At 44.9% G+C, this 52,727-nt stretch overlaps 1 protein-coding gene across 1 annotated transcript; it reads left to right on the forward strand.

Moving 5' to 3' along the window:
• The first annotated feature begins 9,190 nt into the window (after nucleotides 1–9,190).
• LOC115391533 (zinc finger protein 277-like) lies at nucleotides 9,191–51,713 on the forward strand. Its single transcript, XM_030095805.1, has 12 exons — nucleotides 9,191–9,537; nucleotides 48,753–49,034; nucleotides 49,417–49,505; nucleotides 49,684–49,766; nucleotides 49,842–49,933; nucleotides 50,022–50,132; nucleotides 50,486–50,618; nucleotides 50,704–50,765; nucleotides 50,890–50,986; nucleotides 51,096–51,138; nucleotides 51,226–51,400; nucleotides 51,496–51,713. Exons 1-12 carry the CDS (start codon nucleotides 9,191–9,193, stop codon nucleotides 51,683–51,685), a joined length of 1,704 nt encoding a protein of 567 aa, XP_029951665.1. The 3' UTR covers nucleotides 51,686–51,713.
• Nucleotides 51,714–52,727: the final 1,014 nt, after the last annotated feature.

Raw genomic sequence — 52,727 nt, forward strand, 5'->3', positions numbered from 1 at the left:
GCCATGCTGTGTTATTAGTTATTAATATGCATGGACTAAAGTCAAAAATTCTTCCGCTTGTTCACTTGGGGGCGACAGTAGCTCAGTTGGTAGAGCGGGTCGTCTTATAACCGGAAGGTTGGCGGTTCGATCCCCGCTCCCGCAGGCGTAAAACTGGCGTTGTGTCCTTGGGCAAGACACTTCACCCACCTTGCCTAGTATGAAAGTTGTCGTTGTGTCCTTGGGCAAGACACTTCACCCACCTTGCCTAGTATGAAAGTTGTGAGAGTGAATGGTTGGTGGTGGTCGGAGGGGCCGATGGCGCAGATTGGCAGCCTCGCTTCCGTCAGTCTGCCCCAGGGCAGCTGTGGCTACAATAGTAGCTTACCACCACCGAGTATGGTGTGAAAGAAAGGGTGAAGCGCTTTGGGCTCTGTCATGCAGGGTAAAAAGCGCTATACAAGTGTAGTCCATTTACCATTTACAAGCCTCGTGCATACATCTGTACCTGTACTTTGTCGCAAGTCCGGTTTTAACCCATCTGAGCACCTGAATGTCAAACATGTAGACCAAAGCCAGTCAATATGGTTTATGGCCCTAACACAGTATAATTAACCCAGGGGTAGGGCTGCACTATTATGGCCAAAATGATAATCACAATTATTTTTGTCAATATTGTAATCACGATTATTCCCCACGATTATGCATTATGTTAGGTAAAAGGTTTTTTTTTTTTAATTAAACAAGTCTTCCATTTGAAGACGTGTGTCTTCAGCACTTCAAAGTCGGGCGTGCATGCGCACATAAACGAAGTATTTTAATTCGAATCTAAACAACTACATAGGACCACTTCAATGTTGTGAACGATCCGATTTTCCTTAGAAACGAACATACACAAGCACCGACTAAGTATTTACAAATGTTTGACCAGACCTCTGTTCTGAAAAGAGCTGGACTATGACTTTGGAACCTGAACGCCTCACAGCTGAGCGACTGTCACCTGCTGCATCCTGAGAGCAACACGATGATGACTGAACAACAAGATGAAGATAAAACAACAAGAGAACAGTGAACAGCCAAGCTAAACCCAGAAATTTAGTACGCATAATCAAGAAGTTTTGCTCGCGTTTTTCTGGAGGATCTAAAAAATAAGACACATGAGCGATTTGCCTGCTCTCTTGAGACAAACACCCCAGAAACAAAGCAACAAAACAAGGTTTTCCACACTGCAAACAAGATGCAAGGCTGCTATAAAATGGGACCACACTCCACTGGCTGACTGCCTAATGCCTACTATCTGACTCACTCAGCCCTAGTCTTCATGCAGGCCAGTGGCGGGATGGATTAAGCACCGAGCCCAGTAACCCGGTTGACTATTAGCAAGCTAACAGCCACCTGGACAGTTCTGGAGTGCCCCCGAGCAACAGCTCTAACCACTTGCTGCACAAAAAAAACAAACTAAAACAAAAAAGGGTCGATGTGGACATCTAGTGGCCCTCATTGCTTGTGCCTGGCAGGAATATGGTTCCCAATCAGACTACACAGCCTTCACCAAGTCAGCAGAGCAGAAAACAAATCTCAACAGGCTGTGTGCCAATCGAAGCTGTTAAAGGGGCTGTATCATGCTTTTTTAGCTAGTCCAAACCCTAGCTTTGGCATTAAAATGGTAATAGTTTATTTTTGGAACTAAGGAAAAGTCATTTTGTGTGAAATAAAATACTTTCTGGGGCTAATTCTGAAACCCGGAAGAGAAAACTCTGTTCCACTGAAAATCCCGCCTCTCCCCCTGTGAACTTTGACTGACAGTGTACTTCAACCAATCGGAGCTTCAAAACAAATATGTTATGCGTTGGCGTCTGTAAGGGTTAGCCCCTTAACTGTGCCGAACACCTCCTTTTAACGCTTAATCTGGCTGCACATAAACTCTCCCTGGGAAACAAAACATGCATAAACTAAGATTCCTGGACGAGCCCCATTTGTTACTGCCAGGCCCAGGGCAGACAAGAGGGGAGACAAGGAAATAATAACCATGAACAAAAACGCTTTATTCAACTGAAATAGACCCCAGTCTCCTTAACTACATCAGATTATGAAGGATAGAGTCAGTCGTAGGCGCATCGGTGCAGCGTCTGCAGTGATGCGGTCGTTGTATCGGTCCATTGTGGTGAAGAGGGAGCTGAGCCGAAAGGCGAAGCTCTCGATGTACCGGTCAATCTACTAGTCCCACCCTCATCTATGGTCATAAACTTTGGGTCATGACCGAAAGGACAAGATCCTGGATACAAGCGGCTGAAATGAGCTTCCTCCGTAGGGTGGCTGGGCGCTCCCTTACAGGTAGGGAGAGGAGCTCAGTCACCAGTGAGGAGCTGGGAGTAGAACCGCTACTACTCCACATTGAGAGGAGCCAGCTGAGGTGGCTCGGACATCTGTTAATGATGCTTCCTGGACGCCTCCCTGGGGAGGTGTTTCGGGCATGTGCCACCGGGAGGAGACCCCAGGGAAGACCTAGGACACGCTAGAGAGACTATGTCTCTCTGCTGGCCTGGGAATGCCTTGGGATCCTCCCGGAAGAGCTGGAGGAAGAGTCTGGGGACAGGGAAGTCTGGGCATCTCTGCTGAGACTGCTGACCCGGTCCTGTATAAGCAGTGGAAAATGGATGGATGGATGGAGTCAGTCGTTTCAGCAATGTGTGGATGTTGAAAGTGGAGCAAACCCACAAGGGGCAGGGGGGTACTGCTGCTTCCTTTTAAGCCTTCCAGTGGCCCCGCCGTGTTCGCCAAGTAACTCAGCTCCTCCCAGCACCACCCTCCACCACTCCCAGAAGCTGCTCAAAGAGCAGAGTGAGACACCTCCAAGGGGAGCCGGAGGAGGAGGAGCTGACATGCTACCAATGCTTCACGATCATCCTCCATTTTATTTAACTTCCACACTTTTCTGCCAACATAGAAAAATTTGTAGGTAATCTCAGTGGAAATTTTTCTCATGAGAAGGGCTGTGCAAGGCGGCGTGGCTAGTAAAAGAACGTCACTCTTCCACACAGAGTTGTGCAGATGCATCAAGCATGAAACATGCATTAGTGTCCTGATCTAACATGGACAAATGAAAAAGAAATTATTAAAAAGGCATCACTTCTCCTTTCCACAGCCTCTCTTCTGAGCTGCTCTCTCCGGGGATCAATCACAAATCACTAAAACTGTCTGCAGACCCTCGTTTTGTAGGATTTACACTTGCTGTTCTATCACTTTTAAATTACGGCCACAGTCAGATTGGTATTTCAGAAGATAAAAACCTCTCTAAAATAAGGGACTTCAGGATCTAACCTGGTCCAGAATCGGGTGAATCTCTTTAAGTCCAAGTGAATTTTCCTTCATGCACTCATGGAGGCTGTCAAGTTTCTTAAACTCAACACAGCAACAAGTCTTAGAAGATGCAAGTGTCAAACGTGAGCAGAGCCTGCTTCTCTCAAGGTTTGTAGGATCTTCACCTGGATCTTCAAAGATGGCACCAAAAGAACGCTTTAATTGTAGAATTTTTGAGGAGATCAGAATTCATATTGACCTCAAGCACCACAAAAAACAGCAAAACCTCATTGTATGGGCCATCTCAGAGAAGAATCTCATCAACTCTGACGTGACCATCCTGAAATTCATCAAGAATTATGGAGCAGCCTCAAGCAAAGAGAAAGGTTTCTGCCGTGTGGGACAATTTTCATCTTGTGTTGGAAAATAAGGTAATTATTTTAATATCCCTGTTTCATCCTGTTCCTCTCAGTTTCCACTTCATCTGTCTGAACTCAAATTAATTTCAAAGTGACTCTTAGTTAGAGCCATATGAAATCCGTGTTAACGGAAACGCGGAAATGACCAATAAAAACAGAATTGGAATAAAACGCGGAATATTGCGGAATTGGTCCTAATCTGGCCTGAAATTCAGTTTTCGGGAGAAAATGGAACCTTATAGTGCAAAGCAAACATGCCGGGGGGACCACCCAAGCTGTTGCAACGTGAGCGTGACTTCCACAATGCTGCTAACATGCTAAAGCTGCGTTCCCAACGCCAAATGCTTCCGTGATTTTGCGTCAAAATACAATTGAAAACAAATGGGAACGCGCATTCCAGCCGCGACGAGTGTCATTGTGTAATTGTGTCAACATTTAAAATGGCGGCCAAGAATGAAAACATGCCCAGCACCTCAGGGATTTCTACTCAAACCTTCTACGGTAAGAGACTCCTGCAGGTAAAAAAAATATTTTGGCATCAAGTAACACCTAATAATCACTGTAGTTGTGAAAATTTCCAAGTATTGATTTTGGATTGGGAGGATATTTCCAGATGTCCACTGAAGTGGACTGTATGCGTCACTGGATTTATTTTCACCTCCATACATGCAATTGCTGACAGTATATCACTCGACAATGCTTCATCTGAAGTAGTTTTCTTTGGTCTGAACCAAAATGTTATGCTATTAGAATGGAAGCTGCATTGTATATATCAATATCTATGTTTTGTGCATTATTCATTGCGAGTAACAGTCACAATTTATATTTTACAGGCTAGTGCCGGGCGTGCCAGGCCCAGCCAGGCCTACAAAATTGTGGAGGAACTGCTTTCTGACTCAGAAGATTCACACTACAGTGACAGCAGTGATGAAGAGTGGTTGCCAAGTAAAAAAAAAAAAACTCTAGATCAATGTGAAAGTGCATCTGAGGAGGAAGGACCAGACGCAGAGGATAAGGAGGAAGAAAGCCCAGATGACATGGTAGCAGAACCTGATTTGGAAGCAGAGAGACCTGTTGACACACCAGCACCACCTGCAAAAGCAAAGAAAAAACAACAAAAAAGACCCATCTGGAAAGATGTTGCACAGAGATGGTCCAAGAAAGATAAGAAGATCATCACCATTGACAGACCATTCGCAGTGAAGGTGTACAACGATTATATGGGAGGGGTCGACCTGATGGACCAGATGATGGCAATCAGTGACGTGCAGTCAGGGTAGGCAGGGTAGGCACTGCCTACCCTGGGCTGATAGGAAAAAATTAAATCATTCCATTTTAATAATTCTTTTTTCCAATTTTCTTCAATTGCTTTATTATTATTTTATATATAATTTCTCAAATTTTAATTTCCAATATAGTAATATAGTACCTGTCGGCTTGAAAGTTACAGCATTTAGTGCTTTTCACAGCCCAGTAAAAATGACTCAACACAGACTCCTCCTTGCCAAGCAGAGAAGCTGCACAAGTAACTTCCCCTTGCGCTGTATTACAGTGAAGGACACACCCTCTCCTGAAGGCACAGCGCTGCTCTGCCTTTATCTGTCGTATCGTCGTAATGATGTGGGTTCGCGCAGGCGCAGTCGGTTTCACCATCTAAAAATCATGTACGCAAAAAGGCAGATCGCTACGCTGCCTTTTTTACGTTACTCTGCTGTGCCAATGCTCTACGTACGTTCACGGAGAATTAGTGAATCGGTCCTTTTCAGGTGACGTCACTCTGTTGCATTGTGGGATTGAATCGCCATTTCGCAGGCCATGGTCTCACTCTGTGATTCACGTCTTTGAGTGCGGCATCATTTCTCAGAAATGGGAAGATCGTGTTGCGTGATAGGCTGCCATAATAAGTCGCATCGACGGAATGGGAGCAGGACAGAAGGCAAGCTCCGTTTTTTTTCCAGTTTCCCACGTGGAAAAGAAATGACGGGGAGCAGACTGAGGAAATAAGGAAGAGGCATCAGACGGCGGGGGTCGCAGCAGTGACATGAAAGAGCATCACTTTCCACTCCATATCTGCCAACATGGTTGTTTGCTCTCGACATTGTCATAAAGGCAAGTAAGCGAGTTTATTTGTTCTAAAGCAGTGTTGCTGAAAATGTGGTTTCTTTCTGAATGAAGTCACGTTAGCCGCTAACGGTTAGCACACCTGCGAACCAGCTTCACCAGCTGCGAACCAACTTCACTTGTGAAATCCAGTCAGCGGAGGAGGGCAGTGGAGAATCACTTAATGCTACATCTGTTAAAGGTGCTGTAGGCAGGATTCGGCATCTCCACCATCTTGCTTAGGTTTACCTAAGCAAGATGGCGATTTGACCCATCTAAGATGGCGATTTGAAACCCAGCACAGCCAATCCGGTCCTGTTTTCTCTGACATCATGAACTTACGCAAGTTAACCCCCTCCCACAACAACGTGCGACGAACGCCCCTCGACCAATCACGGTTAGAGCCTCAGGGGCTCTTCTGATTGGTCAAAGATACCTGGAGCTGTCGAGATTCCTTTTCAGCTCAGAACAGAGACAGATGGAAACGCTGCGCCCTCGTGGTAGTGCAATTATGCTACACTCCTAAAGGATTATCAATGGATACTCTAACATTTAATCCAAAGAAAACAGAAAAATTAGCACTGACTAGCAAAATCCTGCCTACAGAACCTTTAACTGTGATAACTGTGTGAATGGCATGAATTAGGGGCAAGAGGAGCGGCACATATGTGCAGTAGAGCTTTGAGCATGTTGTTTTTGGTTGTTGCTTTCAGGTGGTCTTTCATTAAATGTGTTGGGGTGTGGGCCCTGTAGAGAGAGAGACGTTTCAGCACCGCAGACAGCTCCGCGTCCGAATTGTCGTTTTCTCACTCATTTTGCGTTTCGATCACAAACAAGGAACGCGCTGTGTGGGCATGAGATATAAAGTTAATTGGGAGAGTCTTGGGACTGCTATTAAGTCATTGTTTAAGCTTTTTTAATGGTGTTATACGATCTTGATTTTGTTAGAGTAAGCTGGCACTTGCCTGCCTACACATATAAATTGTCATTGGTGTGTCCGTCGCAACAGTCCGTTGCGACTGTCTGCCTACCTAACCCTGGAGCTCACGGCACGTGCCTGATGGCAATGTATCCCCACAGACGCAAGAACAAACACTGGTACATCAGAATGTTCTTCCACTTCCTGGATGTGACCATTGTGAACGCCTGGCATCTCCTCAGATTCTCTGAATGGGAGCAGCATGGTCTTCTGCATTTCAAGGCATCTGTGGCTCGTTCATTGATAAATTCAGGCACCGTCTGCAAAAGGGGGAGACCAAGTGACACTTCCCCACCTCCTCTTCCTGTGAAGCGCAAACCTGTGACCAAGGTACCTCGCGAGGTTGGTTTATGGCCATTTTGTCTACTCCCATTTCGTCTACTCTGAAATTCCCATTTTGTCTACACCAAAACTCCCATTTTGTCTACTCCCAGTTCGTCTACTACCTTTGTGGCAAACATTCCCATTTCATCTACTTTTCTCTACTTCAACATTAGACCACCAAAATAACATTAATTATGAAAGTTGTTTAAGGAACAGGATATTTATTATGAAAACTGCTACAACAGCTACTTATCCCCCTAACCCTAACCCTGTTCTTGCTGTTTCTTCCCCTTACAATGTCGTGGCAGCTTGTTGCCTTTGAAAATGCTGAGGAACTCAGCCGACTCTGGTCCAGATCTGCAAATGTTGACGACTTCCTGGGCAAGGAGGAACGGCTGGCCCTCTTGTGCACGAGTGTGGAGGACCCTGCAGCTGACCTTAATATGACTTATGATATAGATGGTGTTGTGGTGCAGCTCCATAAAATGTCTGCAATAAAGGCACCAATCCACCGCCTGAAGCTGCCCACTTTTTCCACCAGGGACCTGTCACCCCACTTCCAAATCCTCAAGAAACACCTGCCATTGGTGGGGCTGACAGGCCGCCAAATGGCAGTCCTGAAAGACGCAATGTTTGGGGTGTGCATTGCCACAACTGATGGTGGCTATAATGTAAACTTCACATGCATGCCTAAGCGCCTGTCAGGAATACCTGATCAGAGGTACTCCCACCCAACATGGCCCAAGACAGAGGCCTTGGAAATATTAAATGGTGTGGTGGAGAGATTCAAGGGCCTCCTGAAGGGACTCCCACTGAATGAAAAGCGACGGCCGTCGCTTCAGAAAAACATTCTTTCAGACTTGGGGCATGCCAAACTCTTGATTCAAGACCAGCAATTTGTTCTGGGTGTCTTCGATGAAGCTCTCAGCACGTCAGACAACTACCACTTTGACATTTTACTGACACTGCTGCGCTTTGGGCAAAGGAGTCCACTTGTCTATGTGGACAAACTTGTTCACATGGACGGTGTCAAGTGCATGTCCATACATGCGGCATGCAACGTGACGCCACAAGACGATACTTTTATGCTTCTGTGGTCCAGGGCGGGGTTGCAGGACCTTGCAGGGACACGAGGGAAACTATTCAGCGTGTTGGGCAAGCATGAGGCTGCCAATTTCCAATCGAAACCTGGATGGCCAGGCTCCTGACTTTGCTCGGGACCTCCGGCAGTTGTGTGTCCCTCCAAGGATCCAATTCATGCAACTGTATGCTGACTTCCCCCCATGTACACATCCACTCGCCATTCAAGCATCCGGTGTCTGGCACCATCATTACTGCAGGGCTGTCACACCCACAAAATGAAAACGCAATGATGATGTGCGCTCAAAAGTACATCGACCACATGGGGGACCTTGTTGACAAGGTCACCTGTTCTGTGGCCCTCGGATGGAGATGGTGGCCTGGTTTTGGGGGGAGTGAGGAGGTCCATGGAGTCCTGGACCCAAGGCACTTTTTCCACACTTACAGACTTTTGGAACTCCTCCAAAGTCAGCCCATGGTCATGCCTTTCAAGCTGAAAGAAGACATTGAAGAGGAAGACGTTGTTGGGATTCTACACATCGTCCTCCAACACTTTGTCCAGACTCTTCAAACTCTCTTCCAGTGCCATGCTGGCAAGGGGGGCTTTGACGCCTCCTGGAAGGCATATCAAACAGAGCTGGCACTGGAGGAGATGTTCTATGGCCACCCACTGTCTCCCTGCGAAACTCAGCTGAGTGCCGCACTGGGAACAAGCACGACGCGGCAGATGTCCCTCACCTACTGGAGGGGGTTCATCGGGCTGTCGCCCCATACAGCAGCTGCTGCATCCGCCAATCCTCCTCCGCTGTCCAACTGGACAAGGGACACCCTCCAAATGGAGAGGATCAATCGCCTTTGGCCAGTGTGTGAACTTTTGGACGCGGAGCCACTGCTGGTAGGCGAGGCATTGATCCTACTCTTCTTTCAAGACCGACACAAGAGAAACAGTGACATCAACTTGGACTGCCTGACAGTGGGCCACCCCCCTCCTGGGCCCATGAAGGGTGCAATGACAGTGGCCCACCTGGCGGAGGAGCTGGCAACCAGGGACTCCTTCCCAGCACCCTTTGTCTTCCAGCGGGCCAGGCAGCTGGTACAGGGTGCTAGGAAGGATGTCGCCAACTGCCTCAAGCTGGGCTTTGCTGCAATGCGAATCAAGTACTTCCCCGATATCAAGTACAGAGATGTGAAAAAGAGGAAGGTCCTCAACTGGAACTTCCTTGATTACAAAGAGCTGTACGACGCGAGCAGCACACCCTCCATGGCGGGCCTCGCTGGTGCACTGACAGGTGACGTCATCAATGAGATCGAGCGGCAGAACCTGTCATACCGCCACAACCTCGACAGATACGTGCAGTACGGGATGCCATGGATGGAGACGAGCCTCACCCGGCTCCCAAAAGACCTGGGGCGTGCAAAAACATTGAAAATACTCACGTTCCTGTTAGGCGTGGGCATGATAATGAACTCCGACTATGTGTGTTACAAGGAGCTGGGCAGGCTCCTGACAGAAATGGATTTCTCCCAAGCCCAGCTCCAGGCACTGAACATTCAATCACGATTCCTGTTGCCGAAAGTGTACAACCTCTCCGTCTGGCGCCTGCATGACCATGTACCTTACCATATGGGCCCTCCTCCCCAACCTCCCACACGAAGAATTTTTCATGAGAGGGAAGACAAGCAGCAGCCACTGGACGAGGATGTACAGGCTGCCGACCCTGACGAGGTCCAGCCAGACACATCACGGGGGGTGTTTCTAGCTGCAAACACAAAAAAACACTGGTCAGCAGCTGAAAGGAAATGATTGACACCGCGCTGAAAAGGAAAAATGCCCAGCTGCCCCAAAGATGCCGGATCGACCTCCAGCTGCTGTACAGTCCAGCGCAGAGCCTGCAGTGGCGCATGGAAGCGCTCACGCGTCACCTCCAGGTATAGAGAATTACTGAAGGCTACTGGAGCACTGCAGCATCTCTAGAGGTGCCAATTACAGATTCAGGTAAAATATATCCTCCATCAAAGTACAGAAAACCATGTATTTTTCGTTTCCAAAAATTAATTTTAGAACGAACATATTTTCTGAATAAATACCTTTGTCCTGTGGAATGAGCAGGGTAAGGACAGGACCGTGTGGGAAGGTGTCAGTCCTGATGCGCAGCCGGGGAGACTTATTTTACCAATTTTAATATGTTCTTGATTATTACTGACGGTTAATAATACAACTATTTTGTGTGTGTTGGTGTGTGTGTGTGCGTGTTTATCAGGGAAACGAGTGTGAGTGGTGATGCTGCGCAAATGCGCACTGTAAAAAGTTAAATAAATTTTAAAACCTGATTTGAGGCATTAACAAAGCAGACATGAGGCATTAAAAGGTTCGCTTTAGCATTACTGCCACGTCATCACCAATTATTTTCGACCGTGTTGTTTCGGTGACTTTTTTCTTTCGGCCGAAAGCCGAAAATACACTTTTGAGTCATTTTCGGCCGAAAAATTTTGGTGGCCGAATTTTCGGTGCATCACTCCTCATTACACTACAGAGCCGAAAGGAGACGTTTCCAGTGTCTTTGGAAAATGTAAATTTATCGTGCCTGGAAAACTTACCAACCTCATTTTTTTTAATCGTGCGATTAATTGATTTATTGACTATCGTGACAGGCCTACTTCCTATTGTAACTTTAAATTCACATGCTCTACACATACTAGCCCTCAACCTTATGTTAGGCTAGAAATATCATTGTATTAAAACTAAAGTGGGCTATCAGTAAATTGACTTAGCGAAGGGGGGCTTGGAGATGCAGGGGGCACACTTTGTTTTGCAAATGCTCTGGAACGGGAGGTGTGGTGGGGGAGCCACACGAATTTCTCTGAAAGAGGTCATTGGAGAGTACAAGAGGCTGCCAGACAGAATCATTGTCCCTGTGACTGTTTACAAGACGGGGGGAGTAGACACAGTGGAGTGCTGCAGCGAGTGCCGTACGGGGGGAACACACTGAACGCGGAAGGGTCGAGCACGGAGTTTCTCGCCTCCCATATTAACTCATCTGACTGCCTGCACACAACGCGCAGGGGGGCGCCACGGCACCGCTAACCGAACCTGTCCTGCGCCCCGAGTAGGAGAGCCTCACTGCGCTCCAGCTGAGCATAAAAAAAAAAAGACATGTGCTTTTAGCGGTGAAACACGGTCTATTACTCGTTATTTGCCATATTGAACTTGGCCGAATTATCAGAAAAATCACGAGGAAAATGCTGGTATGAGGCACAAACTGAAATAAGGAGCGCAAATGTGAAGAAAATGAAAGTGAAACTTAAATCACGAATTTTGTCGGTGCAGCGTTTCGGCCAGCTGGGCGTTTTTCAGGCGCTAAAAACACGCAAAATAAAGTACATTTCCCTTCAAAACACAATCAGGCTTAATAAAGGTGAGTATGAGGCAAAATTCGGCGTGACTGAATTTAGGCAGATAGATAGAACGAAGTTTGAGGGAGTGAGCGCTCATAAGAAACTTCCATTTTTCATCTGCTCTGCTATTGGTGTGTGTGTGTGTATGTGTGTGTTGGGGGGCAATCTTGGGAAAGACTTGGTATTTTAAGCCATTATAAACCATGTTCGATCAATTGTAAAATTATTTATGTAACACACACATTTTGAATGGAATCGGCAGACTTCAAATGAGCCATTTTAATCGCGATTAACTCCAGGATTGGGGTGCGATTAAGAAATTTAATCGTTGCCCAGCTCTAATTAGAAATGAAAAAGAACATATGACTCAAATCCCTTATTTGGAGTTTTTGTGCGACGGCAACAACGACCGACGCAACCCACTTCCGCGTCGGAAGCGGCGCGTCCTGTGTGAACCAGGCGTTTGTCGCCCCTTGTCGGCGGGCCTGCCCAACCATGTGAAAGACTCCCTGTCTGTCAATGATAAAGAATCCTTTAAAAAATTCCTGGATCCAGACAGTGATCTGGATCATCACCAAAATTTAATCAATTCTAAGTTAGCCCAAGACCCACCTTTCCACAAAGTTTCATTGCAATCCGTCCATTACTTTTTCCGGGATCTTGCTAACAAACCAACCAACCGACATGATTACATAACCTCCTGGCGGAGGTAATGAATTAATGTGGCCTGTCCTACAGGTCAGGTTTTATGTTTGTTTTTTTTGTTTTGTTTTTTTTCCAGCGATAGAGAAGATTTGATTCAGTGACGCTTGATGCAACAAGCTCGGCAACACCAGAAGTCGACGTGAGAGGATACCAGTGCTGAATACCAGGCGGCTTTTCAGAAAACGCTGAATTGATGGATCCAAGGAACCCGAAGGCGAGCCAGAACCAAGAAAAGGAATTCAACTGAACACACCTCCCAAACTGCGGTGTGGTTCCACACTGGCACCATTTCTGTAAGTGGCCTTTGAGAGATACACGGTGATTCTTTAATTATTTAAGCAACTTTACTGCATGTTCAGTATTTAACATTTTCTCATTCCTCTTTCTCAGGAAACTGTGAGGAGGCTCCACAAGGCCCAGAATGATTCCAGTAAATGTTATGATGCATATTAAGGTGTGATTACAATTTTGTGTTTGGGTTATATTAAATTCTGAAAGTGTTGTTTCAGCTTGACCCAGTCAGCAGGCCATTCCCTCCTCCTAATCACAGACTCATTTGTTTGCCATTGTGTCTTCACCCCACAATTCAAAGGTGACCACCTTCTTGCACAGGAGGTTTCACTGGCCCATCCAAATGTGGAGCCTGAAACTATAGTTGGTGAGTTGAATTGTCTTGTGCCACTAAAACTAACTTGGAAGTTACATAAGTTTTCTTCCTTATATGCTGAGCTGTTCTACTATATGTGACCAATTTCATTAGTCATTGAACCCTTTCCTCTTCAGCCTGCTGCAAAACCTATTTTGAGACACTCCGGCTAACTTTCAGGGGCCAAGAGAATACTCCTGAGGAGAAGGGGAGGCGCGGGGTTGCTGCAGCAACTAAGCAGGAAGAGAAGAGTAAGTAAAGACTGCATCTCTACATGCTTTACTTTGACTCTGCCCAATCTAATTTGCTCAGTGCTAAAATGTCCATTTTCTGTGATTTGGCAGCTTTTCAAAGCCAGAGGTGGTGTTGTCCGTGGCAACGAAGAGGGCACATGGGAAATGGCATCCATTGACCGCATGTCAGAGGAGGAGGACGCCATCTTGGATGGAAAGCCTGTATGGGTCCGGCTTCCACCTCGAAGCTAGGAGTTGTCAGCGCTGTGTGCTGCGCTGCAAGGCAGACTGGAGGCTGATCCAAAATATCCAGCCTACCATCACAAGAGAGTCGCTGGGGATGTGTTTCGTGCTGCACAGGAGTGACCTGTTTGTGGCTCTGCGCTACTGTTGTACATACTTTATATTTTATTGTTTTTTACATTGTGTGTTTGTAGATTAGATTGTACATATTGGTGTGATTTTTTTCTACAGTTGTACATACTTTATATTTTTTTTTTTCATTGTGTTTGTAGATTAAACTAAACACTGGTGAGATTTTTTTTGCAACAAAATAAATATGTATGCTCTGATAGTGTTTCATTCTTATTTATGATATAGTGTATAATAAGATTACATTAATAACTACATTAAATTATCATCATAAATTAAACTATAATAAAGTTGATATGCATATCGAATAATTCCCCCTACATACTTGACCAATGGTGGAAGGACCAGTGACTTCAAAACAACCAATCAAGTGTAAGAATAAGGCCCAAGGTGTGAGATGCTAATGCCCCCCTGCAAGAAACCGGGGGGATTATTCTGCATGGCAACTGACCATTGTGGAGCTCAAGAGGTGTCAACATTTCACACCTTTTTAAGGCCGTATGCGAGCCCTTAAGATGGTACGTATTCAGGCGTACTCAGGCTCCTACATTACAGCTGAGATACGCCTGATTACAACTTCATATGCCTGACTGCAGGAGGGGTGTGTTGCTGTAATCAGGCCTGAATACAGGTCTTTTCAAGCAGTACATGGTTGGTCAAGTGATGCAGGAAGTACTGAGACTGTTTGGTCACTCAGAATATTTCAGCTACTTATTTTGTGAATGATAAAACTGCATGGCAGTCGTTTATTTTGTTTTATTATTGTTTGTGATCTGCAGCAGCATAGCAAGTACAGAGTGTTGGGGATGCCACACAGAATTTTCTCAGTAATTGCTTTTGAATTCTAAAATTCCATGGCAGTTTTTTTGTTTTTTATTACTGCTTGTGAACTGATGCAGTACAGAGAGTACTGAGAATGTTTGAATAGGTTGTCAATTGAAGCACTGCAGTCTGTTTAGTTTTGCAATTGAAACACTGTCATTTTTCAGTGAAAAGAAGAGCCCAGAATGGTTGATGGAAGAGAGAAAAATACTTTGAAAAGTATATTTAATTGTTTTTACATAATTCAATAAACATTGAATGTTATATCACTTGATCTGTTTTGATTTTTTTTTTAGTATTTTAGTTAAAATCCACAAAGGCATGCAGTCAATCTGAGTGGACATGTTCATAACTCCTTTAATATTTGGTGTATAAAAACAACCAAATCAGTTCTTATTTTTATGTCTAAAAACACATAAAAACAGTAACATTTTTTTAACTCAGTATATCATGGGTCATGCATCAAAGGGTTACTATTCATATTATTTTCTGAAGGTTAAATGTCGCATTTGTTCGACAGAACTGTCTTATTTCAACAAAAGCACCTCTTCAGTGCCGAGACATTATTGGGCCAAGCATGAAAATGAAGTCCCAGATACACCCAGGATGAATTCACGTATTATTTCACTTTATTGTATGTATTTATTCATAATTCTATTTTTTTTTTGTCGTTTTACCAGTCCTCTGCCTCTTTTCTATCTTCCTGATGTAATGTTGTCAACCTTCAACAGTCTTTCAGTAATCTATGTATCTGGAAATCTATTATATGCCTATTGTATGATTATCTTCTTGTCATTGTGCATTTTACCAGCTGTTTCAGTCCATCCACTGTCCGTAATCAAACGCACAAATGAGCACCAGCCAGGACCGTCTCCACAACAGCCGTCTGCACCCACTTCAGGCATGTTCAGCATTATTTCTGTGTTGTTTTTTGGAAATCATATACTAAAATGCCAATTTGTTGTTTTTTAGATAACCTTTGGCAACAGTTTGACATCAAAGTGGGCAGGCAGACCACAAGTGTCACAGCTGATGCCATTCAGGAGGTGCAGAGGTAGCTGGCAGAGGGCAATATTGCCAGGTCCCAAGATCCTTTGACATACTGGAACAACCATAAATGCAATATACCCAAACCTCTTCAAGCTGTCCTTGCAATTTCTCTGTACTCCAGCCTCACCTGTGCCATGTGAGCAGGTCTTGTCCACTGCTGGAAAAGTTGCACCCACAAAGCAGGCTTAATTTTAAAACTTTGGAAAAACTTGAAATAATACAATATAAAATACAATGACCTAAAATATATTATTGTATACACGAGGTCATTGAATCAATGTCAGTTGAATCTATCAATTAGGTTTGCCTGTAGGGATTCTTTAAAGAATACTCCGAAGATTTTGGACCCACGCCCTATCCCGATCATTTACAGAGTGAGATAAGCTCATAAATACCTTTTTTGTGTCCGTTCGTCCAGTGCCTGGCTAACAGCCAGAGATGGGATACTTGGACTCGAGACTCGGACTCGACTCGGACTCGAGTCACGATTTTATGACTTTTTGACTCGACTTGATAAAATCAAAAAAAGACTTGGACTTGCTTGGACTCTAAGCTCAGTGACTCTAGACTTGGACTTGACTCGAATCCTTTGACTCGACGAGTCACGTCAAGTCATAATAGTCATTTTAAAAGTGCGATGTATAAATCATTTTTATTTTTTATCGCTTCATTTCATGGGATCGCAGTGGTGAGGTGCGCCTGCGGCGGGAGCGCTTGTTTCGTGTCGCCTAGAGCACGTGCAACGGGCGGAGTTCGTTCACTTCCGCATTGACGGGAGCGCTCGTTTTCAACACCCGCGCATTCCAAGCGCATTCCAAACAACACAACAGGTCGGCCACGATTGTTTTTAATAAACTGGTTTCAACACTGCCCGCCTGGAATGCGCGCATAGGCGTCAGTTTAGGGGGAGACTTTTGCCAGGGACGTTTTTTTCTCCACTACACACAAATCCTTCACGTGTAGCCATTTTAACCCCGGTTATTTTCAGTAGTATATAACATTCCGATGCTCCCGAACGCACCGTCCGCAAGCATCAGAGACGCAAACAGACGTTCACGAGGATTAAAAAAACAAAACAAAAAGTGCGGCTGTTCTAAATGTGCGTCTGTTCCAGTGGAAGCTCCGCACAGAGCAGATCTGTCTTCTGTAACACCTGTGGTGAGTTTGAAAACTTGGTTGCTCGTTTAACCCTGTGAGTATCCCATGTTATAAACTTTATGCAAGAGGCGGTAGTCTGTTTTGAAATGTGGATATGCCCTGAAGAACTTTACTGTCAACATGCTAACAGCAACATTTTGAGGCTGTTTGGCCTCATGCTAGTCTCAGCTAATGTTCATCATCAACATACTTTTCGTCCCCGGGGGACCTGTTGCTTTTGATTAAAAAGAAATGCGAGTTTTATTGAAAGATGTGAATAGGGATGAATTTCATATTTTTATTTTTGAACTGTAATGAAGAAGAATGCATCACAGATGCTTTATTTCATTAAGGAAACACAATTTATTTTAAGATAGGTTTAAATGTGCACACTTTAGTGAAGACTTTTTCTTTTAAATCTGCCCCTTGGTTCAAATCTCACTGGACATTTAACACTGAACATAGAAAACACAGCTAAACATACTCAGACACTGTCTTTTGTCCCCGACAGAACTGCAGCTGTGAGGACTGGAAGTCCTACAGGTCCAGATTTGTAGGCTAAAAGGTAACATCATCATTTTTAAAAGTGCCCAAAAACATTGTCCTGCCGTTCTGAAGTGCTAATGAAGACATGATATCTGTCCTCCTTGTCCGTCCTCCCAGCTTGTCTCTGTGGACATGGCAGACAGCCACACTGCTGAGCCTCTCCTGGGACATCGTGGAGCAGAGCCTCGTTTTCAGACGCCGCAGAGAACTGAGGCTGCTCTCTGCTTCACAAGAGAACACTGAACCACCTGCAGGAGCCGGACCAGGGTCTGACCAGGGTCTCCACTGGGACCTCCAGCAAGAACCAGGGTCTCCTGATCAAATAAGTACACTTTGCACTTCCATACTAACTAGTAATCTGTAACCTGGGAGATAACCGGACTATTATTTTATTGTTTCTTTCTTCTTTCTTTCTTTCTTTGTGCAGACGTCACCTCTTCAGTCACCAGTTCTGTCAGCTTTGTTTATTTCTGTTGAACTCTGCTCCTGGACAAATAAAATAATGGAAAACACTCCTGAGACTGATGGTTCTCTGTGTCTAACACACCTTGGATGTTCAGTGATGTTTGTTCTTGTGTCGATGGTACAGTTAGTATTTTAATATATTTCTTTAATGGTGGCAGAGCATCTTTACCAGGGCAGAGACATGTCAGTATGTGTAGATCTGGTTCATTAGCTTGATCAGTCTAAAGCTATCTGAGGACGTCTGATGGTGATTCTTTGGATTAACAGACTGCCTCCTCTGATGTCGGTTGCTTTTCTTTTTGAAATGTTGAAATGTTGATTTGTGATTAGGTCTTTCCTCATATTTTATAAATGAAAGAAGGAAACAGAGTGACTGGCCGTACGCAGGTTGTACAGGAGGCAGTAAACGCAGCACAGCAGAATTAAAACTTCCATGAAACACCAGAGAGCAGGAGAGGAAGAGGTCATACCATAACCTGGAATATCCACTCACGGCAGAGTTTTGCTCCAATAATTAAAGCTAATAATAATAATAATGAGGATAATAAATTTTTCCAGCCTCCCAGCAACAAAGGTAAGATAATAAGGCTTCATGTTGTTCTTCCTCTGCTGATTCACCAGGTTTTTGTGACAAAGTTGACAAAGAGTCATCAGACAGACTGATCATTGGTGTTTCTGTTGTGGGCTGCCTGACTGTGTTTTTGTAATTTTTCCATTTACTCCTGGAGTTGCTTTGTGTAAAATGTTCGATTTGAGTGGGAATGGGATAGTTAGGCTTGAAGCCAAGATTGGTCCAGTCACAGATATAATGTTCTGGTAACAGCCTGTGTTCTAATGTAACTCCAACTGTCCTCCCGAGGTTTATTCTTTTATTCTGGAAATGCTTTGACCTTATTCCTATTTGTGATGAATAGAGTTAAGTGGTTTGTTTCTGTGCTGTCCCTGAACTGTAAATCCTGTTGACAAGTAGCTTATGTATCTGACATGTAGCTGATTTCAACATGAAGTTCAGCATTGTTGGGTTTGTAACTCACATAAAAGTTTGAGGCCAGAGGATTTTATTAAAAACATGACAATCACCTACAATGTGAAATAATTCTCTAAGCATCTGAAGGCAGTCACACCAAAAGTAAAATCAGTTATAGTCATCATCTCAAGCACTTCTCAAAGCAGTGGTGACAGGTCATTGGGGGCAGGTGGAGCACAGCACCTTTATGCTGTGTTTGACAGATATGGTGAAAATACCCAATCTACAAGCTCGCTTCTCAAAAAGAGTATTGATATCTCAGTCCAAAATTTCCTTAACCCGTTTGGCCCGACGGACCCGGTACCGGGTCCAACATTTTTACGCTCCACTTCAACATGTGTAAAAAGTGACTAAAATGCTGTGAGGATGTTTTCTTTCAATTGTGTCTCAAACAATAAGCCTTAATCTCACTAACTGAACGCTCAAACTGCACTTTGATGACCGAGTGTTTGATTTATAACAACTTTAAAATTCGTATGCAACATTTCGACACGCCCCCCTCACCCGCACCTGCTGACACAAAACGCTACAGAACGCACGGTCCGTCTGCTCCATCCCAAAATATTTGGTATCTTGTAAAACTACAAAAGCTGCTCTTTAAGATGACACCAGGCAGAATATTCTCTGAGCCGACCAGCTCCCGTCAGCGGCAAAACAAACCAAAAACTGATCTTCACATTTCACAGCCAGCACCTCAGATTGCATGATTCTCACACACTTCATTGCCCAATCTCAAAGCTATTCACACAAAACACAACATATTTTATTTCCTTACCGTTTTGTGGTCATTTTCCACCTATCCAGGCTCTCCTCTGACCAAAATTGACTTCATAATCCTCTAGCGAAGTGAAAGAGCGTCGTGCGCCACAATGTTTATATGCTGCCTCATGTCGCCATCTTGTGGGCTCGTCGTTCACCCTGGGAGCTCAAATCACGTTTGTTGATGTTCTACGTCTCGCGAGCTTTCCAACGATATGTTACACGTGACTGGGGGCTCATCCAGCTGGGAGACAGCTTCAAACATAACCCCACGAGCGCCGCCGCCATCTTGGATCGCAGGTGCGCCGGTGCGCACTGCAGAGTGAGACGCACGCGGATGGCAATTAGTGATTGTTTCTGATATATTTGGCAATTTTTTAATTCTGAAACATGCACATTTATCTTCATTGAGCTTTTTTACAGCTAATTGTACGTTGTTTTTGTTTTTTTCTTGATGCGCATTTTGCAGATATTATTGTTTACATATTTCAAAGGGTATAATTTTTTGTTTTCTCAGTGATATAATTGGCTATTTTTGTATTGATTATATTGTTATAAATATATTTCAGTTGGAAGCTAAATGTTATGGTTCAGCCATGTATAAAAATGTATTTCATACTGTGCACAATACTGTGCACAATTATAAGTTTCTCCACAAAAAACTATGCAGATTCTGATAATATAGTGGCTAAATGTCAGAACCAAAGGGTCCTTTGTATATATACAGACCCTTGTAGTGGAAATTAAAGGTATTTTAAAGTCAGATTCCTTTCAAAGAAAGAAAAAAAACACTTAGTGTAGTTTGGCACAGGGTGGTCTCCAAGTGGCCAAATGGAGGGTTCGCCTGGTACTATCCAAACTGAACCCTATAAAATCTATGTGCTTTGTGCTATTCTCATGAAACTTGGTACAGTTGTAGTCAAGGAGTTACTGAACACAAGCAGTGGCATCATTATGGCTGGCTTCATTGTCATCATGGAGTTTTTCAATGTGGAATCTGAAAAAAAATTCGGTGAAGGTAAAAATTTCATTTTTTTCCTCTACTTTATCAAAATTTTCTCAGGCATGTTAAAATTCACAGTGTTTCTGACACTGGAACTATATTCTCTAAGGTCTTAGCTATCAATTGAGACCAAGATTATGCATATTGTCCAAATAATGGTGGAGATATTGTTGATTTAAAATGGATAGGCATTTTTAGGCGAACCTTGCCACCAAAAACCCTAGGGTTTAGTGCCTCCCCAGTTTTTTTTTGTTTTTTTTTTTAATGACTTGTTTAGGACTCGAGGAAAAAAGTTTAGGACTTGGACTCGACTCGGGACTCGACTGTCTTGACTTGGGACTCGACTCAGGACTTGACTGTCAGGACTCGGGACTCGACTCGGGACTCGAGTGCAAAGACTTGAGACTCGACTTTGACTTGCAAAACAAGGACTTGGTCCCACCTCTGCTAACAGCTGTTAGCATCGTAGTTAGCTTAGCTCAACTACGGCAGGTGAAGAGGAGACAGAGCCAGACTGAGAAAGTGGACAAAATACTCCTTCCAGTGGTCCAGGGGATGGCGTATTAGCACGGGAAGTAAATCCGAATGGTTATAAAACTTTTTAAAAGACGTGTTTTCTTTTCAATCCCTTAAAATAGCGTTTTGATACACACAGATCTGCACAAGCACAGTGCGCTCCGGAAGGATATACCAGGCGCACAGCGGCTGAGTCTATGGCTTCTACTGCTGTGCTCCGATATATCCTTCCGCGGAGCACTGCGCATTTATTTGGTAATTGTCATAGGGATACTCAAGTGCAAGTGCAAGTAGAAAGTGTAGATATTGAAAGAGTTCATGAAAATAAGTTTCTTGGTGTAGTAATAGATGACAAAATAACCTGGAAATCTCACTCAAAACATGTACAGAACAAACTGTCAAAAAGCATCTCAGAACTCAGCAAAGCAAAACATATTCTGGACCACAACTCACTCCACATTCTCCACTGTTCACTGGTTTTACCACATTTAAATTACTGTGCAGAGGTTTGGGGCAACACTTAAAGCTCGTGTCTGGAGTTTTGAAAGAATTAGCTTTTTTTAATGCAATGTCTCGAGGTTCCACCCTCCCTCTGCTTTCGTGAGCTACCAAGCCACGAGCCTTTAATTGTGCGCGCTATTGTCTGTCGGGTGAAAATGAGAGCCTCCGAGTCCTACAGCATCCTCCATGTTTAGCTGTTTACGGTGGATGTTCAGCAGACCGTGGATATATCCGAGGTAAGCGGGTGGCTGCTGCATAGCTAACTCACCTCTGCCTGGGCGAGTGCGCGTGCTCTCTGGCTGCACGTTGACTGACAGCACGACAAGGCAGAAGCTCTAAATCTATTGGCCGACGCTGACCGGCACTTTTTCGGATAACACTGGGATCTATGAGACGAAGGCGGAGCTCAAATAAATTTTTATATTCCTTTATGCCAATATATTACAGTATTGAACCAGACTGACACATTTAAGCTCTGTTGAAAAATGATACATACATTGAAAACGAACGAAAACTCCAGACACGAGCTTTAAAAATGCACACTACAATCACTATCAATACCGCCGGAAGGATAATTCATGATGCCAGTTACAGAGATCACACTAATAGACTATTTTTGAAATCAAATATGCTAAAATTCAATGATCTGGTTCACTCTCAAACAGCACAAACTATGTACAAAGCAATAAATCATCTGCTTCCTGGAAATGTTAAAAAATAGTTTTCTGTTTTGTGTGTGTTTTTTTTAACAGAGAAGGGGAGTATAACTTGAGGGGGGTGAAATATTTAAAACATCCTAATGTCCGCACAACACTAAGAAAGTTTTCTATCTCTATGTGGAGTGAAGCTGTGAACGGGTTAGGTGCGGAGTTCAAGCACTGTCTATGCATCACCCAGTTCAAAAAGAGTACAAAAGCATGGTTTTCACAGGGTATAGGGAGAATGAAGGGTGATGATCATGAGGTGTTTTTCGCAGATCATTTACTTGTTTATCGTCTCTGTAAACATGAACTTGTGCAAATATGCATATTTATGAGGGATTGGTATATGTAAATACACAGAACCGCTGACTTAATTACTGATGAAGGAGAAGGGGTAGGATTAAATAAGCATTTGCTTCATCCTACTCCTTTTCAGACATGTGGACATTGTTTTGCTGTTTTGACTGGTTTTGATTTGGGGTATTCTGTTTGTTTTGTTTTCATTATGTCTGAAATCAAAGGAATGACAATAGATATGAGTCACGGTGATGTTTATTGAAAGAGGCAGTATGGACATGAGTACTGTTGCCATGCCAGGCCAACAATAAGCAGCTTATCATGGCTTGTGACTGTCTGCACTCCCCTGTCAAGATGAGACCAAGGTGTAGCCCCGCCCCCTCAGTGACATGTCAGGACCCCAATGTTACTGTTTCAATCATGCCAATATGAGCGCGTGCAGCAGCAGAGGCAGCTGGGTGACAGTCATGATCCGACTCTTAAAAGGTAACACGCTTTCAAACTCTATAGTAAATGCTGTCGAACACCAGGACAGCGATAGGTTTCAGTCAGATTTTCCACATCAGCTGTTGCCAGCAGTAACAACGGACGCTAGAGGCATTTGGTCTCCAGGTAACACTGTCACAGCTTGATATTGAACACCGGGTCTCCAGTGTTTTTTGTGCAATTTTGGTGTCGTTACACTTTCTTAGAATGACTAAGTACAAAACAGTTCATTCTTCTAGCGTGTCTAATGACTAGATGACGTGGTTACGTATTCTACCAGAAGAATAAAAAACAAAGATTTTATTTTAAAATCACTTATTTTGGAACACGTATCTACTTCCCTTCTGGCACCCGACTTGCTTCTGTTGAGACTCACGAGGAAGTAGGGCTGCACGATATTGGAAAAAACTGACATTGCGATTTCTTGGGGGCTTGCGATATATTGCGATATATATTGCGATATTAAAAATAGAAGAATTTTCATCTGATGACCTGAATAGCTCTATTTGGGGAGATGGCCACTTGAGAGAAATACGTGGTGCTTCATACCGGTTGTCGAGCATGCGGATCATTTTTTAAAATCCCTCTTTAACGATCCACGGTGTTCAATGGCACCATGTCTTTTGCTAGGTAAAAAGTTATTGCATCCGTGATTTGTCGATGCTGTTTGGAGTTCCTATCATACGGTGTTATGCCGGCAAAGGCTTCTGCAATTGTTTTTTGAGACGATGAAGTTTCACCTGGGGTCTTTGGTTTTGCACTGGAAATACAGGAGCTTGTGATGGCGTTTCAAATAGTCCAACAGGTTTGACGTATTACCTCGTGTTGAGGCAACCACGACGAGGCACTGTCGGCAGAGGACGTTGTTTTGCTCCGTATCGTCTTTTTTTTATAGCCGAAATATATCCAAATTTCACATGTTGGCCTTCTCTTGGGGACTAAATCCTCTGTCGCTTCATCCTGCATGTCGCCTGTGTTCAGAGTGTAGCCCGAACCCCCCCTCTCTCTCTGTTGTGGAGGAGGGAGGGAGGCGGTGAGTGCTGAGCAGGAGGGAGGGAGAGAGTGGCTGTGCGGAGCATGGAGCAGCTTGCTGCTTTTATGAAGCAAAACAAAAGTTAAAAATAATAATAATAATAAAAATATTGCACATCCTGCGATGTGACTATTGCACATGCGCACATTGCGATGGCAATGTTCAAACGATATATTGTGCAGGCCTACGAGGAAGTGCTCCAGTGTGCGGAAAAATGGATCTCTGCAGAAAGTTTCCGGACCGCCAGACGGGCTCCGTAGCGGCGCCAGAGCCGGACCGCAGCCGCACCGTGGCTGGTGTGAGCCACACCACTGAATTTAATGACTACTGATTGGATGCGGTGTCCGGACCGGAGCCAAACCAGAGCTCCGCGCATGTTACACCATCACACACACAGCGGAACCGACAAGCGGAATCATCAAGGAGACAAACAATTCCATGGAATCAAGTCACTGGGAACCGGTTCTAGATTCTCATCCCTATGAGTGTGTCTGGGCGGGTATCTCCATACACACTCTGTTAATAACCAGGAACAACAAAAATCCTTCAGTAACCTAATGTTTAGAGTTACACTGAAAATACTGCTTAAAATCACAGAAGAAGAAGCTGGGTAAACTACTCTCTTGCCTCCATACATCCATTTTCTAGACCACTTTATCCTGTTCAGGGTCACTGGAGACAATCCCAGCTGACTATGAGAGGGAAGGACACGTCCTGGACAGGTCTCTAGTCCATCACAGGACAAAAGGAGAGAGACATTAATATCTTGGGACAGTTTCAGGTCATTAATTTGCCTCACTTGTATAGTTCTGGACTGTATGAGGGAGAACATGCAAACACAAGGACTCAGCCGGCATTGAACTCATGATCATCTCGCTGTGAGGTGAGAGCACTGCTCGATTCATATTTTTGGAAACCACTAGAATTCAAGAAAATACAAGATAAAACATAAAACTAAAAAACTGAAAACCTCACACCTCACAATCAACCAACTTTGAGTGTTGGAGAAGTAGCGAAGGAAATATGAAGCTCAGCCTTTTCAACATGCTCGGCCTTGTTCAAGGAGTTTGAACGATTCTATTTGGGAGTTTGTTTTCACAGTGAATGAGTGCAGCAAGTTCCTACCGCCACCCTGGATCCCAAGAGGACGGGAAAGGCTTTAGGAGCTGAAATCTGATGAACAGGAGGATCCTGCGATGGATGAGAGGAACATGATGAGGAGCAGGAAGCAGCAGGGAGATGGAGGCTGGAGCAACACAGTTCAGTGTGAACAGCCTCAACAAAAAACACAGAAGAATCATTCAGTTCCACAAATCAACACCACCACACTCAGCAGTAAAAATGTTACGCAGTTGGAAATGATGGGCCAACTCATCCTCCATGCAACATATTTATTTTACAAAAAAAACTGCAAAACAGGAAAAGATTCATTAATCGGAGCGCACTCGGTCCGTGATCTGTAACACTGCCGCATCACGACTTCTTCTGCACAATATCAGAAAGAAAACTCACAATGTAACATACTAGTACTGTAAAACACAAAACAGTAATCATGAAAACCTTTATCTTAGTCAATAACATTGTAGCCACATCTTACCACATATATCACAGTCTTGAATTGTCAAAATCACGACATACATTTTAATCAATAGCAAAACTCCTAATCAACTCAAATCAGTTTTACAGTGCTTTTAACCATTGTACTTATTCACCGTTACATTTTCTTATTGAATTACTCCTATGAACTGTATTTATCATGCTCAGCCTATTTCAAATCAATGCTTTTAACTGTAATCCTGTTTTTGCCATGAATGACATGAACACAAATTACAACACTTTCTCTTATTGCTAATGAAAGACCAGTACTTCTAGGGCTGAAACGATTCATCGAATAATTCGATTATAAAAAAGCTTCGAATTAAATTCTATTGCTTCGAGGATTCGTTTTTCAATTGTGTACAGTGAAACTACCGTGAAACCGCTAGCGTGTAGCGCCCGGAACTAAAGCGCAGCACGTTTCCACACGACAGTGTAAGCCGCACGGACATGTCGGAGCAAGCAGATGGAGCACAGCGCGGTGAAACGACGCGAGAAATGGATAAAGCTGCGTTCACACCGCCCAATGCTTTCCGCTCCGTTCAACCAGCGACGAGACACAGACGCGTTTTGGGGCGTTGAAGAGCAGAATGAAGAAAATGCTGGTGAAAAGGAGGAAGGACAACAAAGAAAACGCCAGAAAATGTCAAAAGTGTGGGACAACTTTAAACGAAAAAAAGGGAAGAGCTCGGTGCAAAGTTTGCACTGCCAAGCGGAGTTGGTGTACTATAACAGCACCACGTCGATGCGAAAAAAAAGTGACTGAAATTGTTGTTTTGCACTCCTTCGAATGCCCTTTAAAATTTTAGGGCAGTTGTCAGTTTATAAAGGTGAATGTGCTGTTTTGGACTCAGCCTGAGTATTATTATTTTTGTTTGTTTTTGCACAAGACAGATGGCAAATTAATATCAATAGGAATTGTTTGATAATACTGAGTATTGCCTGCCGTACTTTTAGTGTTATTTAATAATCAGCTTTCATGTGCATTTTAATTAAAGTAAGGCCTAACGCCGGGAACGCACTGGACGCGGAAGCGTAGCGGAGGCGCCGCGTGCACCGCGCACGCCGGCGCTTGGCTGTTCGCACTGGAGGCATATCTGCTGCCTGTGCTCTCCGCGCTGGTCACACATCGACTGCACTCGGCTGGCTCCGTCTGCTCTCGGTTTTCACGTTTGTTCCCTCTGTCTCGCTCTGCCAGGATGGATGTGTGTGTTTTGGTGACTGGTGGAGAGACTTTTTCTCCTCCTGTCCTCTTTTTTTCTGCATCACATGAATCTCTGTCGCTCTGTGTGTGTGTGTGTGTGTGTGTGTGTGTGTGTGTGTGTGTGTGAGATTGGGTGCGTACGTGCGTATGTCTGTGTGTCCGTCTCTCTTGTGATTAGACCCAAGTTACAAATTATAGACAGACGAGCAACACCGTCCGTAACGAATCGTCATTTAATTTATTTTGAAAATTGACCGGATTCTCTTGCCTTTTCTGTTTCCAACTTCCTGTCTGGTCAGATCTGCTTGATCCAGCTTGACATATGGCGCTCCCGGCGCTCGTGGCTCGCGTGAAAAATAAAACGGAGCGGGCGCGCTGCTGAGCGCGAGCCACGGCACCTCCCTGGGCGTTGTGTGCGGCCAGTCAGATAGGTTAACATGGGAGGCGATCAGAAGCACCGTGCGCGGCGCTTCCGCGTCCAGTGCAGTGTTTCCCCTACCATTATATTAGGGGGGCGCCCCGCCCTCCCAACGGCAACCCCCGCCCCTCCTAGAAGGTGTTATGGCAATTTTATTTAATAAAGGGCTTCCGCCGGTGAGTTCGTTTTGGTATCTTTTATTATGCTGTACAGCAGGAGAAGTCACGCAGTCAACAGAGTAACAGAGTGAGTTCTGCCCTCGCAGGGGCGTGCAAGCCTCTAATAACTATCTGCTACGATCACTCCCAGGGGCCTTGACTGCACCCAGCCATAGACTGGACACAGGAAGACTCCCACGAGTGCCGCAGCTGCTACGCTAAGATTATCAGGAAAAGTAAATTCTAGACAAAGCATTCATGGTTCCCCACACATCTGAGTGTGTGAGCTACGGTTGTTTACAAAAATACCTCTGTGAGCACTACAAGTGAGAAAAAGCATGCATACATGAGAAATTTCCATTACATTCCCCCCTTTTGATTAAATCAACCACGGTTTAATCAACTTCAACACATGGGAGATGCCAACAGACACCCCACATCAGTCAATCAACCCCAAATCATCAGCATCATCATCATCAGAATCATCAGAAAGGTGAGCGAACAAGGATGCAAACAGTTCAGTGGAATGAAGCAAAGTATAATGAGCCAAAGTAGCTGTGAACATGCGAGCAACCAGACAATGGACCAGGGGAATAATGCAGCAGGAGAAAACCCCCAGAATCGACAGGAAAATAGCAAGCATGCCAGCAACCTTAGTAAGCCAAGCTCGCCAGCTGCCCTCAGTCAGCCATCCCAGAAGTCCCATCCAGACAAGGGGACACCCGTTTCCTGAGAGCTCAATTCAGCAAGCAGAGAAGACAGCTGAGTGTCTACGTTAGTCATGTTCTCTGAGATGTCAGGAACCCAGGAGCAGTGCTGATCACCTATGAGAGGGCAAACCCCCCTTTCTTTTCAAGAAGGAGGTCCAGGGCCACTCTGTTCAGCAGGCCCAGGACACACATGGCCTTCTGCTCCTCCATGAGGAGGCCAAACCCATCAGTAACAAGACTAGTGAGGCTCTCATGCTGGTTATGAATGGTGCCATGCCAAGGGAAGACACCTCCTTAGAATGCTGCTGAAAAGGAGAGGGAAAGGGAAAGGGTAAGGGAAAGACTAAGACTAAGGGTAAGGGTTAGAGTGAGAAGCATTAGGATGTCGCAGCTCTGAGCCAGTGCCATTCCTGCCTGCATGCAGAAATGTGTAGAGAGAATCCTGGAGAGGAACAGGAACAAGGAACAAGGAACGGTAATGTGTTAGTGGAGGCAGCATAAGGCTTAAAGCACAAACAGTACAGTTGGCATCATGTGACTCTGGAGCTACCGTAGGGGCAGCTCTCCACCACAGGCTGTCCTGGAGTCCTGTGAGGTCCACCATACGTCTGCAACGAAGCAGGGGGACCACTGCGGTTTGGGCAGCAGCACCCTCAGGAGCAGGAACATCTTCACCGTTGCCTGGTGGAGGGTGGACTACCTCACACAGGAGCTGATCTCAGGGATTATTCTGCCCTGTGGCTGGGAGATCAGCTGTTGGAGTCAGGGTGGTGCTGGGAAAGGCTTACAGTGACTCGCCTGGCTCCAGGTAGCTCGCTTTGCTACCTTAAAGACAGCATGAGTCACCAGCAGGACCTGGACCTGGCCACTGCCTGGCCTTCCAGTGTTTCCTGCAGAAGTCCTTCACCCGGATCCAGTCACCTGGGATCAGCCAGTGAAGAGTGGAGAGGCCCTTCAGCCAGGAGGGGAAGGGCCCTGTGATGGTCTGTCTGATCTGAAACAGAGCAGCTTCACAAAGTCCACCATCAGGTGGTCACAGGGTACTCAGGTGGCGGTGAGCAGCATTCTTCACAGCGTTCTCCTCGCCTTGCCTTGTGAGCTGCACACACCAAACACTCTATAGTGCTGTTCTGCCACCACTGAGAACCTCCCGGAAAACCACAATGATGTAACCTGTTGGGAATGATAAGACCTGATGTACCATTCCCCCCTCAGAACCACCATGTACACCAAGAATATTTCACATCAGAATAGGTTAGTCTGTTAATCGAAACTCCGAGCAAGAAAAAAAACTGTCCTCATTCCCCAGAAAGTTGGTGAGAGTGTAAAGGAGGGGCTGTGCAGTCTGAAGAGACAGCTCAATGAAAACAACCTCAAACACAAGCTGCATGTTATCAACATGTCCTTCAACGCCGTCCATTCCCCCAGCGCGAATCCCAAACAACCTGAGCCTGGTGGTCAAAACAGCGCATCGTGAAGCAAGCTGCTAATATAGAAGGAACATTATCATTTTACCAGAACTATCAGAACCATAACATCACAGTTTGTTCAATATCAGAAACAACGAAATGACAGGTCGAGACAGAAAAGTGAAGAAAGACTGCAGGGCCCGGGACGCTTCCAGTGCATCTGGAGTCCAGGAAACCTGCAAACATGCAGTCAGAGACCTAATGGGAGCAATAAAATCAAAATCATTTGGAATAAACTGTCGACAGCAGGAATACATTCCCAGGAAAGAGACAACCTGTTTCCTGGTGAGCGGATTCGATGTGAAATCAGGTGTATCATATGGACCGTCCGTCTCAACTAAACACCTTCAGCAGTTATTCACGCCGTAACACATCCAATACCTGTAACCACTGTCATCATCCAGGACGTGTTAATGTGACACTTGGCCTCAGTGTTACTCAGCAAGGTTTAGCTGAGCTTATTAAGCTACATAATCTTTGTTCAGTCCACAAATATTCCAGCTAAAACAGATGGAGGTGGAAGTTCCATCTGTGTCAGTGGATCTTGAAACTGACATTTGATTGAGGGTTCTTGTAGCCAATCATAAACAAACCTTCACTTAAAGGTCTAATACACGATTTTCTCGAAAAGACGAAGCCCCAAGTCTGTTACTCACTTTTTGAACAACGCCATGCGCCAGACCATCCGCCCGGCTCTCCTGCTTCTCCCAGGAAACGCGGAAGTGTACGAGCGCGAACTCCTCTTCTCCGGCGTGCACGGCTCTGTTTATAGTTTCTGCGATCCGCCTCGCTCATAAATAAAGCTTTTTTCCCGAAACAGTTACAGTTTCATTATGTCAGACTCGCCATCGGTAAGTACTAGCTCAGAAGCTCACCGGCTACATAAACACTCTGAATGCGCATGCGGAAAAGGGAGAAGCTGATTGGGCGCAAGCACGTAGAACCGCCTTACGAAAGCAGCTCGTCAGAATGATTGACAAAAGGACCCACCAATTATTTAGGTGATCCACCCAGAAATCAAAATCATGTATTATACCTTTAAATAAGTTCTCTTGTGTGTTTAGCATTGGTATATTTTCTCCATAATACGTACAGATAAACATAAAGTTCACAATATTAAAGCATGACTTCTTAAATAATTTCACTAAGACGATGAGCCTCACAGCCTGTGGTCAGAGCCACAGCGCTGTGGGGGGAGAAGTGACCCATAAGGGAGGCAGCCTGCTGCCTCTTCTTTCTCCCTTTATCAGGATTGATCAGTTCTGTTGACCCACTAATATTTCTCCCTTGAGAGTGACGAGACACAATCATCACCATTTGAAAGTTGATAAAATAACTTTGGGAATTCCAATTACCTCTCTTTTTCTCTGTCTGTGTGGTGTTGTAAGTGTCCGTGTGTGTGTGTGTGTGTGTGTGTGTGTGTTCATGCTCTGACCTCGGCGATCAGCCAGCAGTCAACATGTCGTCATCACGTCGGAAGTTTCCACGTTCGTAATCAAAACCCCATCGCCTCCACAACCTCCTCAACCGCCAGCCGCCCCGCCTCCAGCCTCTGGAGCAGCTCCCTCCATTATTGTGTTCACTGCTTCCACAGCCACAACAGTTTCTCCTTCTCTCCTGCATTAAAAAAAGTCTCAGCAGAAAGAGAAGAACAGAATCACCGCACATGTCCTCACAGGCTCAGGAAAAAAACAATTTCTCCCTAAATCTGTGTCAATCTGAGTCCCTCTAGTTGTGTGTGTGTGTGTCAGTACTTCCCGCTGCCGTGAAGCTGTTCCCCTCAGGTCGGTGTGGTGCGGCTGGCAATGGAGGATCGGGATTGTGGATCGGAGCAATGGGGGTACCTGCAGGAATTTTCTAACAAAACAAACAAATGCTTCCCAGACAAAAAACAAAACAAAAACACATTAGGATATTGTTTTCTACTAAACAATATGATCGGTGCATCTTCAACCTCACATCATCAGGATGCTGTTTCTCAGGCCTCTGCAATTGTTTCCTGTTCAGCTGTCCTCAGCTCCTCAGCTGATAAAGATGCAGCTACTGAATGAACTGTTTGTTTTACAGTTCGCTTGGAGGGTGATATGTTGAGAGAGATGGCGAATATTGGAGGGTTGGATCAGCAGTCGGCTGAAATCACGCGTTGTCGCACGAACCGTCCCAAATCATTCCATTGCCCATCGCGGGCGTTTGGCAAGGGAACTTTGGAAATATTTGTGAGAACCTGAAACATTAAACAAAGACATCTGGACAGTAGACAGACATACAGACGCTGCGCACTGAGTCCTGTCAAAAAAATGTTGATATAATCAAATCACTGTCAAAGTCCAGGAAAAAAACATTGTTCATAGTCAACATCACGTCCTGTATGCACAGTGCATATAATATGCACTGGGGTTTGTCTGAAGTTTTAAATTTGCGGTTGATGTGAGCACCATCTCCAGTTTGATCATCGACTGTCAGTCAATCAGAGTCATCGGGCAAAGTTTAGACAATAAGAACATGTCGCATCTCAGTGGACATGGAAAGCTTTCTTCTATTACCAGGAGTCAACATCCAATTCACCGTCCCAGAATCAACCAAGTTTATAAAAATAAACTAAAATAAAAATCCCACAGGTTTCCGTGTTATCTTGAGTGTGAGCATGGGAAACCTCAGATGTACATCAGTAATTGTGCATGAAATACAATTAATCAATGTGTTGTTTTTTGTATTCTTTTCAAGCTCTGCTACTCTATCCTGACCCTGTGCAAGCTGTGTATCAGTGCAAAGCGCTTCTTCATTGCGGTTAGCGGGTTGTGTGTTGTTTTGCGTACGTCACCCATGCCATCAGTGGTGATTTCATCTTCTCAGTCAGAATTTCCTCCGTCAGTCGGATGAGAATTCAGCGTGACCCGGTGTCCCCCCTTCTTGTGCTCCTCTGCCTGGTTCTCCACACCATCGTCCATGTCCACAGTTCTTATGTGGGCAGTTACGGACCCAGTGTCCAGTCTGTCCACCAGCTTCACCCTGGCGCCCTCCGTCCCCGTCAGGGTGGTTCTTGTAGCTTGAGCCCTGAGGAGAGTTGCTTCGGAAGAACCATGAATGATGTTGTGCTGTTGGCTCGGTTTTTACTTCCATCATTCATCCAGGAGGTGGTGCTTTCCAGCGCCGATGTGTTGGGAGTGTCTGACAGACCAGACCACTCCTTCAGCAGGAAGCCGATGCAGAGGTGGAGTTTGACACGTCAGAGAGGGTGGGAGTAGAGTAGAGCAGAGGCCATGATGGTTGGATGGATGTTTGAAGGGGAGGAGTCCAGTCACTTTCCTCACACATCCGACGTCCAGTACGAATCAACCTCAAAAGAGAGCAGATGGCACGGAGACACATGTATCTGTAGTAAAACCCTTTCATGTCCCTCATGATGTTTTCTCTCCCTGTTCTCTCCCTAAGCGGATGTCCCTCTGCTTTCTATCTCTGCTTCCAGCTTCACTCATCCAAAGTGACTTCTCAATCTTATTTTTATCCCTGGTTTTCCTGTTTCCCAGTGAACATTTTAGCAGAACCAGTCACTGTCTCATGCTCAAACTTGCCCCCTTTGGGGAAACCATTCACTCAATTCTCTCACACGTCCCACACACTCGGGCCCATACTTTCCTGACATGTCATTACATATTGGGGTGTCTGGAGGACTCTCCACTAGGAGACCAGGTACCTCCAACCTGTCTATCAGACGTACTCTGACAAACAGATGAGCCTGGGCAAAATGACTCCTCTCCCGTCCGACACCGGTACAGGGGACAAATGACCCCTTTCCGGTCTCCTAGTGGTCAACAGATCTGTTATCCATTTTCAATTGGACGTCTCCAACGGCCTCTACGGTCCCAGCCCAGACCCGAGGGTGCAAAAGTGCTAAAAAAACCCTCTCCAATCTCTCTCCCACTCCAAACACTAAACACTCTGGGAGGATTGAAGTTTTATGCTGTGTATTATAGTGACCCAGTCACTCGCCCTCCAACCAGTCCAATATGGAAAGAACTCACCGGGTGCTTGTAGGAGTTTCCTCGAAAAGGAGGGAAACCAGTTCATGGATCCTAGCGGTGGTCCAGACGGTAGGCTCAGACCCAGTCCCCATAGAGTCCGTCAATGGCGGCGGGGCTGCAGCAATTTGTCCGCAGGATGGCCAATCACCAGGTCTCTGTCCTCCGCCGGATTCCACTCGTAGGATCCTGTTCGTGACGCCAACTGTTATGGCAATTTTATTTAATAAAGGGCTTCCGCCGGTGAGTTCGTTTTGGTATCTTTTATTATGCTGTACAGCAGGAGAAGTCACGCAGTCAACAGAGTAACAGAGTGAGTTCTGCCCTCGCAGGGGCGTGCAAGCCTCTAATAACTATCTGCTACGATCACTCCCAGGGGCCTTGACTGCACCCAGCCATAGACTGGACACAGGAAGACTCCCACGTGTGCCGCAGCTGCTACGCTAAGATTATCAGGAAAAGTAAATTCCAGACAAAGCATTCATGGTTCCCCACACATCTGAGTGTGCGAGCTACGGTTGTTTACAAAAATACCTCTGTGAGCACTACAAGTGAGAAAAAGCATGCATACATGAGAAATTTCCATTACAAAGGTCAAGTTAAATTAAAATAATTGTTACTTTTTTACACGCAAACTTTAGTTTTCCTGCATAAAGGCCGCTCCACATGCTGTCCTTATACGAGATGCGCCACTGCAAACTAGTGTTTGTGCCCCGAGTAGGAGAGCCTCACTGCGCTCCAGCTGAGCGTAAAAAAACAAAAAAAAAAAAACATGCGCTTTTAGCGGTGAAACACGATCCATTCCTCATTATTTGCCATATTGAACTCGGCCGAATTATCAGAAAAATCACGAGGAAAATTCTGGTATGAGGCACAAACTGAAATAACAAGCGCAAATATGAAGAAAATGAAAGTGAAACTTAAATCGCGAGTTTTGTCGGTGCAGCGTTTCGGCCAGCTGGGCGTACATTTCCCTTCAACACACAATCTGGCTTAATAATAAGGTAATAATAAAGGTAAGTATGAGGCACAATTCGGCGTGACTGAATTTAGGCTGTCTTGGAGATAGAATCGAGCTTGAGGAAGTGAGCGCTCATAAGAAACTTACTTTTCAAACCATTTTTCATCTGATCTGCTCTGCTCTTGGGGTGTGTGTGTGTGTGTGTGTGTTGGGGGGCAATCTCGGTAAAGACTTGGTATTTTAAGCCATTATAAATCATATTTGATCAATTGTAAAATTATTTATCTAACACACACACATTGTGAATGGAATCAGCAGACTTCAAATGAGCCATGTTAATTGTGATTAACTCCAGGATTGGGGTTCAATTAATTGTTGCCCAGCTCTAATTACAAATGAAAAAAGAAGAACATATTAAGACTCAAACACCCCCCCCCCCCCCCCCCAGGATGGGGCCAATCCTAGGGGAAACACTGCAGTGCATTCGGGCCGTTAGCTCTCTCTCAGGTATTTTATTTATTTTTTTATTTAAATAATTTGTGAATTTAAAGTGCAATGTTCATCCTAGCAATGAGTGTTCCTGTGAAGTTCATTAACTGTTACTGCAAGCATTAATAGAAGTTCATTTTTTTGTCCGTGGTGAGTTTTATGCTTGCCAAAATAAAACAAAAAGAAATGTTGAAAAAAAAAATATATATACATATTATCCAATTAATCGATTAATTGTCCAAATGAATTGATAGATTAATTGATTAAAAAAATAATCGATAGCTGCAGCCCTAAGTACTTCTTCAATCCAAAATACACATGTGAGCAATATGGACTTCCAACACAGTTTTACCACTTAATAAGCACTAATACTGGTCCACATATATACTTTTTAACACAGCTTTCTGACTGCAAATAGTTCATTTTGCACACACTTCTCATGACATGACACATTCACTCCGTTTCACATAAGTTCTGGCCACAAACTCATGATCAAACCACAGTTATATGCATCTTTCATTAACCCACTTTCATCACATGAACTCAGAACATACATGAAACAGTTCTATGGCTCATCGCCACCATGTGCCACGGACTACACGTCCGCCATCTTACATGCAAAACGTGGCGAGTTGCCTTTACCAACTGAAACGTTTTAAATTCAGCTTTCAACTCGATAACCATTACATTCTAAAGCATTTAAAATCTTCCCCACCTGTTGTCTAGTACCTGTATAGATTTTACAAGCCAGCTTACCTACAAAACAGAAAAAGATTCATCAATAGGAGCGCACTCGGTCTGCGATCGAACACTTCCGCGTCTCACTGACTTCTTCTACGACGTCAGCTACTGATGCACAAAGTACCGAGCGCCCCCTGCTGGAAAACCCATACAGCACTATATTAGGGCTACATTCTGCAGATTGACACGTGTTATTATCTAATAATCTTCATCTCCGTGGCTGTTGTAGAGCGTCTCCATAAGCTTTCAACATTTCCATGTTATCATTGCTTATTCTGTATTTCAACCCAGAGGTTCACTCACCTTCACTTCCTGCAGGACGCTCCCAGCAGGTGTTTCGGATTAACTGGTCCCCCTGCTAATTGGTGACTGACTTCTTCCAGCATCTCTTTGTCGCTGCAGAAAGCCGAAGTTAAAAACTGACCTAAGTCCGGAGCTGTCCTTCAAAAGTCCGTTACACCGCGTTTACAATAAAGTTTAAATTGTTGTACCCCTTGTTAGTCCTTGTGTTGGATAATCGGACACGTGCAGGACGTGACTGTCAATTAAGAGCAGCTGCACGTGCTCGTCCAGATTCTGCTACGTCACTGAGGGGGCGGGGCAACAACAGCTCACAACTTTATTAAACAAGGGAAAAATGCAAATAACAGGACGGAGAATTAAAGACAAAGGAGTATCTGAAAGAAGGACTGACACAAGAAACACACAATAGCAAACAAAATAAAGGAAATAATCAAGATGGATAATCTTTGGAAAGAATCAGTCATGAACATCCAGTCAAATAAAAAAAAAAAATCAAAAAATAGTTTCAGTCTCATCACAAAACAATGATTAGTTTTGATACCAGATCTCAGTCTTCAGGCATTAGATGGGTTCACATCATTTAAGATCTGAAAGTATTGCTTCTGCTTTTGGAGCTCAGGAAGATGAATGACAGGACAGCTAGAATGAACATATGATAGCTCTGAGGATTGCTTCGGTCCCAGATTTAAACATTTTAGGATTGCTAAATGTTATATTTCATTCAGGCCGAATTCCTCATGCGATCAGAGACTGCCATTACCACCCAGGAAGTAAACTACAGACCAAATACCTTCTGTAATCCAGCTCTCCTGAGACAACGATCTGCTCTGCAAATCCATCTGTCATTGCTTTCACTGTTTCCCGCACATTTAACACACTGGAAGAACTTGGACCAGTCTGGATGAAACTCTTCATGGTGGGTTTGGTTCACTCACTGTCAGAATCATCTTGACTTGATGAATGGATGAAATGTAATGTGACATCCTGCTGTGTGTTCATTGGCACCATCTCCTGTTTCAGTGAGACGCTGATAGACATCCTGCTTCTGTTTCAGTCACTGGTTCCAAATAAACTTTTACTGTTAGTAATGAAGACATGATTTGATCAATGTAGTCAGTATCAGACATGCTGGAGACAAATTTCATACAAGTTTTCAGACATTGTGTTTCAGCAGGCAGGTGTTACATAAGAGCAAAAAGCATTTTTCCCCAACAGATTAGAAAAAGTGAAAAGTTAAATTACTCATTAAAAGAAACAAAACCCAATGGATTCATTTCAACATCCGCCCAGAGGATTGTCATATTTTTCTAAATAAAAAGCAGTAATGTAGAAAAAGCGCATTTCATTTTATTCCTGAAGCTCATTCTGTGACCAGGGGACTGTTGGTCAGACTCTGGAGTTAAACACTACTAGAAAACACACTGACTGAAATCTTTTCATTTCTTGAGTCAAACCATGAACAAATGTTCCTGAAGCTCCGTGTCCACAGGGTCTCAAACAGGAATGTTTCCACTCCACTGGAGGAGATCTGGTGGTTCTGGGCTCAAGCTGGCACAGCCACATCGGCCGCACCAATAATGCTGTGATTTCAACTTAATGAATTTGGCTATCAGTAATAATTAATGATGATCAAAGGAAATAATTAATTAAAGAATTTCAGATGTGATTTTCATCAGATAACCTTGGGGCACCACGTTTAGGAGGAAAAGATAGCCAGTTCATTGTAATCAGTCTCATAAACTATTAATAATCTAAATATTGATCCAAATTCCAAATTAAAAATTTATATTTTCAGTCACATTTTATTTGTTTATGATTTGTTGAAGAAAAATATTTTGGTTGATTTATTGGCACATAAACATATTTATTGACCCTCTTTGAGCTACACTTGAGTTTTAACTAACTTCTATTACACATTTGAATTTGAGTTGTTTTGTGTTTATTTTTACAAAGGAAGGGTCAGAATTTGGAATCACACCTTTTTTCATTTCATCCAGTCACCAAATCTGTTCTTGTTTTCTCTTTTTACTTTGACCACAAGGGGGCAGGAGAGGTAAACGTCAGTTCTCCTGGTTCAGGGCTCCAGGTATCATGAGAGAACTCGGGCAGCTCGGAGGGAGTGTCGCAGAGCTGAGCGCAGGTGGAAGAAGGACAAGCTGCACATTTCTTTCCAAATTTTAAAAGACTGCTGGCACAAATATCAGAACACCGTTAAAGGCACTAAGACAGAGTATTTGTCAAACATTATTCTGGAGAACCGCCATGACCCACGTGTGCTGTACAGAACTATAGACTCTGTTCTCAATGCCCCACAGCCTGTCTCTGTAGAACCATCCTCTGAAACCTGTGAGAACTTTCTTCAGTTTTTCATTGATCAGGTTGTTTCCACCAGGGCCCTGGTTTTAACACCTGACCACGATCCCTCTGATCCTGTTCACTGCTCTGGTGTATTTGATGAGTTCGAGCCAGTGACCTTATCATCCTTACAGGATCTGGTTGCTCACATTAAGCCCTCAGGTTCACCCCAAGATGCCGTTCCCCCTCATCTCTTTAAAGACATTTTTCCCTGCATTGGTCAGCTTGTCCTTGCTCTCATTAACAGCAGTCTGTCCTCTGGTGCTGTCCCTGTACATTTCAAACATGCAGTGATCCAACCCCTTCTAAAGAAACCTGGCCTGGATCAGGCTGTCCTGGCTAATTTTAGGCCCATCTCAAAGCTGCCCTTTACTTCAAAGATTCTGGAGAAGGTTGTCTACCTGCAGCTGAAGAACCATCTGGATAATCATAACATCTTCGAGGTCTTCCAGTCTGGGTTTAAACCCATGCATAGCACCGAGTCAGCTTTACTCAGGGTTTTTAATGACATCCTCCTGGTAAATGACTCTGGTGACTATGTGGTTTTGGTTCTGCTGGACCTGACTGCTGCATTTGATACTGTGGACCACAATATCTTGATATCCCGACTGCAGCACTTGGTCGGCATGAGTGGTTCTGTACTGCAGTGGTTCAGGTCCTACCTGACAGACAGAGCTATGTGTTCGTCTGGCCAGCTCTGAATCCTCTTCCACTCCTCTGTCATATGGGGTTCCACAGGGCTCAATCCTGGGGCCACTGCTTTTCTCTATCTATTGCCACTAGGGTCCATCCTGAGAAAGCACGGCATCTCCTTTCATTGTTATGCGAACGACAGCCAGATCTATGTCACATTAAAAAAGAAAGAAGCTTTCACACTAACGCCTCTACTCCGGTGCCTGGAGGACATTAAAGCCTGGATGGCCCTAAACTTTCTAAATTTTAATGAGAGGAAAACAGAGGTAATTGTGTTTGGTCCCAGTGATTCCTGTGAACCTCCACCTGCTGACGTGGGCCCCTTGACTTCACACGTGAAGGCGACTGTTTTGAATCTGGGTTTTAAAATGGACCGTGATTTTAAACTCGATTCACAGATAAGCGCAGTGGTAAAGTCCAGCTTCTTCCACCTCAGGAAGTTGACCAGAGTGAAAAGTATTCTTGCACGTGAGCACTTTGAAACAGTAATCCATGCCTTCATTACGTTTCTGTAATGCACTTTATGTTGGAGTCAGTCAGTCGTCCATCGCATGTCTCCAGTTGGCCCAAAATGCTGCAGTGCGGCTACTAACTGGAGGACGTAAGAGGGACCACATCATGGCCTCCCTCCACTGGCTACCTGTGCATTTTAGAGTCCATTTTAAGGTTCTTTTGTTTGTTTTTAAGTCCCTGAATGGTCTCGCCCCGCCTTACCTCTCTGAGCTGCTCCATCTCTACACTCCTGCTCGGTGCCTCAGATCAGCTGACCAGCTGCTCCTGGAGGTGCCGAGGTCCAAGCGTAAGCTCAGGGGGAATAGAGCTTTCTCTGTTGTGGCCCCCAAGCTGTGGAATGAGCTGCCACTGTGCATCAGGCAGGCCCCCTCACTGTCCATTTTTAAGAAAGATCTTAAAACACATTTTTATTCACTGGCTTTTAACTCAGCCTGAGACTCCGCCCTTGGTGTTTTTAATGTTTATTTGTCTCTTTTTATTGTTGTTTGTTTTGTGTTCCTTGTTCTTAATGTGTTTTACTCTTGCACTTGCACTTATATCTGTGTCTCTGTACAGCACTTTGTGCCAGCTTTAGTTGTTTTTAAAGTGCTATATAAATAAAGTTGAGTTGAGTTGAGTTGAGTTAAATGCTGTTGCAATTAGAGTTGGGATAATACACACTGCAAATGATAGCTTAATGATTATCCTTGGCTTGTGTAGTAAATTGGTGAGGTAAAAAGATTCTCTCTCTGTTATTTTGAAACGCTGTTATGACTGCCGTTTGGTCAGAATCAGTTTTTTATTGCTCCAGGAATTAGCATTTGCTTGTGACAGGGACACAGTAAACCTCAGGAGCTCTTTCAAAAATGACAACAACCTCAGTTTGCATGTTGGATAACACGAGACCGATGCAAAGTGACACAGCAGAGTGTCCTCCCAGGCAGAGACTCGGCCACAACTTCCACTAGCACAACGGTGACTATGACATGATCTATATCAAAATAAATGAATAATAGTAAAAGTCAAATGTATTATATTTCCTTATTTCTTTCAAATTAAATGAAGTGGACTTATGTTGGCTTTTAGTGAAAGATATCTTACTGAAGTAAAAAGATAAAACTGAAGTGCAATTTTATTGTGACATAAAATTTCATTATTGTCCCATCCCAAGAGTAACTGGATTACAGACATACTGTTTTGTGCAAGTATCCACACATCCCATTAGAAGATACACTCAACCTTTTACACACCTTTTACATCTATATATTGTTTCCATCACACCAGGTAGGAAACACATATGATCACTGACAGAACATTTACAAAATATTTAGGTGGGAAAAAATGTATTTCAGGTTATTTTGGGGACTTGTCTGATACAGTGTTTTTGTAACATAATACCTTAAATATACCCATCATTCTTTTTCCTCAGATGCATCAACCAGTGCTGGGAGTGAAAGTACTGCGCAGCCACACGGCGAGCTCCAGGCTGAACCTTCTGCCTCCTGTCTTCCTTTGTCAGACCAGGACCGTGCTGGAAGCCCTGTTCTCCACCCGCCATTCCAGTGTCATCGAGCGACACAGTGTTCAACACCATCCGAGCTGCATCGAACACTCTTACACTCTGACCATCTCTGTCTCGTCTACACTGGTCTCCCTCTGGACACTTTTAACTTTTTGGCAGATCAACTAATAAAAATGATGTCCGAGACCAGATCCTGATGACACTCATGAAGCTCCGGCAGAACCTCGTGCAGGAGGACCTGGCTGACAGGTTCAGTGTGTCACAGTCTGGAGTCAGCAGGATCATCTCTGCATGGTTGGACATCATGGAGGAGAAGTTGAGGTCATGGAGGTAGATGCAGTGATAAGTTTATCACTTCAGACTGTGGCTTCCTGGACTGCCTGCGCCCTGGTGATGTTGTCATGGCCGATCGGGGATTTGTCATCTCAGATCTGCTGCATGAACGGCGGGTGAACCTCGTCATCCCAGCCTTCACTGAGAAAGGGAGGCAACTTTCAGAGGAGGACACAGCCCACGCCAGGTGAATTGCAAATGTTCGAGTTTGTGTAGAGCGGGTCATTGGCCGTCTGAAAAACTACAGTACATAATCCTCTCTCAAACTGTGCCAATAAGCCTGGCACACAAATTGAATTAAGTTCTAAGAGTCTGTGAAGCTCTGTCCAATCTACGGGGAGAAATTGTCCATGAAAATTAAAAAGATGACTAGCTTGAAAGTAAGGTGTGGGTGGGTGTGTGTTTGTGTTGTGTACTTTTTATAAAGTATTTTGATATCTGTACACCATAAATTGCATTCTAAATTTTTGTATGGTAAGTCCTGCTGTGAAGGACTGTTGTGTTTGAGCTGTAGCATTTTCTATCATGATGCTGCACCACCTGCTTCACTGTCTTCAGAGCGACTGTGGTTTGAATGTCGGGCACTGCCAGTTTTTTTTCCTTTTCTCCGATTTTCAGAATGATTGATAAAATGTTAGATTACCTGATCAGTGATAGTACTTATGAATTGTCGCATACATTTTGTTTACTTTTTACTTAAAGTAAATAAATAAACCTATACTTTATTCAGATATGTGTGGTGGTACGCGCACACCTGTCGGCCACCAATCACGCCAAGCCCAACCCTTGATTAGAGCAACTCGCTACACCTGCTGCGCTCTCCCCTCACCTCTGGCAGTCACACAGAAGCCTGCTCGAAGCAGGGCGTCAATCTGCTTGATTCACAAACTTTACTACGCTGTTGGGCTCATCAGCGCTGAGCTGAGCGCTGTCCCTCTTGTCGCCTGAGTTATTGCGCTTCCCTGGTTGTTGCGAGGGGACCTCCTTTTCTCCGACGGGCGTGTGTCAGTGATCCCGTGTATTGTTCTGAACGTGATGCGAGCATTGAGCTGCTGCTGTGACGCACACCTCGAGTCTGCGCGTATAACTCCAGCAACTTTGGCTCCCAGTGGCGGGCCTCCCCTTCCGCCCGATCTGCAGCTGCTCTCCTCCTCTTCAACAGTTTAAAAGCTCCGCTCCACTCCACCTCTTTACGCCGCTCCTCCTTCACGGACCGCGAGGGTGCGGGACATTTGTTCCACAACGACTGGTAATATACAAATTGGGGAGACTGTGGTCCTGTTAATAAAAGGAAAAAGGGCATTGAGCCCAGAGACTTGGTGGGTCCAGGTACACGCACAGTGTACTCTTTTCCTTTTTATGTTGGTTGTGACTGGATGAATGAATGAGATAAAAATATTTTACAATCATGTGTTTTAAAGGATGGTAATGTCAAAATAAAGATTAATGTATTTTCTATTCTGTTGTCCCTCATTCCCTCAGTCCACTGACTTGTGTTGCCTTTTTCAGGCAGGGTAATTTGCTGTTTAATCAGCTGGCGTTGTCACCATTTCAAAATTTAACTAGGTATAATCAATTCTAGATTTTATGAATATTTAAGTGAGGTGAATTGATTAATCTGAGGCCCATTCGGCTACATATGCAAAAGGTGGTACAATTCAGTTACATGTTTCAGGCAGTAGTATGTCATACAATTTAATTTTTATGGAGTACCTAGTAAAATATGACACATTACAATTTTGAAGTAACTCGCCCAACACTGCAGCATAATAATTTGGCACACCGGATTTAGATTGTGGATTGTGTTCAGCGACACTTTCTTTGTTTAGCAGTAACTCATCAACTGAAACACACATTATAAGACATTCAATTTTACACTGTTTGGATTGTAAAAGAAGGAAAAATAATTTTATTTGTCATATAGAACTTTTGTTAAAACATTTTTTCTGCTATGCTGTATATGACCTTTGATATTCAAGCTGCACCGTCTAGTGGACTGTTCAAGAATTGTGAATTCAGTAAAATATCTCTGCTTTCTGACTGTTTTGTGATCTTTCAATAATTGATGAATGCACTACTACATTATGACAGCAAACAAATGACAACAAGAACACATTTAAACCAATAACTAGACTCATAAAAAGGCCTTCATTTGAAGGACTATTTTTATCACATTTCATTAAACTATAAACGATTTCAAGCACGAGTACCTTCCATCTGTAAAAGGGGCTGACAACTGATTAAATTAATCCAATCTATGGAAGTATTTATTATTAATTGTGGAGAGCCGACTTTACCACTGTGCAAATATTGATAGGCTTCAGTGCTCTTATAATTCCTTATAGCCGGGCCATCCACGCCAAGAGACAACACGAAATAGTTGAAAATATCGCCATACATATGACCGATCACCACCTGATGGTGAGTTGGATTCACTGGCGGAGGAGGAAACCAGACAGACTTGGCAGAACGTTCTGTGAGGGTCTGCTGGGAACGTCTGGCAGAACCCTCTGTCAGCAGGGTTTTCAACTCCCACCTCTGGGAGAGCTTCTCTCATATACCGAGGGAGGCTGGGGACATTGAGTTAGAATGGACCATGTTCTCCACCTACATTGTCGAAGCAGCTGCTCAGAGCTGTGGTCGTAAGGTCTCCAGTGCCTGTCACGGCGGCAACCCCTGAACCCGGTGGTGGACACCGGAAGTAAGCTGCCGTCCAGCTGAAGAAGGAGTCCTATCGTGGATTGTTGGCTCGTGGGACTCCAGAAGCAGCTGACAGGTACCGGCAGGCCAAGCGAACTGCAGACCGAGTGATTATGGAGGCAAAAACTCGGGTCTGGGAGGAGTTTGGGGAGGCCATGGAGGAGGACTACCGGTCGGCCTCGAAGAAATTCTGGCAAACCGTCCGGTGCCTAGGAAGGGGAAAGCAGGTCTCCACTAACACTGTTTATAGTGGAGGTGGGGAGCTGCTGACCTCAACTGGGGATATTGTTGGACGGTGGAAGGAATACTTTGAGGACCTCCTCAATCCCGTCGCCACGTCTTCCATGGAGGAAGCAGAGGCTGAGGTCTCAGAGGTGGACTCGTCCATCACCCAAGCTGAAGTCACCGAGGTGGTTGGTAAGCTCCTCGGTGGCAAGGCACTGGGGTGGACAAGATTCGCCCCGAGTGCCTTAAGTCTCTGGATGTGCAGGGACTGTCTTGGTTGACACGTCTCTGTAACATCGCGTGGCGGTCAGGAACGGTGCCTCTGGATTGGCAGACCGAGGTGGTTGTCCCCCTGTTTAAAAAGGGGGACCAGAGGGTGTGCTCCAACTATATCAAATCAAATCAAATCAAATCAAATCAAATCAAATCAAATCAAATCAAACTTTCTTTGTATAGCACTTTTCATGATAATAAAAACAACGCAAAGTGCTGAACAGTAAAAAACAGTCATAAAAACAAAAGAATAAAAACCGCACCATCAATAAATATACACCACACACACACACACACACACACACACACACACACACACACACACACACACACACACACACACACACACGCATGCACGTACGCATGCACGCACACAAACAGTCATACACCCAATTTTTGCCCATAGCAAGGCAGAGGAGACATGGCATGGCCCTCAGCATCATGAGAAAACACTACTAGTGGGGCCGTCCACGCCAGAAGAAGGCGAAGGTCATTAATACTAGGGCCCCAGCGGTCGACCCCCGACCCCGTCAGACCAAGGGGACCCCGCACAGCGAGGTGTGGAGACCCCCAGGCCAGCCAGGACCTGAGGACTCGAGCGCAGTAACCCCAGCAGAGGACCGAGACCAACTCCCAGACCCAGTGTGAAGGACCCCCCTCAAGAAACACTGGAGTGAAGCAGCTGAAAACCTAAAAAGATATGATACAAAGCAAATAAAAAATAAGTAAGATAAGATTATAAAATAGAAAAGTAGAATAAATTAAAAGTACATAATAAAAATAGAATGAATAAATAGGATAAGTATATTAAAAATCAAAATGACCAAAAATAAAAATGATGGAGATAAGAACGATAAAAGGTTAATTAAAAGCCAGATTAAAAAGATGTGTTTTTAACCTCCCTTTAAAACTATCAACAGTCTCTGCGGTCCTGAGGTTCTCCGGCAGGCTGTTCCACAGGCGGGGGCCGTAGTGGCTAAAAGCCGCCTTGCCATGAGTTTTTGTTCTTGCTTTTGGAACACACAATAGGCCGCTGCCAGAGGACCTCAGGGCCCGCGAGGGTCGATAGGGTAAAAACAGATCAGCGAGGGTGCAAGGCCATTAAGACATTTAAAAACTAATAAGAGAACTTTAAAATCGATCCTGAAGCAGACAGGGAGCCAATGCAGCGACTGTAAAACCAGTGTAATATGGGCCCGCCCCCTGGTCCTTGTCAGCACGCGTGCGGCTGAGTTTTGTAACAGTTGTAGGTTTGAAGCGTTCTTTTTGGGAAGACCAGAGAGCAAGGCATTACAATAATCTAATCTACAGGAGATAAAAGCATGCATTAGCACCTCTGTACTCTCCTGAGAGAGAAACGGGCGACTCTGGCTATATTCTTCAGATGATAAAATCCAATCTTAGCTATGTTTTTAATGTGTGGAATAAAACTTAGCTCAGAGTCAAAAATCATGCCCAGGTTCTTAACTGATTGTGCCAGTTCAAAATCTAATCATTTTGGTAAAATTCTCTCCCTCTGGCCTTCTGGACCAATAACTAAAACCTCAGTCTTGTCCTGGTTGAGCTGTAGGAAATTCACTGCCATCCATGACTTGGTGTCTGAAATACAGTTAAAAAGGGTTTCTATTGGCCCTGTGTCATCAGGAGACACGACGATGCACAGCTGAGTATCATCAGCGTAACTATGGAAACTGATGCTGTGTCTCCTGATGACGTCCCCAAGTGGAAGCATATAGAGATTAAAAAGTATGGGACCTAAAATTGAACCTTGGGGAACCCCACACCTAATTTCATGGGTTCCTGAGGAACAAGTATCCAAACTGCGGTCGTTGTATCGGTCTGTTGTGGTGAAGAGGGAGCTGAGCCGAAAGGCGAAGCTCTCAATTTACTGGTCAATCTACGTTCCCACCCTCACCTATGGTCATGAGCTTTGGGTCATGACCGAAAGGACAAGATCCCGGATACAAGCGCCTGAAATGAGCTTCCTCTGTAGGGTGGCTGGGCGGTCCCTTATGCTGCGTTCACACCGGACGCCTCGAAGCTGACGCTTGTAACGCTTCAAGCACGACGCTGACACCAGGTGGTCACAAAGCTCGCGACGCTCGCGACGCTCTTGACGCGCGTCAGTTTATTGGCGCGCGGGAGGCTGATTTCTGTTTCCAGCTATGGCGGATCGTATCAGGAGAGTGGCTCGGCTTTATTTGTTAAATAAAGCCAGACCGCGTCGTCGTCGGAAAAGTCGCTATTGCCTGGTCTGCTCCTCTCTGCTCTGACTGCAGCGGGGAGCGCTGCTGAGACTGACCGCTTGTGAGCGCTTTGGGACGGGGGGAGTGGCTCACGCAGCACCCGCTGCTCATTGACGACAGCAACGAGACGTCCTGTCACGTCTCCAGAGCACCAGAAAAGGTCGCTAGATTTGTCGCTAGTTGCTTTTGACAAAAAAACATCGCCAAGAGGCTTTGGAAAGTCGCCAGATTTAGCGAGAAAGTCGTCAATTTGGTAACACCGGCTGACCCGCATCGGTGCTTGGATCACTCGTAGTGACGTAGCGTCGAAAGTTCAGTTTTCCCAACTCTCAAAAAGCGACGCTCACGACGCTCCTGACGCCGGGGACCCGCCTCATGGGCGTCGACGCTCGAAACGCTTGAAAAGCGACGCTCATGACGCTCCTGACGCGCTGCCCCGCTGCCCGCCACTCCACGACGCTCGTCCACCATAGACTTTGCATAGAAAAGCGCCGCTCGCGACGCTTGCGACACGTCCGGTGTGAACGCACCATTAGAGATAGGGTGAGGACCTCAGTCACCAGGGAGGAGCTCGGAGTAGAGGCGCTACTCCTCCACATCGAGGGGGCCAGCTGAGGTGGCTCGGGCACCTTTTTAGGATGCCTCCTGGACGCCTCCCTGGAGAGGTTTTCGGGGCATGTCCCACCGGGAGGAGACCCCGGGGAAGACCGAGGACATGCTGGAGAGACTATGTCTCTCGGCTGGCCTGGGAACGCCTTGGAATCCCCCCAGAAGAGCTGGAGGAAGTGTCTGGGGACAGGGAAGTCTGGGCATCCCTGCCGAGACTGCTGCCCCCGTGACCCAGTCCCGGGTAAACGGTGGAAGATGGATGGAGATTTTACATTTAAATCTGAGAAAACTAATTTCTATTATCTAAAAAAAAAAAAAAAAAAAAAAAAACTGGAGCTCCACTGACAAAATAATGAAATGTGCATGTTTTGTTGTTGCAGCTTTTTTTTATTTGTTCGTTTATATTTGTTTTAGTTTTAGTTTTGCTGGACAGAGGCAACGATTTAGTTCATAATTTCTTTGGATGTTGATAACCTAACTTTGTCACTAATAGTGAATCGTTTGTTTGTTCGTTGCGTTTATTCCTTTGAAAATCACTCTGACTGCTCTGTTTACCGGAGGAAAACCAGCCATAGCTTCTCCACACCGCGGGGAGGAGGCAGTGAGCCCAGTTGTCCTCCGCCTACCCATCAAATAAAAGAAGAAGAAATACTGTTCTGTGATTGGTCCATTTCACTCGGTGTGTGACGTCGTTTCCAAAATGGCTGCCACGGGAACGGTATAGCGCAGATTTTTGAAGTTTTTGATTACTTCACTGCAGGAGCAGATTTAAACGTTTATTATTGTGATTTATGATTATAAACTGCTATTGTGGCCATTCCAGAACATTATTAATCTCACCCTGTCTTGAGGATTATACACTTTATGTGTTGATGATCTTAGAGACTGCAGACAGCAGTTGGCTGAGTTGTTAGTCTGTTTTTCTCTAACTCTGCTGCAAATAGTTTAAAATCCATCCACTAATTGCTTTAATTAGTAAAATCTAGTTTGACATGTTCGCAGATTTTTAGCTCCTGGTTGACTTTAATGTCACTCGGACACTGAGCAGAGAATCATTCAGTCAAAATGAGGCATCAGCTGAAAAATAGACACTTTCTGTTTTTCGGTCCTGTCAGGGTGGGTTTGTATAAACGTGCATAATGCAACAGTGAGACGAGAAGATTTGTTTTTTCCCGTTTTTTACTGTATTTTGCCATCTAATTTTTTCTTTAAATTTGGCTTTTTGTTGAAATTGTAGTCAGATAAGCATCCCGCCTTCATACTGCAGTGTATTCAAATTAATAATAGAAACCCAGTAAGTAGCATTTAAAGTTGAAATTTGTAACGGAATAAGAACGGCAGTGACATAAGTGGTTTGGAGCTGCGTCTCCCCCCTCTGGTCTGTTGTCCCCTCTGCTCTGGTGGATCAGCTGTCTCTTCCTCTCACAGGTCAGGACAGCATCCTGGAGCCTCTGTGTTTCCCGGAGCGGCCGGCCTGCAGCTGCAGTGCTGTGGGGGTGCAGAGTGGGGGCGCCGAGCTGCTGGTCTGCCTCTTCTGCTCCGAGTCGGTCCCCACACAGCAGAAAGACGCACTGCTCAGACACCTCCTGCTGGAGCACAAGCTGGTGATCGCCGACGTCAAACTGATCGCAGACCTGGCCAAGTAGGAGCACTGTGTGCACAAAGCACACACCTGAACACGCTGAAAGATGGATTTATTAACCTTTATTTACTGGAAGGTTGGGCACGTCTGACAGTCTCCATTACTTTAACTTATAAATCATTTTTGTTTGTGTCAGCAACTTTATTTTAATCTATCAAATAACTGATGGACAGCAGCGAAATGAGGCTTATTGGATTAACAGAATAATCAACAAAATGAAGTTAAATGCGTAAATTTAGGAATCCCAACTGAAAAATCAGATCAATATTTAGTAGAACTTCATTTAGCTAAAATAGCAGAAACTAAACGCATCTTACATCCTTATACCCGTTGCAGGCCCTGTGCGGTCTCTGCTCTGATCATCCTCTGCTGCTCCCATCAGGTACCTGCTGTACTGGAAGGGCCGGTTCATGGAACAGTCACTCACTGACTTCTGCAGTGTGATCAAGACCAACTCCACCGGCCCGGTCGGTGAGTGAAGCTCTGCTTCAGCTGCCGGTGATGAAACTGAAGGGAAATTCAGAGGTTTCACATTCAGTAAAACAGACTAACAGAACCTGCATTGGTCTTCATGCAAGACAGGGAAGATGCTATTGAGGAGTCCGATTTGACAAGATGAGCAACTGACAAGAAGTTGTCGACATTGCAGAGAAACAGGAGGAGTACTTCCTGCTGTGTGACGTCCTTCCAGAAGATCGACTCTTCAGAGAAAAGCTCCAACAGAAACGACTGGTGGGGATCGCTACCTGGATGGTACACGACACTCTCAGCATGATGAGCATGAGACTGAAAAAGCCTCTTCTGCAGGAGGAGGTGCTGGAGCAGCAGCAGAGGGAGAGAGAGGACAGCAGCTTCCATCGACTCTGCATGTTCTGCAACGAGGAGTTCACCGGGAACAGGTCGCCTTTCACACACAACCATTTTTACCTTCTTCATCAATGGACTCTTCTTTAGAAAGTCATTCATTTGTGAGCGGCGTGTCTCCAGGTCGTCCATGTTGAACCACATGGCGCGAGAGCACTCCTTCAGCATCGGACTCCCTGACAACATCGTCTACTGCGACCAGTTTCTGGACACGCTGCAGAACAAACTAGACAAGTAGGAACCGTCTCCCTGTGTCTCAGAGCAGTCTGGCTCTGTCACTTGAATGAAAAATGTGGGTTGCCTCATTTTTAACGTGAACTGTTTCGTAACAACCGACGTTTTCAACAGGCCACTTCATTTTGAAGCAGCTTGTCCACAAACACACCTGGTTAAATGGAAGATTACAACCATGTCAGGATGAAACTGGAACTTACATTTTTTTTTTTAGATTTGTGAATTAAAGACAATGGTAAAAGCAACTCCAGGACATTTCTAGATCAGTTTCTGCATTATGAGGGTTTTCATAAAGCGTTGGTGAAACTGTCGGTTGACCAGTTGCTGTCTGTTGGCTTCCTGCTGTCCGTCAGTCTGCAGTGTCTGTACTGCGAGAAAACCTTCCGAGATAAAACCACGCTCAAGGATCACATGAGGAAGAAGGCTCACCGCCGCATCAACGCCAACAACCACAAGTACGACCGCTTCTACGTCATCAACTACCTGGTGAGGGGGGAGGGGCCAAGGGGGGGCTGAAGAGCAGTGGACGGTGTTTTCTTCCTCTCACACTCTTGTTGTGTTTCCCTGCCAGGAACTGGGGAAAACCTGGGAGGAGGTGCAGAGCGAGGACGACCGCGAGCTGGTCGAGGACGAGTGAGTAATCCTCAGAGGGGTGTCCAACATGAGGCCCGTGGCGTCGTTCTGGTCTCGTGTGGAATCCAGAGGTCAGAGCTGCTCCACTGGTGAGTCTCAGGTGACGTGTCTGTGTCGTCCTCAGCGATTGGTCGGACTGGCGGGCTCACCCGGTGTCTGCTGTGTGTCTCTTCTGTGAGCATCAGTCGGAGACGATGGAGCAGATCTACACACACATGAAGGTCAGCCGCTGATAGATCTCTGTTCTCAAACCCTGATCAGATTTTTTGTGACGTCTGAACCTTTTTGGGACTGGGGTTTTACCGGTTTCTGGTTTTGTGCTGACTGCAGGAGAGCCATGGCTTCGATCTTCACCGCCTGAAGACAGAGCTGAGTGAGTAACCACTGCCACTGGGACAGTTTGAGTCCACAGCGGAGGAGGACTCCTCTCTGTTGACGGATCCTCTTCGTCTTCTTCCAGACCTCAAGTTCTACCAGCAGGTCAAACTGGTGAACTTCATCCGGCGTCAGATCCACCAGAGCCGCTGCTACGGCTGCCAGCAGGCGTTCGACTGCAGAGCCGACGTCCTGCGTCACCTCGAGGCCGAAGGTCACATGATGGCGCTGCCGGAGGCGTCCGCCTGGGACCAGCCTCAGTCAGTAGCCAGAGCAGAGAATAATGATTCAGTCACAGCAAACCTGAACACTGGCAGGAGAAATTAGTCAGTCAATCAATGCTCGTCTCTTCCAGGTACTACTTCCCCACATATGAGAACGACGCTCTGCTCTGCACGCTCTCCGACAGCGAGGAGGACGAAACGGACACGACGGAGCACGGCGAGGACGTCCCGGTGATCGCAGAGGACATCTCCAACCTGAGAGACATCCGGCAGAGCAGCGTCCTCGGCCAGCTGCTGAGGAGCCGAGCGTCCTGCAGCTGACGCTCAGCTCAAACCCTCTACATGCACTTTCAGCCGTCTGACCTTCATTCATGCCCTGAAGATCCCAACGTGTGGTCGCAAATCGAAACAAGCACACATCCACTGACAAAGGCACATGTAAATAAAATAATCAGTAAATGCTTTGATGGTCTCAGTGCTTCTTAATCTGTCTCCGTGTAAACGGTGGAAATTAAGTCACCATAATAACAATCCAACTTGGTAGACTGTCAATACGAATGTCTGTGTTCTCTCATTGTTAATATTTATAGTTTATTGTTCTCTTCATAAGTGTGTGTGTGTGTATAATCAACAGCATCCACTGCCGGCCCAACATGAAAATGAGACCTTTCTCTGTCATTTCCATGGAAACACATTATTTTCAACTTTTCTGAAACGAACATGCAAAAATGAGAAGCTGAATCCCTCCAGGAAATCCCAGGACATCCTCCACCTTGCATGTCTCTGGTCGTGGTGGATGGATCAACAATAATAATCAATACTATTATTGGCAATGCTTGATCCAAGAGAAATGCGGTATTCTGCAGTTTGTCACCTCACGCAGAGACTGAATGAGAAACAAGTTCAAGCTGGATTATTTGTAATAAGAAAAAGTCTGAGATGCAGAGGCAATGCGACAGATTTATAGTAAATCATAAAAATGTTTTTTCCAAAGCCAAACATATAATACAAAAAGTAACATCAATGTCATTATAAAGCCAATTTAAGGGAAAATACAATGAAATGTCAAAAAAAAAAAACTCCTCTCACCGTTTTATTATGGTTTTTTAAATTTGACAGTCACTTAAAAAAATTATCACACACACACACTCAGTTTTCTCTTAAATCTTCTAACCTGAATTTTCTACAATTTCCTATGATCATACATATCTGTGGATCAACTGTGAAGTCGTGTATCTCTATAAATCCTGAAAGGAATTTCTCAATCCTTCTTCCTTTTAAGTCTTGTATGAGTTTCCAGTGATTTATACCTCGAATCACTTGTCTCTCTGTAGATACAGCCAGTTTATGTCTTGAATCCGCT

Source organism: Salarias fasciatus, chromosome 7, assembly GCF_902148845.1.
Source record: "Salarias fasciatus chromosome 7, fSalaFa1.1, whole genome shotgun sequence".
Classification (NCBI taxonomy): Eukaryota; Metazoa; Chordata; class Actinopteri; order Blenniiformes; family Blenniidae; genus Salarias; species Salarias fasciatus.

Excerpts from the sequence above, each read along its gene's own strand:
- LOC115391533 (XM_030095805.1), top strand. The coding sequence starts at position 9,191 with ATGACAGTGGCCCACCTGGCGGAGGAGCTGGCAACCAGGGACTCCTTC. Across the intron at positions 9,538-48,752 it reads AACCTCGACAGATACGTGCA|CTGCGTCTCCCCCCTCTGGT; the intron begins GTACGGGATGCC and ends AGTGGTTTGGAG. Across the intron at positions 51,401-51,495 it reads TCCGCCTGGGACCAGCCTCA|GTACTACTTCCCCACATATG; the intron begins GTCAGTAGCCAG and ends CGTCTCTTCCAG.